Source organism: Enhydra lutris, unplaced genomic scaffold, assembly GCF_002288905.1.
Source record: "Enhydra lutris kenyoni isolate GAN:26980312 unplaced genomic scaffold, ASM228890v2 scaffoldscaffold33, whole genome shotgun sequence".
Lineage (NCBI taxonomy): Eukaryota > Metazoa > Chordata > Mammalia > Carnivora > Mustelidae > Enhydra > Enhydra lutris.
Genome location: NW_019154117.1, coordinates 7523616 through 7595704, shown reverse-complemented (window position 1 = coordinate 7595704; position 72089 = coordinate 7523616). Strand labels below are relative to the sequence as shown.

General features: G+C 43.4%; 3 long non-coding RNA genes across 4 annotated transcripts; all 3 read right to left on the bottom strand.

Annotated features, from left to right (window-relative positions):
* Window positions 1–22425: 22425 nt before the first annotated feature.
* LOC111153648 lies at window positions 22426–37774 on the bottom strand. The gene is made up of 5 exons (XR_002641020.1): window positions 36805–37774; window positions 36509–36695; window positions 36201–36413; window positions 23393–23532; window positions 22426–22450 (listed from the first exon to the last, which is right to left on the bottom strand). It is a non-coding gene; the product is annotated as an uncharacterized LOC111153648 (long non-coding RNA).
* A 722-nt stretch (window positions 37775–38496) lies between these two features.
* Window positions 38497–44393, bottom strand: LOC111153649. Of its 2 annotated transcripts, none has more exons than XR_002641022.1 (4): window positions 43961–44393; window positions 41105–41239; window positions 40068–40199; window positions 38497–38732 (listed from the first exon to the last, which is right to left on the bottom strand). It is a non-coding gene; the product is annotated as an uncharacterized LOC111153649 (long non-coding RNA). The 2 variants fall into 2 exon arrangements; XR_002641021.1 differs by having other exon boundaries at window positions 41105–41236.
* A 2792-nt stretch (window positions 44394–47185) lies between these two features.
* LOC111153650 lies at window positions 47186–60920 on the bottom strand. The gene is made up of 3 exons (XR_002641023.1): window positions 60780–60920; window positions 57776–57858; window positions 47186–47724 (listed from the first exon to the last, which is right to left on the bottom strand). It is a non-coding gene; the product is annotated as an uncharacterized LOC111153650 (long non-coding RNA).
* Between the last annotated feature and the right edge of the window lie 11169 nt (window positions 60921–72089).

Here is a 72089-nt window from a genome sequence, read left to right as displayed (position 1 = left end):
GACTGAGCCTGCCAGGCACCCCCATAACCAGTTTTAGAACATTTCTATTCTATTTTTTTAAAGATTTTATGTATTTATTTGTCAGAGAAAGAGCAAGCACAAGGAGGGGGAGTGGCAGGCAGAGGGAGAAACAGGCTCCCTGCTGAGCAAGGAGCCCATTGTGGGACTCAGTCACAAGACTCCGGGACCATGACCTGAGCCAAAGGCTGGTGTTTAACCGACTGAGCCACCCAGGTGCCCCAAGAACATTCTTGTCACTTATAAAAGAAACTCCATACCCATTAGCAGTCTTCCTGTTTTCCCCCAACTCCCCAACCTGCAGCAACCACAAAAGTACTTTCTATGACTCCAGATTTGCCTAAACTGGACATTTTGTATAAAGAGAATCACACAATATGTGGTCTTTTGTGACTGGCTTCTTTCATTTGGCAAAATGTTTTCAAGGTTCTTCCATGTTGTAGTATGTGTAGTACGCCATTCTTGTTTGTGGCTGAATAGTATTCCATGGTGTGGTGATACCACATTTCTTCCTTCCTTCCTTCCTTCCTTTCATTCATTCATTCATCCATCAGTTTATGGACACTTAGAATCATTCCACTTTTTGGATATTAGGAATGACACTACCATGAACATTGATGTGCAAGTTATTGTATGAAAAAGTGCTTTCATTTTTCTTGATGGCATATACATAGGAATAAAATTTCTGGGCAATACCACAACTGTTTAACACGTCTACAAAGTGCCACACTATTTTCCAAAATGACTACCGTGCTGCATTCCCCTGAGCAACATATGAGGGTTCTAATTTCATCCACAATTTTTATAACAGCCATCCTCGTGGATATTAAGCAGTGTCTCATTGTAGTTTTGATTTTCATTTCCCTGATGACTAAATATTCTGATAAGAACAGATACTACACTTGATCTTAGCCAAAAGGCCGAGAAGCGATGATGTCAAGTATATTCTGATGCACTTAGTGGTCACTTGTCCATCTTCTTAGGGGAAATGTCTATTCAAATCCTTTGCATAGTCTTCAACTCTTTTTAAAGAAATTACTGAGTTCTAAGGCTCTTTGTCACTTATCAAATATACACCTTGAAAATATTTTCTCTATGGATTGTCTTCTCTCTTAGTGGTAGTCTTCATGGTATAGCACAAATCTTTAAATTTTGGTGAAATCTGATGTATCCGTTTTTGTTGTTGCTTGATCTTTTAGCTATGCATAACCATTGACTAATCCAAGGTCATAAAAATATCTGCCTATGATTTTTTCTAACTGTTTTCTACTTTTAAGTGTTTCATTTATGTTGTTACATTCAGTGTGAGTTTATATATATATATATATATATATATATATATATATATATATATATGGTGAGTTTAGAGGGTCCAACTTCATTCTTCAGCTTATGAATATCCAATTGTCCCAGAACCATTTGTTGAAAAGACCATTCTTTCTCCCACTGAATGTCTTACTACCCTTGTTGAAATAACTGATGATAGGTGTGAGAGTAAAATCTCAATCCTCAATTCTACTCACTTGCTCTGTATGTTTATCTTTATGCTGGGGTCACACTGTCTTGATTCTTTTAACTTCGTAGTTAATTTTAAAATTGGAAAGTAGAAGTCCTCCAGGTTTATTCCTTTTCAGGGTTGTTTTGGCTATTAGAAGGTCCCTTAAATTCCCATATAAATTTTTGGAACAGCTTGTCAATTTCTATAAAAAAAAGCCAGTTTGAATTTGACAGGGATTGTGTTGAATCTATATTCCATTTGAGGAGTATCATTACATTAATAATATTGAATCTTCTGCTGCATGAACACACGATATTTTAATTTCTTTCAGCAGTATTTTGTAGTTTTCAGGGTATAATTTTTGGACTTGTTTTGTGAAACTTACTCCTAAGTATTTTATTCTTTTTGATGCTATTGTAAATGAAATTATTTTCTTAATTGCATTTTTGGATTTATTCCTTACTCTTTGTAGAAACACAATTGATTTTTGTGTATTGATCTTAGAGCCTACAACCTTGCTGAACACATTTACTAGTTCTAAGAGTTTTTAGTTGCTTCCTTAGGATTTTCAATATACATGATGATGTCCTCTGTAAACAGAGGTAGCTTTATTTCTTCATTTACAATCTGATCACTTTTTTTCTCATTTTATTGTCTAATTGTCCTAGCTAGAATTTAACTGTCTAATTTCCTGACACTGTTATGTTGAAGTGGTATGAGTACTTGTCCTTGTCTTGTTCCTGCTGTTAGTGGGGAAGCATTCAGATTTTTTTGTTTAAGGATGCTGAAACATGGACCAAAGTGTGGATCACCATGAGTGAATTGGAAATGCTAGACATGCCTTGGTTTAATGCAGAGGAAGGGATTCCAAGACTTTGAGAGATTGGAATGATAGAACGGATTTGCCGTGTAAGACCTACTCACCTTCACTGGGAGGGCCCGTAAGCTAGACCTCTCCCCAGTATTGTGAGGAATAATGTGTGATGGGACCTGAGTGATCACTGTTCTCTGTATGCCAGACCTCACAGTGGACACTGTAGTCACCAACTGGAGAAACCAAAATGCAGTGGGGATAGCTGGATCCCAAGTGGCAGGGGTTCGCCCACCAAAGGCCAAGTGGGACGGGTATCATAATGAACAGCCAAGTTGAAGAAGCCATCAGGAGTCTGACTTGTGCAGAACTATGGCTTTGGCGAATCAGTCATAATGAACTAGAAGTAAAATATATAGGAAGCCTGTTAAATTCTTGTTTAGTATGAGCAGAAAAATTTTAAATCAAATGAACAACAGAGTTTTACCTGAATCTTAAAAACAGAGTGATGGCCCCTCAGTCAATTCCCGGACTTGAACCAACTTATAGAGCCATAGCTTGTTATATGGGGGAGGGGGGCTGTGTCCCTTTAAGGAAAGACCTCAGTACACTTCCAGAACTTTATACTATTCATATTTCTCCTAGTTTTCCTAATGGAATCTACAGTCTTTTACCAGAGTAACTGTATATCGGAGAAAAGGAAATAATCAGACCCTTTGGGGATTGCTGGACACTGGCTCTGAACTAAGTCCCAGAGACCCAACATCTGTGAATATGGCCCATCATGCAGTGGAGGGGTTGATGGAGGTCAGCTGATCAATGGTTTTAGCTCAGGCCCATCTCTCAGTGGATCCCCGAACCTCCCGGGGTGATTTTTCCAGTAAAAGAATGCATAATTGGAATAGGCTTACTTAACAGCTGGCAGAATCTTCCTGTTCATTTCCTATCACTCTGGGTTTTTCATAGGTATTCTTTTTCAGATTGAGGATGTTCCTTTATAGCCCGTGTTAGTTAGTTGTTTCTGTCCTGAAAGGATCTTTTATTTTTGTTAAATGCTTTTTTTCAGCAACTATTGAGATGATCATGTGTTTGTGTCATTTATTTTTATTAATACACGCATTAATCATTGTTGCATTTGAACCAATCTTATATTCTTGGGAAAAATCCCTCTTGGTTATGATGTATAATCCTTTTTATATCTGGATCATGATTTATAACTTTTAATATGTTCCTTGATTTTGGTTTGTTAGTATTTAATGACTTTTATACCTCTCTACATAAGAGATACTGATCTATAGCTTTCTTGTGATCTTTGGTTTTGGTATCAAGGTCATACAGACCTCATAAGATGAGTTGAGAAGTATTCCTTCTACTTTTGAAGAGTTTGTGAAGTATTAGTACTGATTCTTTTTAAATGTTTTATAGAATTCTTTACAGAAGCCATCTGGTCCTGGACTTTTCTTTGTGTTTAGTTTAAAAAAAAATATTGCCAATCTCTTGTTATAGATCTATTCATATTTTCTATTGCCTCTTAAATCACTTTTTAGTAGTTTGTATCACTCTAGGAATTTCTCCAGTTCATCTGGATTATCTATTTTGTTGGCATACATTTGCCCATAGTTTATCCTTATATATTTCTTTAATTTCAGTAAGCAGTTTTATTTCCTCTTTGATCCTGATTTTAGTAATGTCAATCTTGTCTCTTTTTTATTAGTCTAGCTAAAGGTTTTATTGATTTTCTTTTCAAACAATCTTTTGGTTTTGTTGACTTTTTTTTTTCGATTTTTCTATTCTCTATTTCATTAATTGTACTGTAATCTTTATTTTTTTTTTTTGCTTGTTTTAAAGTTAATGTGTATTCTTTTTCCAGTGGTTTAATGTGGAGTGTTAGTTTATTGATTAGAGATTTTTTTTTTAAACATAGGCTATAAATTTCCCTCTCAATACTGCTTTAACTGCATCCCATAAATTTTTCTATATTGTATGTTAATTTCTATTCATTTCAAAGTATTATGTAGTTTATTTTGTGGTTTCTTCTTTGGCTCATTTGAGAGTGTGTTGTTTCATATCAATGTATTTCTGAATTCTCTAAATTTCTTTCTGCTATCGACTTCTAAGTTGATTCCATTGTGGAGATGATCAGTTCTATGATTTCAGTCCTCTTGTTTTACTGCCTACCGTATGCTCTGTCATGGGGAATGTCTCACGTGCACTTGCATAGTTGCATTTCATTTGCTTTATTTCTCTCCATTTCTCTCTATTCCTGATTTGATGAGATATTGTCCTCTTACCTTCCTTTTCTTCTAAAGCATAGTTTCCATTAGTTCTTTGAACATATTATGGTGGCTGCTGTGAACTTGTCTTAAATCTGACATCTCGGCCCTCCCAGAGGGTACTTTTGTTGCCTGCTTGTCCCCACTCCCTGTCTTGGTCATGCTGTCCTGCTTCTTAGCATGTTTAATAATTTTGTTGTTGAAAACCAAACATTTGTGATAGTATATTGTAGTGACTCTGGATACTGATTTTTCTTCTCCCAGGTTTGTTATTGTTATTTGTTTATTTGTTTAGTAACTTGACTGGAGTGCTTTTGTGAAATCTATTTCCTCTGCAGCATGAAGTCTCTGTTGTCATTCTTGAGAAGGTGCAATCTTGGTCATGGGCACAGTCTCCCTTGGATGACTGGGTTTAGCAGGGCTGTCTTTGGCTGTCTATTTTCCTGATATCTCTGCTAAACCTTTTGTGTCTGTTGGAATCACAACCATCTGTTAGGCTCCACTGATTTGGAGTGGAATACTCTAATTGGCTGAATACTCTATGGTTTTTGATAATGTCCTAATACATAAAGTGCTCCATAGTCTGATCCAATTACATCTGGACTCTTTTATAGAGCTAGTGTTTAAGATTTTTTCCACACTTCGGGGAAGTACATCTTAGTAGTTATTTATTTATCTATTTGTCTCTGGTAGTCTAGTTCGCCTCTAATTTTTTCTTGATTTCATAGAGTCCTAAACTCCACTTAATTGTCTACACCAAAATCTCCATTGTTCTCTGAGAATCCCTTAGGATTAAACTTGCCTACATTCTATTCCAAATAAATGAAGTTTGTCTGGAAAGAGTTTCTACAGCTTTTATTCTTTTGCCCTGCCTCTCTTTATGCAAAAATCTCAGAGTCGGTGTTTTGGATGTGGGAGCGGGGACAAAGACCCACTTCTTTCAGAGTACCATTTTTGCTCTAATGAGCGGGGCACTGGGCTGGAGTGGTAGCTTCTGGTCTTCCCAGCTTGCCTCTCCCAGTGTGGAATATCCTCTGTATGAGCAAACTGTGGTGATGGTAACTGGCTCCAGTGTTACAAGCCATCTTGACCTAGAGTAGAACCCGTGGGGCTAAGAGTGGGGTTACAGGGAGGAAGGGCTCCCCTGACATCTTGGTCACCCTTGCTTATAAATTAGCCTCTGAAGCAGGCAGCTAGGAGAGGATGAGAAATGTTGGCACTTGTTTATCCCAGGGAGATAGAGCACTTGACTGGTAGCTTGCGGGAGAGGGAGTCCTCTTTGTAATGGAACTTCCAGCAAACTGTGGTGGGAGGGAAGGGGCAAGGGAAGGAGCAGATCATGACTCAGTTGACATAGGCTCTCCCTGTTCTTACCAAGATTTATTAGATTTTCTTGAATAAATGTTTCTTCATCTATTGTGTTACCTTAGGCAAATTATAAAGACTTTAAATAGTTGTTGGCATTTTAAAATAATTTTTACAAGGTGAAGTTGTTTTATTAGGGAGTGAGTCGCAAGGCTCCTCACTCTGCCATTCCAGAAGTCATATCTCTCTAACTATCTTTAGATGAAACTTATTAGGGTAAAGAAAACAAAGTAGTAAAAAAATAAGAAGAAACCTGAAGTCCAACTAATTTGGCTATTAGTGGTAATTATTATTTACAGATGGATTATTTGTAGCTCGTTAACTGAAAGCTTGATTCTTTTCCATTGTAACTCAATCAAAAAAATTACATGCTGAGTGATAAAGCTTTACTGCCATTTGACTTCCTAAATAAGTTCCAAGATTTGGATGCCAAATTCCAATAGAACACTAAATAACCACTCTAGAAGATTGAAGAATGGGTGGTTGTATGTGTTCGCTCTGATGGAGATATTTCATTATCTTAAATGTCAGTGTGGTTATCTACTCGGAGTCTGGATGGATTTCAGCCTGTCTTCTTTGCTCCATCTCTCATGTTTGCAGAACTGACACAATAAGAAATTCTTTTTCTTATAGAACACATGGTCTTTGATTTAATTAACCAAGAAAGACTTATGGAGTATCCACTGCCTGGAAATCTCCTCACTGTGTGAGGAGACATAGATAACTCAACAACATAGTACAAGATACTTGTGTCCAAGAGGAAAATCATCACTCGGGTAATAGTCTCTAAACACATGAAAAAATAACTTGTGGCATAAGACAGTATAGTTTGAAGATATGTGAATAGTACGGAGGCGTTCAGAGGAGGGTCTGGCACATTAGGGTGAAAGTTCTATGTTTTAGTTAAAACAGGGACTTAAAATAGCAATATGTATCTTTTTCTTTTTCTGATAGGTTAGTTGGGGGTGGACTCAATAGGGTAAGCCTTGTCTCTGCTCCATACCATATTAGCTTACGAGAAGTCGGTGGTTGCTGCTGATTAACTGAGGACTGGAGGATTTGCTTCCAGGATGGCTCCCTCGTGTGACTAGTCAATTGGTACTGGCTTTGGGTAAGAAGCTCCACTGGAGCTCTTGGTTTCTCTCTGGGAAAGTTCTAGAACAAGGGCAAGGAAAATGAGGACTTTCAAAGGTCATGGGAATTACCTACCCTAAAATCCAAAAATGTTAGAGTTTTGGTGGAAGGAACCACGTTGCAAAAAAATGAGGATAGGGGCAAAGTGCAGCAGGTTCATCTTCTAGGCCAGAAAGCAAACTGTGAAGGCAGGAGAGAAATTGGTTGGTAGCCAGAGAGACCATTCAATCAGATAGAGTCCATTCAATCTTTCAAGTTAAGAGAGATCAAATTATCACAGGAAGTAGAAGAGAAAGAAAAAGAAAAGAAAAATGCTCTGCATGTGGTTTGTTTTAGACTTGGTTTGTAATAGTATTGCATTTGAATAATGTACCTGAAATTACTAAGGAATTTCTTGGATTCTCTTGGGGTTTTGTTTAGGTGCTTCTGTGACCCAGGAATGGACAGTCTGAGATTTTTTAAGATTTTATTTATTTATTTGACAGAGATCACAAGTAGGCAGAGAGAGAGAGAGGGGGAAGCAGACTCCCCGCTGAGCAGAGAGCCTGATGCAGGGTCGATCCCAGGACGCTGAGATCATGACCTGAGCCGAAGGCAGAGGCTTTAACCCACTGAGCCACCCAGGCGTGCCAGGACAGTCTGAGATTTTCAAGGCATTTCTGTAACATTACATCTTTAGATAACCTGAATCTAGGTACTTCCTAGCTCCTTGGATAATAGTCTTCTTTGCAGATGAAGAGAAGGGTGAGTACTTCCTGGGCTCCAGCAAAGTAAAACAGGGCTGAGGTGGGACAGATAAAATATGGTGCCGAGTGGAAATTTGCATAGGAATTGTAAAAATTTTCTCCTAGTATCTGTGTGGCTTTATTCATAATCACCTCTTGGCAGCCAAAGCGGCGTGAACCTGGAAGACCCATAAAGGACCATGCTGATTGTCAGGGGCGCTTAGAAGGGTTATTGGTTGTTGGCATTTGAGGGGTCTCATTGCTGTGGTTGAAGGCAAGAGATGGCAGGGAGGCAACGTAGAGCTACTATTGAGAACAGTACGGAAATGATGGTTTCCGAGCGCAAGTGCTGCTGCTGAGAGTTCCTGCTATGGAAAGCTCCTGGGCATAGCGTTCAGGGGGAGCAACTTCAGCTCCTAACCATGAGCACTGATGGGAGCAAATTCAGTCAGGCTTTTCCTAAAGACATGGCTACCTTGACTGGCAAGGTCAGTAAATACTTCTATGAGCCACTGAGAGGAAGCTCTCCAGGGAGTTAAATTAAAAAACAGGGAACATTCTTTGGAGGCCAGTGATGACTCCGTCTGCCCTCCTAGCGGACACTGATCTTGACACTGATGGGAAGAATTGGTTGACTCCCAGTGAAGGTCAAGTGAAGGACAGGTAGTGTAGTAGAAAGAGCATGAGCCTTGGAGCCTGTCCGAGACAGGCCTGTGTGTCTGTAACTCTGGTACTTGCTAGTTTGTGCTCCTTGATGATTTGTTTCAGTTTCCTTGTATGTAACATTACAAAAATTCCTATCAGGACATTGGAGAGAGGGCTGGATGAGATAATATGTAACAGGGCCTGTGATGTTGCTGGTACTCAAAATGTGGTCATAGTACTCTTTTCTGTCTGGATCCATGTGAAATGAAGGTCACGGGACGCCAAAGCACCTAGCTATTTACCGAGTCCTTGAATTATATCCTGCTTTTTACATTCCTATGGAAATAATCTGGGAGGCACTAGTTTGGGAACGCTATTAAATAAAGGACTAGAGGCAGATCCCATGACTCTGATAACCTTCACGCTGTTTCACGCATGCGGACGTGGTAACTGATCCTGGAAATGTCCTGTGTTCGGGGACCAGCATGCCTGTCCTGTGTCTTTCTAATGTTCACTCCAGGACTCACCATCATCAAACTGTTCAAAGGATCAGAGTCACAAAAGATTCTGTTTCTGGAAAAAGTTTTCAACATGTTCGTTTCGCCTTATGTATAAAAGGTGGAAGCCTCACTTCTCTTGTACAAACCCACTGCTTGATTAATTTCTCCTTGCCCGGCTCTGCAGTTCATAGCTGGGTGCTTTGGGTATCACTTTGCAATTCAAAATCTTAGCTTTCCAGAGATGCTTTTTGATTTGATGTTCTAGGTGGCTGGGATGAAATGGACATTAAGTGATTGCTCGTGGCTTCGAAAGGTCATGATCTGCTTCATACGGGATGGAGAATGGTAGTCTGCACCTGAACTTTAAGCCTCATATTTTTCTGATTATGGATATAAATTACGTGACATTGGCAAGTAGCTCACTCTCATGCATATCCAATGTTCAATTAAGGCAGGACTCAGAGCTGATGGGCACTTCTGTGGCTGGCATTTCGGAGGTGTATTTATTTCCTTTCCCCCTTAAATCTTACATCAAAGGAATTTGAACAATGAGGCTGGTGGGCCAAAGGGAAACCAATTCCTCATTTTACATGTAATCATTTGGACATTTAGAGCCCCCAGGATGTGTCATTCTTTCACATCTCAAATTTTGCACATAATCCTTTTACTTTAGGATAAAATAACGGACACACTTTAAGAAAATACTGCAAGAATTATAGATGTGAGCATTTAAAGTCTTAAACAATAAAAATCCATAAAGCTAATAAGATACTGTTTTTGGTGTAGCATCAGATCATTGTTCTAATAAGAAACAGTTTTGAACATTATAAACTATTATTTACATCTAGTATTGGGCACAGATAAAAATGCTTTATAATTTAAGTTTTGCCCACATATACTGCATCTTTAATATGCTCAGGGCCAATGAAGTAGATTCACATGTTTAACGGATGTTTAAGGGTCTATTTTGTGTGAAGCCTTGAACTAGCATTTGGAAGATTTTATGTATTTTAGACAGAGATGGCAAGCATGAGCCAGGTGGGGGGAGAGGGAGAGGGAGAACCTCAAGCAGACTCCACGTGCTGAGCAGGGAGCGGATGTGGGGCTTGATTCCAGGACCTCAAGCTCATGACCTGAGCTGAAACCAGGAGTCAGACACTTCACCAACTGAACCCCAGGTGCTCCTTGAACTAGGATTTTAAAGGGTATCATTATAGGGGCGCCTGGGTGACTCAGTGGGTTAAGCCTCTGCCTTCGGCTCAGGTCATGGTCTCAGGGTCCTGGGATCGAGCCCCATATCGGGCTCTCTGCTCAGCAGGAAGCCTGCTTCCCTCTCTCTCTCTGCCTGCCTCTCTGCCTACTTGCGACCTCTTTCTGTCAAATAAATAAAAACCTTTTAAAAAAATAAAGGGTATCATTAAAGGTGAATGTACAGACAACAAATTTTATACCCACAAATTGTATGCATAAAATAATTACAGAATGTTATTTGTGTTATCAAGGAACTAATACACAGGGATGGTGAATTTTGTGAGGTGATCGACTTTAGATTGAAAAGTCAAGGAAGGATGTCGTAGGTCTTAAGTACAGTGATATTGAAGTGAGGCCTAGAATGAGAAGCCACCTGTTCGGAGTGTAGCAGGAAAGGCGTATTAGGCAGAGGAGAGCAAGTACAGAATCCCCACAAAGGAGTTTGGAAGGTTGTAGAAACAAGGTGGGAGAAGCATGAGCAAGGAGAGTCGAAGGACACCAAGTGGGTTTTCTGATGATGCCTAGTGAAGATGTGAAGAAGAAGGGCTCAGGGAGCAACTGTTGGGGCAGAGAGAAGCAGCACATGACAAATCTGGGCATGACCTCTTGACCTTCTCATCGCAAACCCCAAGCCTGTTCTGCTCTTCTAAGTATAGGGAGATGAGGGAAAAGATGGACCAAGGAGGTCAAAGTCATTGGGCATTTCGTAGTCATGGCAGGCATGGATTTACTCTGCTTTCTTACCAATGAATTGATCCATGAGTCCTGACAAAGTTCTAGTACAGTAAGAGTAAGGAAAAAACATATGGCAAATGAAAGTAGAAGTTAGTATTCTTTGAAAAGGTAGAAGCGACTACAAGGAAGGCAAAGGTAGAACATAACATTGTACTAGTAATGCTGGTAGATCTTCCTCAAGCTCATTGACTGCTGGAACTGATGGGGACCTAGTTAGTAGTAGATTCCATACTCGGCATGGGTGGAGCCCAGCCTTGAGCTTGAACTGCGATCAAGACCTGAGCTGAAATGGAGAGTGGGACGCTTAACCAGCTGAGCGACCCAGGCGCCCCTGTTGGGGACCTTTTAGTTCCTACATGTATCATTTGGTTGGTAAAACACAAGCCATTGTCATATCTAGGAGTTCAGATTTCTGTATTCTGTAGTATTTTGTCTCAGTTTTGAAGTAAAATCACAATTCTAAGACGTAGCAGATGCTTCTGGAATTGGGTATTGTCCTAACTGGAAAAGACCGCCCCCGAAGGAGAGAAGCGTAGTGTTATCCCCTGACTTGCTTAACATCAGCGCTACTGAGAATCTTATCTGGGGTCAGAGGGGTTGGGACACTGGCATTTGCAAACTTAGTAGCACTGGAAAGAGGTGGTACCAGAGGAAGTGATAAGGGCTGTCCGACTGGTAGGTTCATGACTAACCACTAGTTAAGGGCATACAGTGCAACCCCTACCTCCCCTTGTGGCCTTAAAGAGACCCTCCACTATGGTTAACAGAAGGCAGATGGGGCTGAAAACCAGGGACCTCACTGTGAGTCAGACTGCAAGAAGGCTCGATCCACAAACCTCACTAAATCTCAGGTACTAACGCAGGGAACTGACAGGGAACGAATGGGCTGTGGACATCTCGATGGAAGAAATGGAGACCCCCACATTGTCGAAATCCCTTTTGAATTCTCCATGGCTTCAGAAGTGGCCCATTATTTCTTGCCTTAAAAAAATATTACCGATATTTCCTTGAGGCAGATGCCTTATGAAATGATTAACTTTCCTTCCTCCGGATTTGTCCCCTCCTCTCTTGATGACATCCTGGGCAACAGCCAGGATCAACTCACAGAGCTTCCCAACCTGTAAAATACTGTTGCGAGACATAAAATAAGACACATGAGTGTTGTAGTTTTATGTTGCTGTTGTAACAAGTTACCACACATTTGCAAATTTAAGGGAAATAAATTTGTTATCTGGCATTTCTGCAGGTCAGAAGTCTGGGACAGTCTCATGAGGTTAAAATCAAGGTGTCGGCAAGGCTGTATCCTCCCTGGAGGCTCTGGGACAGCACCTGTTCCCTTGTTTTTTCTAGCTCCTAGTGACCCCCCTGCATTGTTTGGCTCATGGTTCTGTCTTCCACCTTCCACACCAGCAGTGGTCCTTCTCGCATCACGCCATTGTGATCTTCTCTCGTGCCTCCCTCTTCTACCTATTAGGACTCTTACTGTGTTGGACCCACACCAGTAAGCCAGCATACTCTCCCTATTTTAAAGTGAGCTAACCAGTAACCTTCATTCCCTCTGCAATCTTAATTCCTCTTTGCCACAAAATGTAGCAAATTCACAGGTTTCGGGGATCAGGATTAGGTGTTTTGGAGAGATTATTATTCAGCCTACTATAAAATATAAAGAAGCTAAAATTAGTGTCTGATATAGAGCAAATGCTTAGTAAACATTTACTATTCCCTGTTTCTAATCCTTGGGCTCCCGTTTTCAGGTGGAAAAACCACAGCCCTCTGAATCAGGCATCTCAAGCCTAGTGCTCTCCCCTGTGCTTAGAAAGATTCTTCTCTTCTGCTTCCTTCTCTGACATCCCCAGACTGCCATTTCCCTCCAGTTCCTAAGTCACCACCATCAGCAGATGATTTTGTTGTCTACTTTGAACAAAAAACTGAAGCCATCTGGGTTTGAACTACCTTAAGCCCCGTGTGCCCACCCAAAGATTTACCTAACTCTGTCTCCCACTCTGGGATCTTTCCTGACTGCCACGGAGGATGGCGCTTCTCCCTCTCACTACCACTCAGCTTCTCCGTCCATATTCTCACTGCCCCCGTTGGCTTTAGGACGATGCTCCCATCCTCTCTTCTCTCTATCGTGGACTGTTACTCCCTCCTTGAGTTGCTGACTGTAACCTTTTGCTTTCCACAAGACACTGTGGCACTGTTCTCTGCTGGTTCCACGGCTGCCTCTCTTATCACTTCTTAATTCCCTTCAATCTCTCCTTCCTCCACATTCCCCTCAGTTTGTGGAATATTCCAGATCCTGTCCTTGGTCACTGCTGCTCTCATGTCCTTGTAAGGAGAGGCCCTGTGTCCTCCATCTGATGTATGGCGCTCCCCATTTCCATCTTCCAAGAAGACTCAGCAATTTCAGGAAGCCTTCCAGTGGTCTCTAGTCTGTGCTTTTCCTCTGAGTTTTATGAACATCTATATCGAAGAATTTATATCATAATATATTGAAATCCTATCTTAGCCAGTCTGTCTTCCCTGTGATACTGTGTGATGCATGTGGATAAAAATTTCAGTGATCTTTCTTTCTCTAGTGCCAACTACAGAGGCTGGCACACAATTATCAGACTTGATACAAGTCTGATAGTTGTGTATTTTGAATAGAATCATAGAAAAATTAGGCCAAGTTTATAAAGTCCTGCACATGGAAACTCTTCTGCCAAGTGAAATAACTTATTTCCTAACCAGAGTTACTGGTGTCCTTTTGCCTTGGCAGATGGACACAAAGAAGCAAAACAAAAAGAATTTTTTTGGGGGGGAGGCTAGGCTGGTTAGTGTACAGCCATAAACAAGACGGCATAAAGTAACTTTTCAAATACCAATTTCCAATTTCTGCATTCAGAGTGCTTTCCATGCTCAACCCACTTGGGGATCTGCAGTGATGGAAATGCTCTTAGTTTTTTGCAGTGCTCCTGAGGCTCTGAACGTCCGTCAGATGGCTTTTTGGGATGGACGGCTGCTGAAAAACCCTCAAAGACCCGAACTGAGGTCAGACTCACACAATACTTACTGGAGCCTCCACCTTAAATAGGTCCTTTGAATGACCATGCAGTCTGGTAACTTCGTTCTTAAAGTTTCTATTGATGTCAGAAAATCATGGAGGAGGAGACGCCTTTTTCTTTTTTCCCTGACCTTTTCCTCTGACCTCTGCTGTAAAATGGTCAGGCTACCAGGGAACAGTGGCTCTGTTTTCCTTGTAAGGGATGCAGGTTTGATTGGCGGATAAAGTGATATATTTGCATGCTGAATATAATTTTGCAAAGTCCCTGGGCTTGGCCAAGGTCGCACAAACGAGGCAAGACGCTTGGAATAAATGGCAACTGCTTTAGCCACTTTTCAGATCTGGGAAAACCTGAGTTAAGAAACGGCTTTCAGTTGAATTCGTTTGTGGTTCCACGTAACTCTGCACTGGGCCTTCCTTTCCTCTAGCAGACATACTGAGTAATCCATCTCTGGAGATCTGGGAGGTTTCAGATAATGGAAACATATTTAGGTCACCTGCGGGGTAACTCATGGGTTGTTTTCTAACGTAGCATCGCAGGATGGGAATTGTCCCAGCTTTCTTGGTCCAGACAGGAAGCACTCAATAAAAATTGGGTGAAATAAATCCAGGTCAGACAGTGTCCCCGATGCTGGGATACAAAGATGACTAAGACACATTTCTACCCGGGAGGTGTTCACAGTGGAGCAGGAAGAAAAATCCAAGAAGCTAACAAAAGGGGATAATAAAATACGCTGGTAGCAAAGTGTTATGGGAATCTAGTAAAGAGTAAGATGAGTCAGGGGGAGGATTCCCAGAAAAGGTGACGTCCTTCAAGACCCAGCAGGCGGAGAGGCCAGGGGAGACAGGAGAGGGGGGTTAGGAAGCGCATATGGGGTCGCGCGGAGTGAGTGCACAGAGTGTCTTTGTGGAACTTGACGTGGCTTAGTTTGGGTGAAGCAGGGCAATAAATCAGGTCTAGAAAAGCAGATTGAGGTTGGGCTGTGAAAAGCATCATAAATCATACAAAAGAATTTGAATTTCATTTTCCCCTTTGAAAATTCCATTTTTTAAAGCTCCAGGTGGCCTGGAAGACTGGGTTTCCCGGAGGCTTTTGGGGGGCGTGTGAGTTCTCTTGGCCGTTCAGAGGGCTTATCCCAGAATACCTATTGGGCTTTTAGTTAGAGATGGAAAGGCGGCATCTGGAGCAGATAGAACGGAGCCCTGTTGTGAGAAAGAGCATGGGTAGGACCTTCCTGAGACACGCACAGTCCATCCATCTCTTAGACAAATGAAGTTAAACCAAATTAAATAGCATACCTGGGCCAAACAGTTCTGCCGCCTCCCCTGACGGATATTATTAGCGTGTTTTTCAGTGAGACGAGATGGGCCTGCTCTGAGAATTGTGATAGGAAATGGTCTGATGAGACATTTATGTGCTTCCTCTGAAGAGAGGGATTGTCTTGATCTCAGAGGCGATGGGAGTATTGTAATTGATTATGTGTCCTTCTTTATCACAAACACTAGGACACATAGAGCCACACTTGTGGCTCCCCTGAAAAGGAGGGCCCTTACGGTATGCATTCTTAGGTAATAACTGAACTCGGGATTTTTTTTTTTTTTTAACTTCTTCTGTTTGTATTCCCTTTGCTTCATCTACTTCTTTGATCCTACTGCAAGTTTGTATAAGCTCTCTCTGATCTTCTTGGGAAGAAGAGCTGGGATTGGGAGAGACATCAGTGCACATCACTGAGCACTGTGCTTGGCATACAACAGCCCAAACAAGGGCTTTTTGTTACTGTGGTTTTAATCAATCCTACCTCCTCCATTATACAGTAGCTTTGACAGAAATGGAAAGCTAGCATATATAATGGATAGAAATGATTTCCAAAATTTTTGGTCATCATCTTAAATCCCACTAAGTGCACAGAGACATGGAAAAGTACAAGTTGAACAATGAGCAATTGCAAGTCTCCAATCTTGTGCTGTGAGAGGGATGAGTAGTACGTCAAAAAGAATGGTAAATGGAGTTTCTAATCTAATTAGGGAGCTATGAGAACCCTGGAGGGCTCAGGATCCTCATCTGTAAAATGGGGATAATAACAAAACTTACTTTGTGGAGTCCTTGTAAGGATTGTGACTTTGTCTATGTAATGTGCTACGAATGCTCCTGGCACGTAAGTGCTCCATGACTGTTAGCAGCAGCTTTGAAAATTCAGACAAGAGGGAAATCACTGCCAGCTGAAGTCATCCAGGAAGGCTTCCCAGAAGAGGTGGGATTTCAATTAGACTTGGTAGGATGGAGGGAATTCACCTAGGCAGAGAGGAGCAAGGAGGTTGATTGTTTTGGGAACTCCGTTTAAAAAGGCAGGTGGTGGGGGGCGTTATCCAGTGAGGAAGAGACCTCGGGAAAGCAGAGAATCAGGGAAGGGGGCTACTGGGGGGTAAGGCATGCAAAGGCCCCTGTTTTTTGTGCCCTCTCGTGCCCTCATTGGGCGCTAATGTCCTGCCTCACAGTCAGCCTTCCCTAACCACCCCCGGAAGGAAAATCTAGGCTCTTCTCCGAAAGACACTTTGCGCCTGCCTCTGAATCTTTCATCCATCTTGTAGCCAATAGGAAAATTCCCTCAGGGTGTGGTTATTAAAGGGGATTACAGAAACCATGACCACCCCACCCCACTCCCCCCCCCACCCTGCCCCATCCCACCCCACTACATTCCTACACCCAGACTCCAAAAACCACGATTCTATTTCGGGCAGTCAAGCGCCTAGGAAGGAAAGTGCAGGAAATGTGAGATGAGAAGGTGGCAGCAGCCTTCCCATCTGTGCAGACACGGGAAGGCTTTTATTACAGAATGTGAGAGAGAAACTCGGTGAGTCCCTGCATGGGTGGCTGGACAGGCTCCGGCGTGGGGCACCCAGAAAGCACCCAAGATGGCTGGGGCCCTTTCAGAGACCGGGGTCGCCAGGCTCCTCTCCTCCATTGTCTGTTTCAAGAGAAGAAAATCTAATTTTAAACGCGTCCTCTTGTCTGGTATTTCTAGACTCTTACAGTTTTAGAGGGGAAAAGCTGAAAGATTCATTTAGATAATTTATCCTTGTACCAAGAAGAAATGCAGTGTTGAGCCGCAGCAGTGAAATGTGCATCAGGAGAGCTGAGGGAAGGTGTGATTGATGCGGGAGGACCACAAACCCATAAAGCCCCCTCTGGGGGCAGAAGCTGCACAAACAGAAGGATGAGGGAGGGTACAGAGTAAGGGTGACATCGCACTTAGTGTTATTTGTTTATTTATACCCTGACGCATTCCAGAATGACTTGAGGCTGCTGAAATTCAAGTTGAGAAGCCCAACTCTCTGACACCATTGAACTTCACATTTCTTAAAGCAAAAGCTAGACCCTCTACAGAAGGAGTTTTTTCATTTAAAAAAAAAAATTCTTTTCTGCCGTGAGACACCGTCCCAAGTAGGGAAGAGAGCATCAATCAAGCTGTCAATCCACTTGAATCATTCCCCTTTTCTGTCACTCTTCTCCGCACCACATAGAGACACGTTTCACGGAGGGAACTTCTCTACATTAAAATGTTGATTGGGGGGGCACCTGGGTGGCTCAGTGGGTTAAAGCCTCTGCCTTCCGCTCAGGTCATGATCTCAGGGTCCTGGAGTCGAGCCCCGAGTCGGGCTCTCTGCTCAGCGGGGAGCCTGCTTCCCTTCCTCTCTCTCTGCCTGCCTCTCTGCCTACTTGTAATCTCTGTCACATAAATAAATAAAATCTTTTAAAAAAAAATGTTGATTGGGGTTCAAGATACAGACAGATGCCCAAATCAGAAACACACAGCTAGACGGATTTTCACGGTGTGAAAGTGTCCATGCAGTCAGCATTCAGATCAAGAGGCAGAACATTCCTGGGCTCCCAGAGGCATCTGTTACCCTATACCTTTGAGGGTAACTACTCCCAAGATTTCTAATCCCGCAGAGGACTGCTTTTGAGCTAACACAAATGGCCTCATTCATCGTTTACTCTTTTGTAAACTCTTACACTCAACATTGTGGCTTCATTCACAATCTTCATTCGTTCCTTCTCATAGTTGCATAGGATTTATGTATTGAAAACGCAGTGACTGACTAACTTCTTCTGCGGTGAACAGGCTGTTGGGTTCTTTCCGGTTTGGGACTAACTCATTTAATGCCGATGTGAACATTCTTGTGGATGTCTTCTGTGTGTTGGGATTATACCAGGAGCGGAAGTGCTGGGAACTTTTTTGGGTGTTGGTCCTTCACTGGAAACTATGAAAGGAGGCTAGACACTGGAATGAAACCATGGAAGAACCCAGTCCTTGTTTGCAAGGACCTCACCATCCAGTGAAGGACAAAGCTGAGCTGGCACACAGTCTAGGATGTTGGTAGGGGACATGGGCCAGAGCACCTGGGATGGAGGGGGAGACCAGGGAGATGGGAGTCAGGAAGCCTTCCCAAAGGGAATGACACTCAAAGTGACTTCGGAAGCATGAAAAGGTATCAAAGGAGGGACAAAGTGGAGAAGGCAAGAGAAGCACGTGTGGAAAAGCAGAGACAAGTGTGGAAGTAGGTCAAGTCCAGAGATGGTGTGTTGGAGCAATAGAGGAAGGTCAGAAATGTTTGGTGAAGGTCAAGGCCGACTAGACAAGTTGGGGGCACCACGCCAAGGACCTTGCTTTCCATCTATGGAATATATACATTCTCCTGCATGTGATGGGAAGCTGCAGAAGACTCTAGGGATGTGCTGGGGGCAAGATCAGTTCATTCAGGTGGCCGTGTGGAGACAGGACTAGAGAAGGGCCTGGAAGCTGAAAAGGGGAAGGGAGTGTGGTATCTTAGCAGACGGAAGCTAGGTGACTTCTTGAAGGCTGGTTTGGCCACTAGCCAGACCAAGAACCTCGATGGCTTCTCATGGAACATGGAGGTTGTGCACGGGGACGGCTGTGTGTGTGGGTGCCGAGTTTCAATGTGCAGGAACCACACGCAGTAATTCAAACGGAAAGCTTTTGGGGCCAGGAGGCCCCCTGCTGACACCCAGGCTGGTGTAGGCAAGGAGCCCTCTGCTTGAGAGTGGAGAGGCAGAGCATATGTGTGAGGAATCCACGCCAGAAAGCGAGAGCGCTACAGTGTGGGTCCGCGACAGCAGTGCCGACGTCTCCTTGCTCTCCGCCCCCCTCTGCAGACCCAGACGGAATGCGGAGCGGAGACAGACAAGTCCCTATCTCACCCGGCTTCCTGACAGACTCAGGAGAGGAGTCTAGAAAAGTCTCCTAGCTCCTCTGATTGAAATCATAAATTCAGTAGTTATTTTTTATGCAAACTTAGCTAATACGGTGGCCTGGATGGAGCCCAGAAACTCGGTGTTGGGACTCTGAATGGGTACTTGACATGGCATGAGAGATGTATAGAATGAAACATAATGGGAAAATCCTGATTATTAAATTTCCTCCTAGTATAAAATTGATACTATACTAAGAAATAGGAAAAATTCATAAAAGCAGAAAACATTTGCCCCATATTCCACTGACCAAAGAGAAGCACTGTTGATTTTTATTCCTTCCTCCTCCCTTCCTTCCTTCTTTGCTTTCATGCACACATTTCTATAGACTTGTAATCAGAAGGTACCCTTCATTTTTGCCATCAATGTCATTATCTCCAATTGCTTAAAAATTTGATGACCACAATTTGCCCTTTATTAAAAAAATAAAATTTAATTGCAAAACCTACAGAAAATACCCTGTAAAAAAGAAAAAAACATCCCCAAGTTCCCACCACCCATTCTTAATTCTTGGTCTCTGTCTTGGCATTGTGCTCTTATCTATAATTTAAATTTAGTAAAATTATTGCTTTATATTACCTTCAATTTTGCAACTTTTAAATTCTTACCTATGTATTATGAATATCTTTCCTAACTGAATTCCACTGAATAGCACCAGATTTTATTGGAATGACTCCTAAGTTGTTTCCAAATTTTTTAAAAATATAAACAGTGCTGCACTTGTGCAATTTTTAAGAATATACACATTTTTGCATGGAATTGATGAGCCAAAAAAAAATCTAACTTTTTAAGACTTTGGCTACGTATTACCAAATACCTATCTAGGAAGTAAGTGAGCAAAGCAGTGCTCATTTGCCCGTAACTTCACCAATATTAGGCACTGTCATCTTAAAAAAATTTTTTCTTTATTGCTACTGAAGTTAAATATTTATGTATTTGTGGTACTTTTTTTTCCTTTCGTAAACTATCCATTCAAAACATCATTTTTCTACTGGCAGAGTTCTGTCATGTGGGTATGCTATTATTTATGGAAGCATTCTCTATCAAAAAGGGAAAAGCCCAGTATAAGGAGTCCAAGCCAAAGAGCAGACAGATTACTTCATGGGTGTACAACAATGCGGCAAAACCTCACCGCCCTCCATCCCTTCTGGAGACTTCCACGTTTTCTGTGTTGGGCTACTTAGAAAATATTCCAATGATCCTAAGTATTACTTTAATGTAGAAATTAGCCTTTATTATAGCAGTTAGGTAAACAACCAGCAGTCTGAGAACAGATGTCCATAAAGGCAAAGTAGACTGAATTTCTGCTGTTAGTGTGTTAAGGTGTCTTGTATTTAATACGAAATACAAAGTAAGCTAGGAATCCTGTCTTGCCACATGCTCTCAAATGCGGGCTATTTATCCTTTCAAACATGCACACAGGATTCTGGAGGTCTGAGGCTGAATGCCGTGTCCTCTGATGCGCAGACCTACATATACTAGAGGAAACAGAAGTAGGAACGTTGAGGAATCGTGAGGTCAGAGATGCTTGTGTTAACTCCTTTGCCTTGTTCTTTGGGGATCATCTTCTGGCACCATTTAGCATGAAACTCCAAGAGATTGGGGGGAAAATATTTTAGAAATTATCCTTGGTTTTAGATCAAATGTCTCCATGGTTTTTAGGGGTGGGGGAAAATTTCACTAACACACACCTGAGATCAGTGTGGTGAAAATGTGAATGTATATATATGCGTGTAGGTATTTGGTGCTCAGGAATAAGAGGGTTTTAAACCTACTTGATCATTCTAGAAACCTTGGTGTTTTGTTTGTTTTAACACATACTCACTCTTGACTCTTGAAAGCATCTGCGTAAAACCAAAAGACTGTATTTTCATGTACTTCTCAGGGGATTCTGATGCTCAGATTAGTTTTCTAGTCTCCATTTTGCTGATGTGTCCCCTATTCTAATGATTATTCTGTTCTGTGTTATCTGTTGTCTCTACTGGCTCTTCAGTTACTGTTTGCTTCAGTGTTCTGCTTTTCCTATGAGGAATCTACCAGATTACGTGCCAGATTCAGTGGGCTGCTTCCGTGTGAAGTCTCAGGATTTTTCTCTTCTGGACAATTCATAGCTGTTTCACGGAAAGCATTGCCCTGTTTGCACTTTGTTTCTGAAATCTCATTACAGCTAAATTCAAACTTCTACTTTAATCCTTTATATCTCTAAACCGGTCATTTTGATTTCATAGTTGTCTATCTCCCTCTGCCACACTCTGGGTAATTTCCTCAGATGTATCTTCCATATCATCACTTTTCTCTTTAACTGTGCCTATCTACCCTCAAAGCTGGTCATTGCTGAATGTTATTCACAGTGTTTCATTTTGAATTGTTCTACTGGATTGCCGTAACTGCCAATTCTTTTCCTTTTTTTTTTTTTTTTTTCAGGAGGGCTTTTTATTTCTCCCTTTATCTCCTTCATGATTGTAAATGTACTTAAATTTATAGTTAGCTTTAGACTGTTAGATTATCTCAGATTCTTGTGGTGCTGTTCTTCCCACATGTATCTGTCGATTCTCCCATTTTGTGGACCACTCCCTTGATTTGGACTTTGTGAGCATTTTTTCAGTTAGGATATAGCCTCCCTGTGGAATGCTGGGGTACTTTAAGAAGTGGCAGTAATCCTTCAGAGAAGTCTTACATTTGATTCTTTGGTGACGTCTAGGAGTTTCACTGGTGAGAAATATTTATGGTCTCTATATTAATATCTTCATTTGGGGTGCCTCTGCTTGAGGAGGGTCTAAAATTTGCATGCTACACCTACGCATAGAAGAGATTTTTTAAATTGCCATTTATTGTGGGAAATTTTCCCCACCCAGATATCTGATCAGTGAGAAATTTGCCAGTAGCTTTAGTAAGTGAGCAATACTTTCCTGTCCCTTAACGGAGTGGGGGCAGGTCTTCCTTGGTTGTAGCTCTATGTGTCAATTTCAGTTTCAACTCTTTACTTTCCTTACGCCCAAGGGCCATGTGTAAAAAACCCCAGCCCATAGCTGTTAGGTTCTGTGGTCATGTCTTACAGCCTCTGTTCTGGCCTCAACCTCTGTACTTACCACATCGGTTATGAGGTTCTTCTTTGTTTTTAGCACATAAGAGATCTGTGTCTCCATTTCTTGGTCTCTCTCTCCCTCACTTTATTCCCTGCCAATATGTAAAACAGTTTCATTAGATTTCACCCAGCATGCTCCTGTGTCTGTAGCACACAGAAGTTAGGAAAGCAGTATTTAGTACATGGAATTGGAAAGCATTTGGTTTGGAGACCACCAACGAGTGCAGTAGAGGATATAGGACTTGGAAACAGGAACCAGAGTTGGAACTATGGCTACAACCCTTTCTGAGTAAGTTGGGCTGAGTCATTTAAATCCTTTCTAAGCTTTAGTAGGAAAATAGGGATAACACTACTGGTGATCTTCCTTCGATGGTCTTCCTTTATGCTCTAAATTCCCTCGTGTTTAAATGGTTGCCATTTCCTCCATCCTCCATTCCTACAAAAGCTGGGGAAGACTGCAAGTTTCTCATTCAATGTTTTCCTTTAAAAACAGCTAATGGATAGTGGTTGACTGAATGATCTTACTACTTTTCCTTTCACCAATGAATTCCCACATACCAATGGACTGAGAAAAACTCTGGTTAAAAAAAGGAACCCAAACTGGAAAGAAATGATGAATTCCATTTCCTAAGAAGTTTGCAAGGGGGTCAGAGAGGGGTGGACTTTGCTCCCCCTTCTCACCACACTCTCTCTCCCTGGAGTGCAAGTGAGTGAAACCGTATATTGGTTTAGAGGTTCTGCTTGAGTAAAGGTTTAAGAGCCAATAAATCCGTCAGAGTAGATCTCAGGCTGAGCCAAGGTGAATAGCCTCACAGTAATTTTTCCAGAGCCTCAAGGTACCAGGCAGCAGAAGCAGAGAGGTCACCGATGGCAACTCACCCCCCTGCCAAGGAGCAGAGACATCAGCCCACGGGAATAGGAGAAGCTTTTCCCAGAGAGTTGTGTTTACTGCGTGGTAAAATCCCTTGTCAAACAGCAGAGCACTCAGATTTAAAAAGCAATTAGAGAAAAAAACAGAGGCACATAAAACTCACATGTCCTCTCCGTGACTCTGGGGGTCTGCAGACCCCAGGTGATCATTGCTCTTCAGCATGGAAGGCAGCCTGATGGTTATTGCCTGAGACATTCAGTATACACATCCTTTGTTTCCGCTTTCCACTTACAGAAATGTAAGCTGTAGACAAACACGAGAGCACTAGGTTGTCCAGGGTGGCCCAAGTTTCCTATGTTTTGTACTTCATTTTGAACACTGAAAAATTTAAGAGATTGTAAAAATCTTAGCAGGATACATTATACAATGGAATGTACCATAGGTACTCCATATACTTGTTTGGAAAGGTGCCTCGGAGTATGAACTTGGAAGCCAGGCTGTGTGAGCACCCATGACTGTGTGTAGCTGTGTGACCCTGAGCAAACAGCTTCTCGTCCCTGTGACTCAGTTTGCTCATACATACAACCAGGGTCACAGGAATCCCTGAGCCATAGGGTTGTTGAGAGCGTCCAATGGAGTTCATCTGTAAAGAGCTTGTAACAATGGCGGACTCATTGTCAAGTTCTGAGCTATTATTAGGTTAAGTATAACTGTTTGGGTCTGGGCATTATACTTGGGTTTGAGGTGAGAGCAAACTTTCAGTTTTCATTTTCTACCACTTGGACTGGTTACTGTGTATACAACACTTGCATTAAGAAAAAGCATTATTCAAAAGTGCACAGGATAGGAAGACAATTGTTCTGAAAGTCTGGCTTCTAATGGGGACTTGAAACAATCATGCTTACTGAGGGCCATATACTGAAAGCATTAGGAACTGATTCCTGCGAGCAGTCCCTTACATTTAATCCCCCACACCTGTAGTACATCTTATCCTCAGCAAAATATTTTTATATTCATGAGTTCACTTAATCCAACTAACTGGATTATTTATGAATTCACTTAATCCCTGGGAAGTGAATGTTCCTATGTATTATTCCAAACAGATGGGTGGGAGAGAGTGAGAATGGACTGTTGTTCTAATGTTCCTCTGCTCGTGGCAGAGCTGGACAGGCAACGAAATTGAAGCTGGGAGTGTGAACGGCTCCCTTAAGAGCAGATAGCTCCTGGTTAACAGAAAGAGATGAAAAGCCCAGTTTCCCCAAAGCTCTTTCCACCAAACCATAATCACCCTGTGGATTTACAATTCCATCCTATGCATGAACACTATTAAGTATGTGGTTTGGCAAGAAGGTGGGTTTCTAGTGGGTCAACAGGAAAGAAGGGCCAAAAAGAAAGTTCTCAAAGTTGATAAACCAAGCTTGTAACTGCCTCAGGATAAAGATGACCAATGACAGAACACATCATTGGCTTCTGGTCACAGAACCCTCAAGTGGGATAATGCTGATTAAGGTAAAAGCCTAGAATAAGAAAATAAACTGCTCAAAGTGGTGGAACCAACAGTACAATTAAAAATAGTAGCTATGGGCTGTAGTAGGGGTCATTAAGACAATGAACACATTTGAAGCGATAGGACAAATAGCCTGTTATCTACATGATCTCTGGCAAGTTGCCTTTCTCTCTGGTTTTCTCACTTCTAAAGTGCCTTTAATCCACCTAAGTTGAGCGATAAGGTCATTGCTCTTAAGGAATTTACATTCTGGCAGGCGCAATGAACAGAAAATAAACACATAAAAATATACCAGATAGTGGTAAGTGTTATCCACAGAATTAAAATAGGCTGATGGGAAAGATGATGATTGGGTACCCAGGGGGAGGGTGCCTGGGGAAAGATGCTCTGAGGAGGTGACATTTTAGATGAGAACACAAGGAAGACTAAGCCATGTATGAATGACCAGAACTCATTCTAGGCAGAAGAGCTAGTATAAAGACTCCAGAGAGGGAATGTGCTTGGGGTTGTGAGAAACCAGCTAGAGGATGGATGGTGATTTAGACACAGAGATTTTGGAAGATTTTAAACCAATTTATGATCTGAGAAAAAGCTTACTATCATCGTTATGTGCAAGACTGGACACAAAAATACCAGGTAAGAAGCGAAGCCTATGTCGTAGTCTAGGAGAACTATGATGTCTTTGTGTAAGGCAAGAGTCCTAGAAATGCAAAGAAGTGGACAGATTCAAGGTGTTTGCTGGAGTAGAATCAATACTGTGCAGATAAATGGCTTTTGTGAGTTGAGTGAAAGAGAAGAATCGAGGATAATTGTCAGATTTGTGGCTTGAACAACTGGTTGGATGTTGGCATCATTTTCCAAAATGGGAAGAAAGAGGTATATAAGGGATAGTTAGTGTGTGTGCAGATGGTAGTACCTCAAAAGTTTGGTACTGGTCATGCCAAACATGTGACACTGTTAAGCCGGAAACTAGAGTCGGGTCCGAGGGATATAACATAGTGAATGATAAGTATCTGGGAGTGATGAGCATAAAACTATGGGCTGGATGGCATCCCCTGGAGAGACTTAGTAGAGAAGAGAAGGGGAGAGCTCAGGATCCCGAAGCAGTCTTATATCAGAGGTCAAGTTGAGTACAGGGACCAGAGAAGGAAGTAGCATCTAGGGAAGCTTCAAGAAGCAGGAAACAATCCAGTGTAAGGGCAGGAAATCAAGAGTTGGATTCCATGTAAAGGAAATCATGGATAAGGTCCAGGTATATCCACAACCATTATGTTTCTATAGCACTTAAGGGCTTGGGAAGGAGCCCTTAACAATAAGTTTGCCAAGAGGTCTAGAGAGTTCCATCAAAAGTCGATAGACAGGACTTCTCATACATAGAAAATCTGAAGCACACTCATCGGGAAGATAAATAAACACACAGTCTTAGCAGAGCCACTGCAACAAGGAGATTAATGTACTTCAAGATAAATGTAATAATCTTAATAAGTGGAATGGATCTAAATGCAATAATTACACGTTGTAAGGAAACAAGAGTTACATGTAAGTTGGCATCAGTCCAGAAGACGAGTTTATCCGTAGCTATCACAGAAATATTAGAGTTTTTCACTCCATAGTTGATGTTTGGGTTTTTGGCACAGATTTAACAGTAATTCTTTTTGCTAGAACTACCTTCATTTAGGAAAACTGTGATGCTGATTAGGGGTAGAAAGAGGAGGGCACTGAGGACAGGGGTCAGCAGGAACCAAACTGCTCTCCATTAAAATTCTAAGAATTTAGCAATGGGGACAGAAAAGGAGAAGACAGTGGCTAAGCAATATGACAGGGATGTAGAGTCCACGTGGCAGAAATAGCCGAATGGGTTTTAGGAACCCCCACATCGAACACTGAATTTCAATATAATGCTACACAAAGAAATACCTCATGTGCCTAGAGATAAAAAATCTTTATCCAATTACTGGGCAGTTGGCAAGCCATGTCCAACTACACAGACCTTGCAATCAGCATTTATGTGTCTGACTGTTAAAATCTTAAGAGAAAGCTGAGAATTACTTGACATTTGAAGAAAGCCTCCAACATAAAAGTAAGGGACCTCAAAACAAGAAAGGAAGAGAGGAAACTCAGAAGGAAAGTCTAATTAAGCTGTATTTAAGGACCTCACAGAGGTAAGTTAGCTATTCTCCAAACAAGGTCAGGAGGCTAGTAGGCTGAGATTATTATTAAGATAAGAAAGTGTTCTTAGAAATTTAAATAGGAGAGCTAAAATTACGTTAAAAATGCGGAAAAAATAGAGGAAACCAGAAGGCCAAACCAGGGGGCCCAACATCCAACCAATAGGGTTTGGAAGAGAAAAGTCAAGGGAACTACCACAAGGATATTTTCTGGACCTGAAGGACAGCGGAGCACCCAGCACAATGCACAAGAGAAGATCCACCATCATTTTAAGTTTCAATAATAGAAAAAATACGGGTCACATCTAAATGATTGAGAGTAAAAATGGCTGTGAACACTGTACCCAGGGCTCTCTAGGCAGAATGCAAACTTTCTTTAAAAAATATTTAAGACCTAAAAAGTCTGAGAAGCCTTCTAAAGGATGGCTTCCCCCAAAGCTCTAAGGTAAACCAAGAAAGAAGGAATGCTACCCAGAAAACCAGGAATCCATCCAGGAGAGGGAGAAGGAAATCCCCTGGGTGAGTAGGACCCGTGGGTGGAGGGGTAGACAGCACGCGAGCCAGGCGAAACCAGGTGACAGGATGCACAGCAGAAAGAGCCTTCCGAAATGTTTCCTACTGATTATCTGGTGGATTTGCTAGTGTAGAAAGTTACACCAAGGGCGGTGTTGCTTGAGCTTGGGAGGGGCTGCAGGAGGCACAACTGTCCCGCTTCCAGTCCTGCCTGCCATTTAGGGTCTCACCAGGCTAGTCAGTTACCCTCTGTGCTTCACACTCCCCAGTGAGGAAATGGATCCATAACGTACCTACCTCACCGAGCTCCTGTGAAAATTAAGTCAATTATTATACTTAATGTGCTGAAAACAAAAAAAAACAATGCCTTGAGTATTACGCTATTGGAGGCACTGGAAAGACTTAGCACGTACGGAGAAAACTAGAGGCGTTTTTAAAAAAATGGCCAAATTCTCAGCTCTAGGGAAAATAATAACTGGACAAGAAGGGAAACATGGTAATAGGTTCCTTGGCTCAACAGTGACCATTCCGCTGTCAGAGGATACAGATATTATAATTGTCATGTGACAAATCAGAAGGACGGTAAACAGAGGAGACATATCATCTACCATAATAGAACATGAGCAGAGGTAGCATTCTCTTTAGAATATGGAAATAAATTTTAAAATGAAGGGCTAAATATGTTTACGTGGCTCCTCAAAGAACAGGATATGGTTAACTATGGCCAGTGGTAACAAATAATGAATAAAGTTTTAAAAAAATTTTAAAAGGCAACACAGGAGCATCAGGTGCTTTTATAGTCATTCGAGAGCTCTGACTTCTGACCGGGGCCCCAAGGTTAGGTTCCGTTAGCCCTATACACCGAGTTTGCATGGCTGGGGAACAATCCGAGAGAAAAGCTATCCTCTGTGACCATTTCATTCCACAGTCCCAGGACATGAGTCTCCCTTACCCAGGAAAAACTTTTTTTTTCTATCTGGAAAGGGGCCTGCTGGGGCAACTTAGCCTTAAAAAAAATAATGGGGGAGAACCTTTTTTTTGATCCCCACCACCCAGGACATGGGTTAAGTTTGGCTTGATACTATAGCCATTCCTTTAATAATAATAAATTTTGGTTAGAAATCCTATTTTCTAAAAGTCATGACAAGTATGAGATTTAAAGGCCTATGACTGACATAGGAATAAACATCCCTGTCATGTTCTGAAATTAAATAGATCAAAGGCATTGTGCCAAAGACCAGGCTGCAGAATGACAGAGAAGGCATACAGGTTGTCCACACAAGGATGAAATTTAAGGGCGACCTGATTTTGTATGAGTTCCATCTGATGTTTCAAAGGTAAAGCAAGCTCTGAGTGCCCTCATTGCAGCCCCTAAGTATCTATGCTGGCTGGTACTTTCCAATCTCAGTGACCACCTCTGGGGCTTGCTTCCCTCCCAGGCCAGGCTGCGTCGTGGTACTCAGCCCCCACACCGCCTTTAAGGGCTGAATAAAACTCCCAAGACTAGTCAACAAGGAGGAAGTCCCTTTATTAGGCCTTTTCCTGTCCAGGGGACAGGTGTGTTTGGATTTCAATGAACAAACTGAAATTTCCACAGCTGAGCCAAAGACTGCTGTTCCAGAACCCCAGAGGGAGACCTGGGGGTCTGGTGCTTTGTACTGTATCTTGGCAACACTTCTTGGTGCTGCTGGCCCATAGCAGAGGCCCTGCTTCTTTATGATGGGCCTTGAGGCGATCATACTTCCAGCTGTGTCAAGAAGAAGCCATGTGATAAAGGCTTGGGAACCCCTTACTTGGGTCGCAGAAACACCAAGGCACCCCCTAAAAATGAAATCCCACTCAAAATATGTGAACACACATTTTACAGCAGCCATGGGAGATGACGATTATTTTTAAGAAGCAAAATCCATATGGATAAATTTAAGACCATCTGAGATTCTGAGTAAGTGGCCTTGGATGAATAATACCATGGATTTTGGTGTTTTCAACCATAAGCAGGAGGGCTGAGATTTGGTTTTTAATTCCTTTAAGCATTTCCCCATAAACCTGATTCATTACAGCCATTTTTTGTAGAAAGAATTTTAGTTTACTTTCTTATCTTTTCATTCTTACACTAGTGCTATGGTAAAAAAGAAAAGGAGATCGAGGATGGGAACAAATATTTATGAAGTGGCCATCATGTGGGCAAGTTAGTATTCCAGCACAATGCCCAGCACAGAATCAATTTTAAACATGAAGAGACTGAAGCTTAGTTGAAAATATGTTTCAGATCACAAGGCTAACGAGCAGTGAAGGTGAGATTAGAATGAGGTTCTCCTGAATCTGAAATTGATGCTCTGTTATACCATGTTCCTTCTCATAAATCCCAAGCACAGAGCTTTGTTTTCTCTTCTGCGCTGCTGCTAACAAAGATGTTGCAATCCATCGATTCATGGAAGTCATGTAAGACAGTCCCGTCATTTCCAACTGTGTGAGTGAATGCACTTGTCTCTACTTTATCAATTAAGGTTCCTGCTGCGACATGTTTCTCTCTCTTGCCAAGTATTTAAAAATCTCCATTATGCATTGCTTCTCACCTTGCCCAGTGAAAGTTGGCAGGCACTGTTATTCTCGCTTAATAACTCCAGTTACCCAGGGAATAGCCTGGATTGGAAGCGATGATACCCAAAGCTCACGGATAAGCACTCTGAGTCTCCTGTCTAGACTCAATGAATAATTCAGAGGTCTGTTTGGTGGAAATCCAGTTAGGAGTCTGGCAGATAGGATGGCTTCGGAGCTCTGGCATCTGGGACACGATTCCTGCCTCACTTTCCTCCTAGCTCTCTGACCGCGTCTCTTTAGAGGCAATCGTCTAATTCCCCCATCCTTTAAGAGTTGGTATAACACGGGGTTCTGGTCCCAGCCCTCTCCTTGGTTATTCTCATTGTTCATTCAGCCAAAAATTATGGGAGCTCCCATTACTTGTGCAGGTCAGCTGCCTGTTGGCATTCTGGTCTAGTTCTGGCTCTTTCCCTGTTCTGTATTCTAGGTTCCCTTGCCCTCTAGCATCTGGTTACTTTCAACTTTTGGGTGGAATGGTATAAAACTGGAAGGAGGGAAAGGAAGAAAAACCAGATGCTTTTTCCACTCTCTCTGCCCCACTTCCTATGGAGCTTCAGGTCCTGGACCCCAACCAGTGACCTCGCCTGGCAGCCCCCTCCGTGTGGTTCTAGCTCCTGCCAGACAATGCCCTCCCTCCCTCCCTCCACGGTCCCTCCAGCCCCAGGGGTGACGACAGCCTCCAGGTGTCCGTGATCTGTGGGTTACCTCATTGCTCCCTGCTTGGCTTTCCTATCCCCTTCTGTACTAAATCCCATCTGTTTGCAAGAGGTAGAGGACTGTGTTCCTGGCTTTATCTTCTGGAACAAACCTGACATGTTGGCAGGAAAGGCATTTGTCATAAAAGATACTGGAGAGATCAAAGAATTTCTGAAAGGACAAAAGGAGGAGAGGTTCTGAGAGTACAAGGGAAAGAGCAGTGCTCAGAAACATCCCAGGGGAACTGCTCAATGAAGTCATGCTCTAGGCATGGCGGGGGCGGGGCAGGGACGGTGGAGGGGAGGGAGGCACCACGTGTGCCACCAACGCTGGATGCTGAAAACTCCCACTCACGTTGTTGTCTCTACTACTGTCTGTTCCCAGAATCCAGTCCGGGCATTTCCTCCTTCATGACACAGGCTTCCCATTTAAGGGAGTGGATTGGATGTGTCTAATTAGCACAGTACAGGTCATGTCCCCACTGGTGGCTGCAAGTGTACATGACCTTTTCAGTTCCTATCATGAGCGATGGGCGCTTTATAGGCAGCAGGATCATTCATATATAAGATAAGGATTTGGATGCTCAGTGAACATTTCAATTTAGATATCCATTTAGGCAATGATTCCAATGTAAGTGGTTTATTTGGGAAAAGGTGCGGGGGGGGGGGGGGCCCTGAAATCACTGGTAAGGAAGTGGGGCAAGTAGATAAGGCAAATCAGCCATTGTAGGGTAAATTATCAATTGAGTTATTGTCATGGGGTAACTAGAACTCATTCCTCAGAGGGCAGAGGATGCGGAGCCATGGGGGGGGGGGACTTAGTTTCCCCGCACTCTACGGCTCCCTCCCTCCGGTATGGCCTGAGTGGCCCGTGCTAGCCAGAGAAGACCAGCAGGCAGGTAAGTGCAAGGTTTGGCTGTTGAAAGTTGGACAAGCAGGAGATGGACAGGTAAGGGAGAGGGGATAAGGCAGGGTGCAAGCTGCACCTGCTCTAGGGCATAGGGCCAGTAGCAAAGGTCCACTAGGAACTGCGAAGCCATGAACGTGCACTAGTGAACTAGAGAGAAGTGTTCCTGGCCTCCCTAAGCAGGTGATCTTGAGACACGGGAACAGGCACGTGGGGTGAGAGCAGGAATAGGGCAGCCCAGTGAGCCAGGCCTCAACTACCTGCCTCTGCGACCCAGGAGGATGGGGACAGCCCCCCTACTCATTTTTTAATCCCCACTGCTTAGGATGGTCACTATTCAATGTATGTTTTCTGATCCAATAGTGAACTGTTGGGCACAGCTTTGGGATGTTATGTTCATGTCTATTTCCTCATTATAACCCAAGGCAGGTGTGTCCCCATTTTGCAGGAAAGAAAGTTTAGGCACTCATAATGACTCCTGTCTCAGCCTTGAAGGATTTTCTCCTAAAGGTTCACCTACCCAGGGTACCCCATTACCAAGCCTGGGCTCTCCCTCTGGCAACTCTTCCTTGTATCTTCTCCTGAGCAGCATTCAGAAGGAGTCGGAACAAAGTCTGTTTAGTGCTATATGCCCAGCACCGAGGCTGCTGCTGACACGTTCCAAATGTGTAAACCTCATTTACACTGATTATTTTCTGCATGGCTTGACTCAGTGACTAAGGCTTAGAGCTGTGCAGTGACCAGACAGGTCCCAAATCTAAAAGCTGGTAATATTGAGGCTTGAACTGCGGTCTGACCCCCTAGTATCTCTCGTGCTTTGCTGAGCCTTACACAACTTACCTGTCTGTGGCAACTAGAAGATTTAAGTTGGCTGGAAGACTGCTATTTTAAGGTCCAAATCATTGGGCAGGAAATGTTTAAGAGCTTGCCATAAGCATCACCATGGGGCATGACCGAGCCCAACAGGAGACTTGAAGCAAGGAGAATGTTCTTAGAGGACTATGCCCCATTCTCAAAGCCTGGGCTGAACGGGAAAACCTTTCCCATTCCCTGTGGATGGACACTGTAAGTTTTGGAACTTAATCTCCAGGTAGAAGTAAAATTGTTCACTCCAGCACCAATAACCAATTTACCTTATTATCTTACTAAACCAAGATAATTTTAGAATGTTAGAAATTAAGTATTTGAAGGGACATGAAAGATATATCCAGAACCTTAAGACACGGTGGGAGAGTCCTGTCAAACTTCCAGCTGCCAGTCATACATAGAGCCACATTCAAAACGAAGAGGAAGGGGGACACATCTTCCGTCTTAGCTGTCACGTTCTTATTCTCCCGTTTTTGCAACATCATTAAGGGTTATCCATCCGTCGGGTGTGCAGTCTCCCTGTTTCCTCAATTCTAAAATGGCCCAGAAACAGCATAGAACTAATAACTAGTAGCAGGGGGAGGGAGCGGGAGGTGAGAGTTGGAACGGACAAGAAATGCTATGGGAGAGGTTTTCAGATATTACGATGTACACATCCTGATTTTAGAGTGCTAAGGTGTGGCCCCCGAGAAAGTCCTAGAGTTGAACATGCCAATTAGATACGAAATCTTTAAGTGATACTAATGAAAAGCCTATATATATTGTGTCCCAATGAGATTATCAGGCGTAAATATAAACGGGAACAACAACAAGAGGCTTCACGTAAATTACAACTTAGAGTAGGTAAATACATGTTTACATTCCTTAGAAGCTTGGGAAGTATTTGGTTTCTGAAAAACTACTAAATTGAAAAACTGTCACCAACAAAGATTACATGTATAATCAGGTGCTTTGCTCTGATAATGTGCACTTCCTTGGTAAACACTGAACTAGGATCTAATTTCTACTTTAACTCTTTTTCTTCTGGAAAAAAACAATATGCCTGTGCCCCACAGCTTTTAAATGGACATCCAAACAACTAACCAGATTAATAGTTAATCAGTCATTCCTTTGGCTGGATCACTCATTCAGAAGATCCGAGGTGAACACTGTGTTGTATTTTACCCGGTTCTCACCAGCTCATAGGTTCCAGCAGTCCTGCCTCAGTTTACCAACAGGGTTCAGATGGCAAACAGAAGCAAAACTCCCTTGTCAAAGATAGCCCAACAAGAATCAAGTGCAGGACAAATTGAGAGAGGGTATGAAAGAGGGCGGCTGGGTGGCTCAGTGGGTTAAAGCCTCTGCCTTCGGCTCAGGTCATGATCCCAGGGTCCTGGGATCGAGCCCTGCATCGGGTTCTCTGCTCAACAGGGAGCCTGCTTCCCCTTCTCTCTCTGCCTGCTTCTCTGCCTACTTGTGATCTCTGTCTGTCAAATAAATAAATAAAATCTTAAAAAAAAAAAGAGGGTATAAAAGAGAAAATATGTGGCTGATACTGTTGTCCCATCTTCTGAGCCCTAATCAGTCTCAAAGCCAGATGCAACCTCAGAATCCATCTTAATGCATTTCTCCAAAAAGCCACTCCAGACAATAGGAAACAGAACGTAAGATAGAGTTCTTTGCCTCCATCGCCGAGGACTGAATATTTCAAGCCACCGATACCTCCCATGTATATTGGATCTGGTCCTGGTTACACTGATCTATTCCCCATCCGTGAGTGTGCCAAACAACTAAGGCATTTGTGCCTTTCTTATGTTCCTTCTACCTGGAGATATCTTTTATCTGCTCTTCTACCGGTGGAAACCTTTTTTAAAAGAGTTCATTTATTTACATGTGAGTGAGCATGTACAAGCCAGGGGAGCAGCAGATGGAGAAGCAGGCTTACCACTGAGCAGAGAGCCTGGCACGGGGCTGAATCCCAGGACCCTGGGATCATGACCTGAGCCGAGGCAGATGCCCAACCAACTGAGTCACCCAGGCGCCCTGGAAACCTTATTTATTCTTTGTGGTTCTATCCAGTAATTGCCACTTCAGTTTGTAATTCTTTATTTCATGAGTTCCAGCTGGAGGGGCCTGGGAAATCTAAAAAAATCTAGCAAGTAATGATAATCATTACCAGCATTACATTGAACATTTAAATATTAAAAAAAAAAAAAAAAATTCAGCCCAAACACAAAGCTCAAGAGGGAAAGGATGAGATTTATGAACTAGAATGCCTTTCCCCATCTCTTTTTCAAAGCTGTAGCTTCTACTACAAAGTGAGTCAATATATAAAATTGCAGTGTATTCCTGAGTTTCTACTGTAAAATGTTTACCAAGGATAGAAATGGAATTGTAACACTGTTTTGCCCCGAGCCACAGGAACCTCTATCAAGGCAAACTTCTTCACAAAAATTTCAGGAGTTAGCAAATGACCTAGGTTAATCGATCCCAAGGCTCGGCTGATTCCCAGGATCCGAAGGGGAATCCCTACAGAGTCTATATTCCTTCGGCTCCTATTGGCCTGCATCTTTGGGAAGCAGAAGTGAGCCCCAAGAATGAGCTGTATGAAAGCTGTCAAAGTGAAGAGCCACCAGACAGACTGTCTGAGCTCGGGATTACCAGCAAATATTCCTTATAAGGATTATCAGGAACAGAAATATTTGGAGACACAATATTTGAATTCCATTGAAGCAGGGACAATAATGGCAGTCAGTTGACTCATTTTGCTCTTTTGGCACTGCCGTTACGGGAGGAAAGGACTGCTCAAAATTTCAACAAATTTCTGAGAATCAAAATATTGTCTTAAATGTCCCACGGTTGTCTTCATCCTGAACGAGAAGGTATTTGGGGAGAGAATTTTGTTCAAATTCAATTTGATTTATCCAGCCATGAATAGTCAATTGGCAAAGGAGCTTGGCTTTTGAGACTTCCGCTACAGTGACCTCATCTTCTGAAATAAGGCAAGAACTTGGGTATGTTCAAAGAAGTACAAACTTCCAGCAATAATATCTCTACAAATGAGAATCCCTGCACGTCTAATTTACAACTGGTTTGGGGTGACCAATTCATACCATAAAGAAAGACTCAAATCTAGTAGACTGCCTTAATTGGGTATTTTCTGACAGTTCTCTAAGTGCTACTGTATGGGTAATCTGTACATCTTTGGTATTTTTCTGTTACTATGTTCTATTTATGCATGCTCCAGTGGGAACCAAGGGACACTGTGGGTACAAATGAATGAACGGACTCAAACCTTAATAAGTAAATAATAGGAGGAAAGCACTGGACTTCTGAGGACCATATTGAGCTCACCATGGCCTGGTATATCCTGTGGCTGGCAGGAAATAAGGACACCTATATGCATTAAGAGGAACATCTAACATTCCTTTGAAAAACATTCATTTTCATGAATCTCCTTTCTGTGCTCTTAGTTTGCATTTGAGAAGTAAGCTTAGAGACAAAAATACAAACTCAGAGTCCAACCCAACAAAGGTAGACAGACTCCCACCATCTCTGTAAGGAGTCCATTTGCTTTGCAGTTAAGACAAATCTGACAGTTGACATGGAAATTAATTTAAAAACCATGGCTGCGCTAGACATGGGGAACACAATGCTAACATCTGCTGGGTTTCCCAGGTAAGAATTTATAGCTTTTACAAAGCATTCTTTTGGTGTTAAGGTGCAGTACTCACATTCCACTGGACAATGGAGACCACCTGCCTAACTTCCATGTTTTCTCTGCAGCTGGGGGTGCTGATGACATCGAAAAGGAGAGAAATTCTTGGAGCAGGTTGTCTTTTCTGAAAATGGCCCCATCGGTATTCCAGTTCCATGCACTCTTGCCAACCAAGAGAGGTAGAGTCTCATTTTCCATTTCTTGGCCTGGGTGATGCTTTGTGACCACCCTAAGAGAATGTGGAGAGAAGATGTTGTGGGACTTCTAAGGTTAGGGCATAAAAGTTGATAGAGCTTGAACCTGGCTCTCTTCTGGGACACTCACCTTTGGGAGACAAGCCGACCACCTGGAGGGGCCACAGGGAGATGCTGCAGCCACAGTCCCACGGCAGCCCCGGCCCACACCCAGCATCCACTGTCTTCTACTTCTTCAGTCCACCGGAAGCCCTGTAGACTGGCTTCAGTAGAAGGGACACAATGTTCGCCCCCCATGCTCCACCCAAACTGCAAACCTGTGAGTGAAATAAACACAATCACCAGCTTAAGCTAGTGTGGGGGTGGTTTTCTTCCTACAGCAACTGGGATATTTATCTTCTGCCAGTAGTTTAAGTCGCTTCTCACCAGGAAAACAACTGAACAGTCCTTGAGCAATGATTCACATATCGTGGCTACAGGACTCTCTCCTAACAACTGGCTCGCATCCCCTCGGCATTTGGTCACTCTTGGGTCCAGATCATGTGAAAGCGATGCTTGTTCCACTTGGACACTGTAAATTCTTTCTTTAAAACTTAAAAAATGCATACTAATGAAAATTGCATTTTACAGATTTTCAGTAAAAAGGAAAGAGCAATGTCCTATTTCTTTCTGAGGTTATCGTACCACACCCAGTGTGCATTTTCAGACTCTTCTCCACACACACCTCTGAGTACATCTTAGACTTCCCCTGTAGGTCATGAGTTTCTTTTTATGTTGTTACAGCAAGCCCAACGATGCTAATTAGGATCAAGATAGGACTATAATGATGGTTGCCGGTTTCTATGTGCCAGGCAATGAGGAACACGGGTAGCTTGAAACTGGTTATGGTGGAAGTATTGACACTCTGAATTTTCATATTTACACTGGCAAAAATGAAAAATCAGAGCTTCTGTTTGGGGGAAAACCAGTTCTTAAATTTACCATCAGGGCTCATATTTCTCTTTGCTTAGGAGTACCTCGCCAGCACCTAGGACAGTGTCCAGCATGTGGCCGGCTCTCAGTAAATGTTTGCTGGTTGAATGAACGAGTGCTCTAATCACAGGCTCAGACCATATCCCAGTTGATGTGCTTCTAAAACGAATGTGACCCACCAGTTTCACAAACGAGCATGCTTCTGAAAGACTACTTCTAATTATTCTTTGTTTTTAGGCATTTCCTTATGTGGATAATTACTCTCTCTGTGGGTGACCAGAGCCAGGGACACAGCTGAAGTGTGCAATTCACAGGGAAGCACAGTTCCCCAACAGTCAACTTATTATGGCGAAAATTAATTGTAAACTTCAGCAACCAAAAAGTACCATCCTTCTCCTCTCTGTTACCAGCTTCTGTCATACTCAGATTTTTTTTTTTCAGCAGTGACCTAGTCAAGAAAAAAAAAAGAGATGTGCACATGGACTGTGGGTATGTGTGCGTGTGCGTGTGCGTGTGCGTGTGGCATAGGTAGATCTTTTGGGAGAAATCTACATATATAATAAATATCTTCCTTAAATAGAAATGGTGGGAGGGCTGGTGGGAGATGGGGAAGAAAGTGTGAACAATGAAGTATAAAAAGGAGAGCAATCCAGGCCTTATCTGTCGGAGGATGGAGATCAGATCTGCAACATGGTTGCCTCCAAAATTAACTACTCAGATACATAGAAGCAACACACGCACTTTAGGCCTAAAAGACCCAAGGCAGTGTGGTAATGATCACCCCAAAGAGCAAGACTGCGGACATTACTTAACCATCATAACCTGCTCCAGGTTTCGGATCACGGACAATAAGTATGATTTGTAGAATGATAAATGTCTACATGGCACTTCCCCAAACTCCATCTCTGTTTAAAAGGCAAATGCTTTCCAAAGCAGATTTATCTTTTCAATTAACCTTCTTGTGGGTTCCAAGAAAATCTTTGGGGGCAGGCTGGATATGAAGATATGAAGGATAGTGGTATTGGTATTGATTTGCTCACCAATCAAAGGCTGATCCCTTCCAATGTTGGGCTAACAAATGGGTATCTAGTTGAATTCTTTCTTCTTTCCTTTTTTTTTTTTTTTGTCTGAGATTCCAGGAAATGATAGGAATCTTAGTTCTGTTCTTATGAAAAAAAAACTCATTAAGGTATTAGAAATACTGGTGTGGCTTTGGTGGAAGTCATACATTGCCTCTGGAAAACAGATATTCTCTGATTCCTTGCTTTTGAGACATATCAATAATTTCCACCACTAAAAATGCAGCCGTCATTCTGGTAGAATTTCCAAAAGCCAAGGCTCTGGAGAAATCCATGGAAGTCAGGAAAAGCTTTGTGTTCCCCCTGTAGAAATAAAAAAGGATGAATCTAAGGAAATGTCTAAGAAAATGTCTAGCATTACAAAGCCTTTTCATATTAGCAAAATAACTTGCCAAGAAATCTTAAATAAAAGAGTAGAAAAATCAAAGCAGGGCACAATGTGGAAGTTCAATGATGAGTCAGTATTAGAAAACCTATTAGCATAATTCACTAAATTAGGAGTCAAAAGAGAAAATCAACTTTCTCCTCCTCCTCATTCTGGCCCCCTCTCCCATCCCTTCCCAAATAGTTCATCCCGGAAGCTATTAGCTGGATCCCAAAGGAAGTGGGAATGTGTTGGAACTTGGGTGGCATGAACATGCCATGCGTGGGGAGAGGACGGTGGAGGTGGACCAAGGACTGGTTTTACCCGAGGGTTCGGTCACACAGGTAACGATCTTCCAGATAGTCAGAGGGTGGGTTTTTTACTCTTAGGAAGGGAGTTATAAACATGGAAAGGGAAAACACTAGAACAACCTGCAGCTGACCTGGAGTGGAGTGTCACTGTAGACTCAGGGTTTTCTACAGATGGATGGGTGTGCGGACAAATACGAAAATCACTGGACCCTAATTGCACACAAAAGCATACACACTTTTCTCTAGCTCAGTCCACTAAAGGGCTCGGAAGCACTGATACCCAAGAGTATCAACATGCCAGGACGACGCGGGACTCTGGCCGAAGTAGAGAATCAACAGGCACGTCGGTACTAGGCCCATTTTATTCTCTGATAGTCAGACAAAGCTTGGGATGCTGTGTGTGGTTAGGAGAGGCACACTTAAAGCACAGATTCCTGGGGCAGTCCGGAGGGCGCCATCATGAACAGCTAAAGGAGAGGAGGAGATTTAATCTACTGAAGGAATGAAGGGAGATACAAAAGTGCTCTTCCGAGTTCCACCTGGTTGTCATGAGAGAGAGATCAGGTTCCGTATCTCAGGGTTCCCAAAAACAGAATGAGGACTGATGCACAGAGATTTCCCAGAGCGCATCTAGGGACAAGAAAAACTGTTCCAACAGTTAGACTCACTCCACAGAGGAGGAAGACGCGAAGCACAAAGGAGGCTCTAGGTCTTCCCTCCGAGGCGTCCAAGGACTCACCACGGCTGTCACAATGCAAATTCCAGCCATGGTAAAGAACTGCACTAAACGGACCCTGTAGGCCTTGCAACTCAACGCAAGGTCCACAGACCAGCGGCACTGACATCACCCGGAAGCTAGATAAAAATACAGACTGTTGCTCCCACCCCCTCAGCTTAAGGGATTAGAACTGGCACCTTCAGAAAATCCCTGTGTGAGTCACATGCAGAGAGTGGGAAGCAAACCTTGAAGATGTCTTCTCCCTCTCCAGCTTCTCCATCCACTTGGGTTTGCACCGTCTCCTTTTGCCAGTCCTCTTTCACCTTGCGTGACCTACTAAATATCCTTTTAATAATTCGTTACTGATGGCAGAAGACCTGAGAGTGATTTGGGATAGAACGGCTATAATGAGCTTCCAAATTAACATCATCGGATAAATGATTATGCCCTTGGCCCTTGAACAACACAGAGGTGGAGGGCACCAATTCTCAACAGTCAAAAATTCACGTACAACTTCCGACTCCCCCAAACTTCACCGATAGCCTGTTGACTGGAATCCTGACTGATCACAGAGTTAAAACATATTTTATATATGTATTATATTAAGAGCAAATACATTTACAGTGGTGTCCTGTTTAAAAAAAGAACTGCATATAAGTGGGCTAGCGCAGTTCAAACCTGTGTTGTTCAAAGGTCAACTGTATTATTGGTGAGAATTTGGGGGTGGGAAATAGTCCCACTGGAGGTCAGTGATCAATGGGTGTGAATGCATTCATGTATACTCTCCTCGGACCCAATGAATGAGAAATATCAAAAGTTCTTACCTTCCTCTAGGATTCTCATTCATTAGGTCTACACTCTAGGGAGCAATTTTAGGCTACTACCCACTCTCTAGGACTATGTGCAGAAGGGAAAACGGCATCCTGCCTTCCCAGCAGCATATGTACACACATTAGTCCTATCTTCCAGGGTGGTCTTATTCTTGTAGAGACATAAACTTCCAGCTGGTAACAGCGGATAGCCCAAAACTTCAAACAAAGAGTGGAGACCTAACCAGCCCTCCCATATAAGATGAGGACCAGGGCATTTAATGACTACCAGATGTTAAGTGGCAGGACATCAGGCCACACCTCTCAGGCAGCTTCATCATCGTCCAGTCCCCAACTTCTAATGCCTTAGGCTGGGGAATGACTGGCTGCCTTCCAGGGCTCCTCCCCAACACCACACTTTTCCTTGCTTTCCTGGTACCTCAACCCAGAATATCCTCAAGATGTGTCCTTACCTGGATGACCTCTGCTCCACCTTTAAGACTCAGCTCAGATGCATCCACTCCTCCAGGCAGCATTCCTGCACCCCAGACTGGATGACATGCTGCCCCACTGGTCCCCACAGCATCCTGCATCACCGGAGACCACTGCTGTCCAATAGAAATAGAACCGGAGTCACATAAATTTACATTTTCTAGTAGTGCAGTTTTTAAAAAAGGGAACAGGTGAATATATATTTTTTGGGGGGTAAGGAAAGTAAGGAAGAAGTTGAATGGTAACTATTTCTAGGTGGCATGACACTTTACACAGAAAACCTTAAAGATGCCACTAAGAAACTATTAAAATAACTATAAAGTTGCAGGATACAAATGCCTAGAAATCAGTTGCATTTCTGTACATTAATAAGGAAGTAGCAGAGAGTGAAATTAAGAAAAAAATCCCATTTACAATTACAACACCAAGATAGAATACCTAGTAATAAATTTAACCAAGGAGATGAAAGACCTATACTCTGAAATTTATAAAACACTGATGAAAAAATGTAGGAAGACACAAACAAGTCGTTATTCCATGCTCATGGATGGGAAGAACCAATATTCCCTTCTGCACATAGTCCTAGAGAGCAGATAGCAGCTTAAAATTGCTCACTACCATACAGACCTAATGAATGAGAATCCTAGAGGAAGGTGAGAGCTTTTGATATGTTCTCATTCATTGAGTCCAAGGAGAATATGTATGATGGCATTCACACGTTTAGCTATTAGGGACCTCCAATGGGTTTGGGTAGTCCATACTACCCAAAATAATTTACAGATTCAGTGCAATCCCTAACAAAATACCAATAGCATTTTTCACACAACTAGAATAATAAGATTTGTATGGAACAACAGAAGACCCCAAATAGCCAAACCAATCTTAACAAACCTAGAGGTACCACAATCCCAGGTTTCAAGATACACTACAAAGCTCTAGTATCAATACAGTATGGTACTGGCACAAAAACAGACACATAGACACATAGATCAATGGAACAGAATAAAGAGCCCAGAAATAGACCCACCATTATAGGGTCAATTAATCTACAACAAAGGAGGCAAGAACAGACAATGAGGAAAAGACAGTCTCTTCAATAAATGGTGCTGGGGAAACTGGACAGCTACATGCAAAAAATGAAACTAGATCACTTTCTTATACACCCACACAAAAAAACCCACAAACCTGAAAATGTATTAAAGACCTAAATGTGAGACTTGAGACCATAAACCTCCTAGAAGAAAACAAAGGCGGTCATCTTTTAGACACTGGCCTTAGCAACATTTTTCTAGATATGTCTCCTCAGGCGAGAGAAAGAAAAACAAAAATGAACTATTGGGACTGCACCAAAATAAAAAGCTTTTGTAGAGTAAGAGAAACCATTAACAAAACAGAAAGACTAACTACTCAAAGGGTGAAGTTATTTGCAAATGATATATCTGGTAAGGGTTAATATCCAAAATAGAAGAAGAATTTATATAACTCAGCACCAAAAAAAGTAAATAATCTAATTAAAAATGGACAGAAGATATGAAGAGACATAGTTCCATAGAGGACATACAGATGATCACCAGACGCGTGAAAAGATACGCAATATCACTCATCATCAGGGAAATGCAAATCAAAACCACAAGGTATCACCTTCTATCTGTCAGAATGGCTAGAATTAAAAATGGCAGGAAACACCAGGTGCTGGGGAGGACAGGTAGAAAAAGGAACACTTGTGCCCTGTGGTTGGGGATGTAAACTGGTGCAGCCACTGGGGAAAACAATATGCAGATTCCTCCAAAAATTAAAATAAAAACACCATATGATGCCATAATTCCACTCCTGGGTATTTACCCAGAAAAAAAGAAAACACTGAATTGAAAGGATGTGAGTAATTGAAAGGATGTAAGAAAAAAAACACTGAATTGAAAGGATGTAAGTTTACTGCAGCATTATTTACAATAGCCAAGAGAAGGAAGTAATCCAAGTGTCCGCTGATAGATTAACGCTAAGGAAAATGTAGCGTGTGTGTGTGTGTGTAGCAATAATATGGATGGTCCAAGAGGGTATTATCCTAAGTGAAATAAGCCAAAGAGAGAGAAATACCATGATTTCAGTTGTATGTGGGATCCACAAAAAAGGGAACAAAGAACAGAAACAGACCCATAAATAGAACAAACTGATGGTTTCCAGAGGGCAGGGTGGTAGGGGGATGGGCAAAAATGGGTGCAGGGGAGTGGGAGATTCAGGCTTCTGGTTACGGAGTGAATATGTCACAGGGATAAAAGGTGCAGCACAGGGAACAGAGTCAGTGGTATTGTGAGCGTGTCCTACAGGGACGGACAGAAGATGCACGTGGGGTGAGCACAGCATAACACACGGACTTGCTGAATCACTATGTTGTGTACCTGAAACTAATGCAACATCGTGTGTCAACTACATCTCAATTAAAAAAAAAATTATGTTGTATTTAACCCAGTATACCCAGAACGTCATCATTTCAACAGGTAATCAATACCATGCTGGCTATTACTAGATATTTTACATTTTCTTAAATATCCACTGTGTATTTTACATAGAGAACACATCTCAACGCAGTCGCAGCAGCTCCACGTGGCTAGCGGTGACTAGCTGGTCGGTCCTGCCAGCCCAGCCTTCAACTAGAAGAATGTGGGGCACTTGGGTGGCTCAGGTCATCTCAGGGCTGTGAGGTCGAGCCCCTCATGGGGTTCAGCACTGGGTGTGGAGCCTGCTTAAGATTTTAAGATTCTCTCTCCCTATGTCCCCTTGCACGCATGCTCTATCTCCAAAAAAAATCAACAAATAAAAACCTGACATCATCTACTCACAGGTTTGTCTTCCCTGCTAGAAGGCAGGCTACCCAAGGGCAAGATCAACATGTCAGACTCCTCCGTGTCCCCTCAGTGCGTGGCAGGTACTGAGCGCTGAGTGAATGCTCGCTCACCTCACGTGACCTGAGGGTATTGTGAGAGAAGGTGGAATTCCAGCAGCTGCTCAGACAAAGAGCCACTTACCTGTACTTCTAATAACTGTGATAGTAATAATAGCTAATATCTTGGTCTTGGACCACGTGCCGTGCTCTTCCAGGCGTTCCCTCACTCGGTCCCCACAACAACGCCGCGTGTGATGTACCATTATTGCTTCCACTTTCTGCGTAAAGAAACTTGCCCCCAATCATACAGCTGCTAAGTGGACGAATGAGGACTTATGGAAATTGTTCTAGAAAAACAAAAGGACAACGTCCCTACACACACACACACACACTAAATATGAAATTGAAAAGAAACTGTATTTGCGGATGTGCTAAGCCTGCCCCGGTAGGTTAGCCTTCTCCGGACTCTCCTCTACCAGCCCCCACAGCATCTTTTCCGGGGCTCAGTCACCTGCTGACTGTGGCCTGAGCCAGGGCGGACCTTTCTCCAAAGGCTTTGCACCAGCCCTTCCCGTCTTGAAATTGAATATCTTCCACATTTGTCTTCGGAGTTGGTGCATTCTGCCTGTTTAGTCAAACTGGCAGAGCTTTTCAGCAAGGACTTTAGTGAACAGAGTTACCTCTTTCAGTGCCTCATCTTCTCCTGGGATACGGAGGGACAGAGGGACATAAACTGCTTCCTTTCCCCTGCTGGCCCCAGAGAGTCCCGTAGCCACGCTGCCATAGCCTGTGGCGAGGGAAGGAATTCTCGCTGCTTTGTTGTGTTTAAGGCAACTAGGCTGAACTTACTTAAGAAAATGCAGGGGTGCCTGGGTGGCTCAGTTGGTCAAGGATCTGCCTTCAGCTCAGATCATGATCTCAGGGTCCTGGGATCCAGCCCCACATCAGGCTCTCTGCTCAGCACAGGGAGCCTGTTTCTTCCTCTGCCCCTCCTACCTCATGCTCTCTCTCACTCTCAAGTAAATAAATAAAATCTTCTAAAAAAAAAGATGCAGATTTCAAATTTGGAGCGGTGGGGGGGACGGATGGGTGGTGATGTGTACAAAAATTCCATTATCTCTAAGCCACAGGAACCAGAACCACATCTGGCAAAGGAAATAAAGCCGGAGAGGTAAGGAAAGACTAGATTAGGAGAAGCCTCGGAAACAGGCAGCGTCATTTGGACTTCACGTGGTGGGAAATGAAGATCCCTGGAGGGTTTCTGAGCCTGGGAGCGATGTGATGAAAACAGTGATTAAGGAAGATGAAATGCGAGCAGGACAAATGCAGGGGAAGGGCTGCCATCTGAGAGGAGGCAGGCGTCCAGCCCGGGAGGTGCCGGGAGCAAGACGGAAAGCCAGCCTATTCCGGAAGGAATCCACGGTCCCGCAGAAATTAACATCTGCCCACCCCGAAGTCACTTTACTACCAGCTCACTGCCATTTTTTTTTTCTTTCCTTTTATGACCTTACTATATTTGGGAAGGCAAAAATAAACCGGAGAGGAGCTGAACAGTTTCATTAAAATGATAATAAAATTTCATCTCTGTGAACAGAATGGTTTAACTGTGTGTGTTCCCCGCTGAGCAAACGAGCTTCGCTGTGAGCACGGGGAACAGTCTGTGGAGGCAGAAATGACGCCCAGAAAAACGTCTATTAAGTCCTTACAGAATAAACGAGCATGATGAAAACAGAATTTTTTAGAGCAGCCTCATGTGGAAGGAGCCCATAGGACAGGACAGACATGGCCATCCCCACAGTGGCCACCCCAGCTGCAGAGTGTCCAGAGGTCACTGAGAGCCCCCAGTCCATGTCAGCTCCCACAGTGGCAGAGGGACAGACCGACTCTTAGGTGGCCAGCCCTGCTTGCCAGAGCCCTCACCCCTCAACTGCCACGTTCTTTGGTTCTGGCTACAAGTTTAAATGGCCCCGAGCCTCCAAAATTATTTTCATTCAAGTTTAGATCTGGAAAGAGCCTTGGAGAGCATCTAAACCCATAGTTTAAGAATATTTTCAACCTGCACACCTTTTTTTTTTTCCTTTGGCGAAGTAAATGTAATGGAAATACAGTGGAGAAATACTACCATGGAATCCTTTGGAAGGAACTGCGAGGAGAAGCCCAGGATTCCATCTCCTCCTTCTGTCCCCTTCCCTGCTCTACCCCCCCACCCCCAACTTCCACACTTTGTGGCCGACCCTGAAGTCTTTCCCAGGACCCCGAGGGCTGATGAGAAAGCAGTCTGCAAAATACTGGAGTCTAGTATTTTTGTTTTGTTTTGGTATCTTGTGACAGATGAAAAATGAAAGCCCAGAAACTCAAAAGAGGACTTTCATTTCCAGCTACAGGACAGGCGAAATGACCTAAGAGCCTCCTTCCTTAGCTAGAATGCTAACTAAAGGGAACTATACACGTCTGTGCTTAACATGACCTCACGAAGACTCACAAAGAATGCCTCAATTTGAAACTGGGTATAACCTATGACCCAGGGATTGCATGTGTCCCAGAACGGTGTTTACCCAAAGCCTCACAGAGATGGCTCAGAGGATCCCTTCAGTACGCTGTAACCAATACATTTTCTTTCAGGCCACACGAAACTGGATCGTAACTGAATAGAAAATATGGGCACTATTTTGGGAACCTTTTCTTCCACATATATGTGTACACACACACACACACAGACACACACACACACACACAGTGTAACCCATGGGCTGGGCGACCATGAAAGGTGTATCTTTAACGGTGGGTATAGACAAAACAGTCTGAAAAAACGCCGTCTAAGAGAAACGTTGGCACGTTAGTATAGGAAATATATAAGAACATTCACTGAAGCCTTGTTTATCGTAGTACAAAATAAGAAGCAACCTAATTGTTCACCAACAAGAGGATCGACAAAACACACGGCAGGCTGTCCGTGCAGCATGATGCCACAGAGCGGTTAAAACGAATGGACCAGAAAAATGTTGCTGAAATCTAAGCTCAATGGGAAAAACAAAACAAACAAACAAAAAAACCCCAAAAAACAAAACACACACACACAAAACAGCAAGTGGCAGAACGTAAAGTGTGTTTCCATTTACTTTCAAGTTTTAAAATTTTGAAGTTTTAAAACAAAATGGCAGCACCCACAGCTGAAAGATGTGGGTGTCCAGAGAGCAGGAAGGTCCGGGCAGTGTTTGTCTCTGGGCTGGGAGGCAGGGAAACGGGATCCAGGAGGAGTCTGCCAAGTACTCCGCTACTCTGCAGGGAGCTGGACGAAACGTTAGGACTGTTGCCTAGAACGCACTCCGTGGCAGCACTCAGTTGTGTTACCGCGCTTGCCTTATTTTTAGTGTTGTTGATTTTAAAAAATGTATGTGTACGTCACATGCACTCACCGAGACCAGATGGCCGATTGGTAGCGCAGTCTGGAAGAAATCCAGGGCAGAACCCTGTCGGATTCCCAAACCAGTCGTCTTTCCACACAGCTCCCAGTTCACGATCTGCTTGGGAATGAGGAATCGGCATCCTTTGGGTCCTAATGGTACGAGTTTATTTTTACCTGAGGGATACTGTTCCCCACGGCCCACCGAGGCCACATCTGCTCTGGCCAGAAATAGTGCAAAGCCCACTCGCTCTGGGCGGTTGAGCTGTTGCTTCGCAGTTTGTGTCTTGGCTCTGTCTTCCAGCCTTGCTCGTGCACTGCAAAAAAAGAAGGAAAAAAAAAGTGCTGAGCTGCTGAAAGGTCAGGAGAGAGATGATCTAAACAAAAAAGTAGAGGCTGGGAAAAAAGAGAGAGAGAGACAGGGGAGAGGGAGAATCATTTTTCTCCAGGGACTATACCCATTCACAGGAAGCAATCAAATTAAAGTCAGAATATCACCGAGAAACCATAAAGCAAACGTGGGGCGTATTTTAGACAACAGGACCCCACTGAAATAGTAGCCTTTCCGTAGCCTTTAAGCACAAATACACAACCTAATGGGAGTGGGTTCATTAACTATTTTCCTAGTCTACGAAAGCCAGACGAAGGATGCCTTGCCAAGGACTAGAGGATGGTAGGCAGGGATTTATTGTGCTTTGGAAAAGTTCAGGGCAGTGGCTTTTATCATCGGATCTTTTGTACTCTTCGAGTTACATAAGAGGCTCTTACTTCTCTTTTTTCTATAGGCATAACTTGCAGGCAAGATGTAGCCTCTCGGGTGGGCCAGCCAAAGCCTTCTGCTGTTGGAGGGGAGACGGTGACAGAGAAGAAGATACCCTTGTAGTAGAGGGTCTGCGAGAGCTCAGTCTCCAGAGTCAAGCTGTGAAGCGCTCATGAGTGTATCTTGGTATACTTCTCACCCTGGGATGCCTACCCGTCATCAGGAGCGGTGAACATATCTTCTCTGTACCGCTGGAGAAAACTCGCTTCTGTGACTGGATTCCTTCCGTTGTGTGGAGAGCCAACAAAGCGGCCGCTGACATTTATTGATTGCTTCGTCTTCTAAGAGCTTTACCTCTTCTAGTCTGCAGCCACCGTCCCAGGAAGGTACTACTGCTAGCCCCATTTTACAGATAAGAACACTGAGACAGCACAAGGTTCAGTGATAGAGGTCTCAGGTCACTCAGAGTCCGTGCTGGAGCCAGGAGTTGGACAGAGCCAGTTGGTTCTAATGGCTTGGACTTTTCTGTGCCATTGTGTCCCGGAGGTGGCAATTAAAGTAAGTAGATGGCGGCACCCAGTTACGATAGGATCTATGGGAACTCTGCCTCAGATACAGGGGCTCTAAGAGGGAAGTATTCACATGGCAAGGCAAGAGTGTTCGCTAATAATCAGAATCCTTTCCCCTAGAGGCCCTAGCACTCGAGGACCCCTGCTCCTAGCAACCAAGGACACGGCTCCTAGCACCCAAGGACCCTGCTTCTAGACCTGAGGACCCTGCTCCTAGCACCCGAGGACACCTGCTGCGGATCCCACCCTAAGTTACGGCTAACTTCTGCTCTGCCCCTAAACCCCCAGAGGACAAAAGTGGAGACGGACTTGGAAATGCTCTCGAATAAAAACCGGGAGGCCTGAGCTTGAGTTCAGTTTTGCCACTTACTAAACGGATTCATGTTCTTCACTTTCCTTGTCTGAAATGAGAACAGTGAATGCCTATCACAGAGGAACAGTGATTCAACCCAGACGGAGGAACAAAGAACTTTATACACATCGGTGACATGTGAGTTTGTTTTCTTTGCTCCATAAGTCAAGGCAGCATGTCACAGCAGAATGCGGTCAACATCCGAGAAAGCTCCATGTGCCTCCCAAAGAGCCTTGCTCTGTAGCGTGAGGACGAACCTTGGCCAGCTCATTTCCCCCCCTCCCCATCTATAAGAGGAGGCATATTAATCACCGGAGTGTCTCCCAATTTTGAAATTTTGTGGTTGATTTGGTCCCAGATGCAAGAGAAGTGAGCCAGGGTTTCACAAGGGTAGTTTGGGTATTTCCAGGCCGGGTTGCTCTCCTACGGTGAACACTCATCTAGGGTCCCATTCATGACACAGGACCCGAGAGGCAGTCTCACAGCCCAGGGATAGGATATAATGACAGTGCTTCTAACTGCAACCCCCCCTCCCCCCCGCAAGTTCAAGAGTTAGAGAAAAGAGAACTGGATTCTCTGCTGGGACTAGGTGAGCACCTGCTTCCGCAGGCAACCAGCTGGACGGGGTGGGGCCTCCCACACTTTTGTTCTGGGTAACGCCAGGTACATGAGGGAACGCAGGGCAGGAGGACTTCTGGGGAGTTTCTAGCCCTGTGACCTCTTGTGACCGCTTCACTGATCAGTATCACTTGAGATGATGTCAGATACGACCAGTCATGACAGGCTGGGAGTCACGGCCACGCGCCCCGCCAGTCTTCCTGCCTCTCTGCGTTGGCCTTGCCACAGGAAAGCAGGTCAAGTGTGGGGACTGTAAGTTACGCGGGTGACTGGGGCATGGTGCTGAGAGCGCTGGAGGCTCTGCTCGTCTTTCCAGAACGGGCTTGATGCTGTTGCAAGGGAAGCTGGGACCCTGGGGGGCCTCTGTGCTGTGGCTGAGCATGACGGGTCAATTCTTGAAGGGAAGGGGGGTCCGTCCCCGTGACTACCCGCCCCAGCCGTCCCACTCCCAGGGCTCTCACAGCCTGAAGCAGAGGACAGGAAACATCACCTGTGCGGCAGGAAGCCTGGTCAACAGCCTCGAGCTACATCACAAGCCCATGAGCCAAGTGGCCAGAACAGTTACAAGATGAGCACGGGCGCCCGCCCACAGGCCCTCACCGTGGACACCCATTAATGATTCATTCTGTGTCTCTAGCAGAAGACTTCCTGCCTGGGGCTCTGCGCCACCATCCTGGGCCTGGGCCTCGTCTCTCACACCTGGCTCCCTTCTGCAACTCAAGGCTCATGTCAACTGTCACCATCTCAGGCCACCTACACACCTCCTAGAACTCTCCATCACAACGCTCCCTTCCTATCGCATACAGAACTTCTCACTATCTCCGATTATCCCCTTCATTTATTATTGTTCCTTGCCTCCGGTCCCTGTAGGGAAATGAGAGCCAGCATCTTCTCTGTCTTCCCTAGTCTATCCCCAGCACCAGAAAAAAACAAAAATATCCAGCAGCTAACAAGGGATCCATACAGTTAGTACAATTAGTTCATTAAAGAGTTAACTCTACCCAGGACAGGTGTGTACTGGCGCAGAGACGGTTTGGTGAGCTCCCAAGGCTCCAAGCTGGCCTTCATAGACACTTCTGGATATCTCCCCATTCAAGATCTGACACTCCCTCTCTCATCATCAGGGCTGGCTCCTGACATCTACTCTTATACTATGTAACTTTTCACCCAGAAATGATTTGGGGTGATTTCAAGTGCAGTGATTTCAAGTACCAGGGTCTCATTCTTCTCAAATAAGTACAAATCAGGAGGTGTTCGGTCCAGGGTCGGGGTGGCCACTCAACCAAAGAAGGACCTTGCTCATTCTCCTTTGCACCTTCTGTTACTAGCACACAGCTTTCTTCTGGTGCCTGTCATGCCATAGTCCCAAAATGGCTGCTGTGTCACCAGGCATCACGTCTGAACACCAGTGAAGGGGCAAAGCAAAGGAAGAAAGAGCCATGTCCTACGATTCTGTCATTCCTTTTTATTGGGAAGACAACAGCTTTCCCAGCATCTGTATTCAGCCTCCTTCTATTTCTAGCTTCTGCGTTAATCCGGGGTCACATGGCCGCTCTGAGACCAGTTACTGACAATGGGAAATTGGGTTACTGTGACCATTTCAGTCACAATTCATCCCGGGGGGCTGAAGAGAGGACCAGCTTTCCTTGAGATCAAGGTACTGCCACTCTCTCCTGAACAAACAGATGTGTCCTATCTAAATGGACGAGAGTGGACCCTTACCCCAAACAAGAGCGGAGACTCACAGAGACAGACTTACAGACAGATCCCTCAAACTGTCATCTGAACTTTCTTAAGACTTGGCTGTTCCCATTGTTTAAATTCCACCACATGCTCAAACATCTACCCAAAGTAACTTTTTTTCTTCAGCTAGCTCAAGATGGTTCTTGTCATAAAACCAGAAGGTCTTTCTTCAAGGAACCTGTGACTAGAGCCTCGTGCAGAGCTAGTCAGACTGCTGCTGGGAGTCTGACAGTCCATTCGTGTCTTCCTCAGCAGTGACATGGCCCTTTGCACCCGACACTCAGCTCCTCCCGAGGTGACCCAAACACTTAGACATTATGTCATCAGCCTGACAACCTCCTCCTCCCCCTCTCCACCTTCAGACAGCATCTGCTGAGGTCCCAAGTGTCCAGGGAGACCTCCTGGTTCCTTAGGGGCTGCCTGATGGCAGAGGGATCCAGAGCTATGCAGTAACACCCACTCTCACCCATGGAGGAACAGAGATGTCACATCACAAATCCATGATGAGGGCCAAAGCCACTTCCTGCCTTTTCACTCTTGTCCCAATACTTTTCTTTCAGAAGCCTTCTGATTATCCAGGACACACACATGCACATGCACACACACACACACACACACACACACAGTCATCAACACCCTCACAATTAATAAAGAACCTCATGAGCGAAAAGCCTGGCCAACCCAGCATACTGTTCCCTCTCTGCCAGTAGCCACAAGGAATCTTGTGTGGGTGATTCTAAGGACGGTCACGCAAGTGTCTATAGGGATATCTCTGCAGAGCTCTTGCTCAGCCATCTATGAACTTGATCTCATTTCTTTTCCAGTATATACATTGTTCTTCCATATCTCTCTTCAACTTATGCAAATTTTAGACAGCACTTCTCAAAATGTGTTGTGTGCAACTCACAGGTTTTACATAAATAAATGGGTCCACGCTCAGATGACTTGACAAGCACATGATTAAAGAAAGTCAGATGGCTTCGTTATGGCAAGACATGGCACGAGGCTTCAATATTGCAGCGTGCACGATGAGTAGCTAAAGAGAGATGGACTGTGTGGCATCTTCCAAATTCGTTTCACCACCGAATGTTTTTTCCTTGGCACACATTGAACGGCTGGTGATGCCTCAGGAAATGCTAAGAAGCAGAGGGATCCAGGGGGCAAATCCTAGATTTGGGGGGCACTACCTCTTTTCAGTGCCAAGAGGCATATCCTGTGACTAAGTTAAGTTGGCCTCGTCCAGACCTACGTGGACCGCTAGTGAGTGTGCTGGGTGGTTGGGATGGCCCCTCAGTCCACTGTGTCTACATCCTAGTTGCTGCCCCGGGTGAGAGGCACATTGGTCTAGGAAGGACTGTACTTGAGCAAATGATGTTTTGATGTTTTTTCTCTGATCCTCAGGTTTTCCACCTTCGAAATGAGCATGGTGGGCTCCACCAGAACAGGGAGCATGAGATCATTACCAAAGAGTCCAACTCCCTGTTATTTGTCTTCTGTTCCAACTTTTTTTTTTAAGATTTTATTTATTTATTTGAGAGAGAGACAGTGAGAGAGCATGAGCGAGGAGAAGGTCAGAGAGTGAAGCAAACTCCCCATGGAGCTGGGAGCCCGATGCAGGACTCGATCCCGGGACCCCAGGACCATGACCTGAGCCAAAGGCAGTCATCCAACCAACTGAGCCACCCAGGCATCCCTCTGTTCCAACTTTTAATGAAAGCGATTTTCATTAATGCAACGGTGAGCAAGCCACCTTGACCTTGGTGACATGGTACATGAACTAACAACTCTAAGCCTTTTTTTTTTTTAATTTATCTTATTTAGATCTGCCTTCTCTAAAAGACCACTTGGAATAAAATGACAAAAATATCTTCCTACAAATGTGCAAACATTTCCCTCAGATATCTCTCACACCATTGTGGCCGCCTCATAACCTTTAGATGTTTTAAACATCTCTACTCTGACAAAATGATTCTTAGAATTAAACCTAAAATGCAGGATTTGGGCACTGGTTCTGCCAAAGCCTCATCGCAGGACATCTAGAAGGGAGCCTTGCTTCCGTGGAAGTCTTTGCCCCGGGGACAGAGAGCTCCACATCAAAGAGGAAAACAATTGGACAAACACGTTTCTCATCACAGTGTGATAGTATCAACCGCAGTTTATGAGACAGGTCTGGGAGAAATTCATCTCTCACTCAAAAGTTTCAACATTATCGGCCACATAATAATAAAAAATGTGTTGCTTACCTCCAAGCTGATTTTATTTTCAGGCTATGTTAATAAGAATCCTTACTCCTCTGAACTTACCTAGACTGGATATTCTTCTAAATTGATTTGAAATGTCTGAGAAATTGGAGGTTCTGACCCACCTCTGTACCCCATGTCCACGAAAAAGAACACATCTCCTCTGCAGCAAGGAGAGTACGGATATTAAAAGACACATGGGGCAGGAAGGGAAAAAACAAGCAAGGGCATTGGAAGACCAAGGTTCTAGGCAGTATTTGGGCTTGTCTTATAATCCCCCCCAAATTCGCACATTGGAGTCCTAACACTGGTACCTTAGAATGTGACTTCATTTTGGAAATAGGGTTTTTAGGGAGGTAATCAAGTTAAAATGAGGTCCTTAGGATGGGCCTTAATCCAATATGGCGGTGTACTTGTAAGAAGGGGACATTTAGACACAGATACACCTAGTGGGAAGATGACGCGAATGAACATGGGGAGAAGACAGCCATGGACAAGTCCAGGAGGACCCTGGGAACAGATTCAGTCCCTCCCCGCCCTCAGAAGAAACCGATCCTGCCAACACCTGGATTTTGGACTCTAGCCTCCAGAATTCACAGACAATACATGTCTGTCATTTATGCCACTCAGTTTGGGGCCCTCTGTCCCAGCAGCCCCAGTACACTAATAGGAGTCGTGTTCTCGGGTAGGTCTCCCGCCTGGTATCTCTGGGTCTCAGTTTCCTCAGCTAGAGCATGAGGGGGCAAATCCTGTGAAAGTGCTTTTTACAAGGATGAGAGTTCCTCCCACCAGCTCTCCTGAAATGTAATCATATACCGTTCTTGGGAGAAAAGCTTTCCCTCTCATCTACAGATCGATGGACAATTACACACAGGCTGAAGCCATCTCTCATGATCCGGTCTGGCCATCCCAACTTTTTATTTCAGTAATAGCTTTGGAAAGCAAAATAAGGACGAAAGGAGGCTCAAAGTAACTCCAATGAAAGGCAAACTTATAAATGGGAATCTTTTTACAAGACACTCATCATTTGGGAAAACCAGCTTTTGAGAAATTCTAGAGGAGGTGTTGGGGGAGGGGGAGATTCACACAAAAAGACCCATAATAAACGTAATGCTTGGCATGGAAGGAAACATGTCCTAGGCACAATTACTGAGCTTCTGAGTGCTACTACCCTGTTTTATTTCACCAATAAAACAGCTAATAACAATTGCTTTCTACAACATTTATCAGCCTCTCATCAGAATGTATCGTGCTGGTATAAATCCTGGGCTATTGCTGTATGTCCCAAGCCTGGAATACAGCACTAATGCCAGAACCATAATGGGTAAGAAGAGCATTCTGGCAACTGAAATTGCAATTGCAAATGCTATTAAACAGAACTGATGGCCTAGTTCCCCTTCTCTTTCCCTCACCGAAGGTATGCTCTCAGGCCAAAGGATGTACCAAGATAAGCATTCTGTGAAGTGATTGTATCACTGCTAATGAGGGTGGCCTTCTTAAGCAGCAGCTAAATGGCTGGTTTAGCATCCACGATGTTAAAACAAAAATCAACATATTTGGCCACAAGTCTGGCATTTAAATGGACAGTGCTTATATTAGTTAGGGTCCCAACGAGATGGCTCGTCCCTATCAGAATCATTCAAATAAGGTTTATTTATTCTGTGTAAATAATTTTTTTTTAATTTTACAAAGGTATACCCAGGGTATTAAAAAAAAAAAAAAGGAATTGTGGGGGCGATAATCTAGGATTAGGAGCTAAAGCACTGTTCCCACCCCCTTGGCACAAGGAGACAGAGGAGCAGTGGTTAACAGAATCTGGAAGGAGGAGGAAGCCATATAGAGAAGGCTGTCCTGAAAGGAGTAGTGGGCTTCTGTCTCAGGACAGAGCCAAGGCATCTTCCCAAGGACGAAGTTAGGAGAGTTAAGTATCCTGAGTGACCTCGTTCTCTCCCTCCCTTCAGTTTCCCACCAGGGCTCCCCATTTGGTCAAGTCCAACCAGAGACGAAGGGCAGGGTGCCCATGGATGTGGTCCATAAGGGTCAGTCTCTAAAGACTGGGGTGAGAGGATCTGGAGGTAGGTGAAATTTAGCATAGCGTGAAATAACCCAACAGATGCATTAAGGTATTTGTAAGTTTTACAGAACAGAAACATGTCCGCTCTTGTCCACCATCTTATCCCCAGCTACGTCCTTCCAATACCGATCACTTTTCTAATACTCTGACACTAACCGGTATCTAATAATTCAATCCAGTGCTGACACTACTCAAATGTTAGCACAGACCCCACAAATTAAGGGCTCAGTCCCACAAGAGGCCCCCACTTTAGACATCAGCCACAAAATGTGGTCCCCAGGAAACCTAACCATCTGTCCAACTGACCACAGACTTGGAGGTCCCTGTGACTCCCACTCAGGTTCAGTAACTCGCTAGAACAACTCATGAAAGCACTCTAGTCTCTATTATAGTTTCAACAGAAGGCTACAACTCAGCAACAGCCAAATGGAAGAGGTTCCCAGGGAAATGTACAGAGGGATGGATCGGGGGTGATATCCACAACTTCTAACCCACTGAGTGTGTCACCCTCTCAGCACATCAACGTCTTGACCAACCTGAAAGCTCCACTAGCCTCATTGTTTCAGAGCATTCTGGAAGCTTCATTCCTAAACCATTTACTAAATCACTGGCCGCTGATGATGGAATTACATCTCTGGCTCCTCTCTCCTCCCTGGCTGTTGAAGGCCAGGCTGATTGGTCTAGTCCTCTCCCATGATTGGTTCCTTGTCAACAACCCTGTCCTGAAGCGATCTAAGGACCTGTGTTCAGTCACCTCATTAGTGTACAAAAGATATTCTTAATACTCTTAAAATCGCAAGGATTTTAGGAGCTCTGTGCCAGCCAGGACTGGGGACAAAGACCAAATATATGTTTTATCGTGTCACATAGCCACATCTTACCACAGTGTCTGGCGCATGACAGATAGTTATATTTGCTAATGAATGACGCAGTCCCAGCAAGCAGTTCTAGAGTCAGTCTTCCCTCCCCTCCCCTCCCTCTGACCCCTTACCTTCCCTCACTCCCTTGGGAAGATCCCTTGGGATCTTGGGAATCTTGGGGATCTTGGGATCTTGGGAAGATCCCTTGGGAAGCTCCCTTGGGATCTTCCTTCCTCACTTCCTTGGGATTACTGAATTTTTTAAGCCAAAACTAAACATGGCTTTAAGATTCTCCTTCTCCTTTTTTGGGTTCTCTAGGAAAGACAAACCCGGGCAGGTCTCCAGAATCTTAGGGCATTTCACACCCCTGACATCCCAAGTCCTGGGAGACCCCATGGAGAAACATTCACAAAGTCTTATCAGAGATGGAACTAAACCCACTGATTTATAATCTGTTTCAGTCTCCTTGTTTTCATACCTTATTTTTACCTTCACAACCAACATATTCTGCTGCCCTGCAGAGGCACGGGAAGCTAGGGTTGGACATTTGCTGGGGATGCTAGAACATTTTTTGCTTATTTCATATGTTGTGCAACATGCCACCGAAAGGACTTTATATTCTGGATAGTTTCCCAATGATATGAGTCCCACCTTATGCTTTTAAAATCCCAAGTGATCAGCATTTTACATAGCGTAGGGAAAACTGAATTTCTGCCAGAGGAAAATCTGAAACCAAGGATAAAGAGAATGTGGAATGGACTAGAGCTATGTTAAATGCATTAACAGAAAAAACAAAAGTGAAAGACAGGTCCATTCAGGCCCAATATGCCCTGACAACATGGTGTGAAATTCCAGTTTAAACGAGGGTTGGGATAAGGGTGTTGAAGCGTTCTATCCATCAGCAGAGCGGGCTCTCCATCTGATAGATGGCTAGGTGTCTCTCCAGTTAGGAACAGCCTTCTGATCTTAACAAACACGACCCAAACTCCAGGGCCAAACTGAAATCTCAACCGAAACAGTTGCCCAAGGGCTTGACGAGGGCCTCTTAGAGAGGATTTCTAGCCCTGCTCAGACACCCATGGCCCACCTTCCTCTCAAAGTGCACCCTGTAACCTGAGCGCAAACTAAAATTGGGCTCCTCAGTTTCCTTACCTGAGTGTCCTCTCTGGCCACCGTGTCCCGGGCACATGTGACACCTCTTCGATCAGCAGCACACCGCATCATCACTTCAGGCACTGATAAGAAAATACATCCAAGAAGGGATTGTGATAGACAGCCTGAGCAGGCTTGCCAGAGACAGACACAGATACTGGAAGGAAGTGCCTGAGGCAGTGGTTCTAAACCAGCTGATCCTAAGCGACCTAGGGGGAGGGGTTGCTGGAAACAACCAGTGGGTCTTCTGAAAGAGGGACAGTGAAATCTGGGCCCACCCAAAGAGCACGGAATTCTACCTAGAGGTGGAGCCCAGGTGTCTTTTTAAGGTTACCCGCCCCCATCATACAGTGGAAAAGAGGCACATTAATCATTTTCTTTCAATATCTCTAAACAATACTCCCCTGGACTGGGTACAGCGGACTTACGGGGGAAATATTTTCAAAATAGACATGGGCAAGACCTTCCGTACCCACCCGCCTGCCCCACCGTGCTGACAAACCCTCCGTGGGGACAACCCATGCATTGTGCAGGAGCCCCCCAGTCTTTCTGTTCCTCCTCCTCCCTTCTTCCTGACTTATCCCCAGTTAAGATCCACGGAGCACCAAGTTCTCTATCATACTCAATTACTGGAAAGAAATCTATTTGGGTCACATATCTTAATTCTCTACTGACATACCTTAATGGAATTAATATTTAACAATGCACACTTGACTTAGATCAGAAATGCCTTATAGAGGTTATCTACTTGAATTTTACACTGTTATACCTTCTGGAAAATCAGTTTCAGTCATCTGATATATTACCCAACATCCATGACATAAACCCTTCACAGAACTGCATGGCTGACAAAAGACCGTCCCTCCCAGCAAAACAGGTCTTTCCAACAGACAAGGATAACGAGATGATGCAAAGTGCTTGCCGTGGGGTCTCAGCGGCTAGAAAACAAGCCTGTTCTAGCAATAACTGCTCATGCTGGCAAGCATCCTTAGAAAAGTCTTATAAGGTGGTGTTGCCCAATAGAACTTTCTGTGATGATAGAAATGTTCACGCTGTTCAGTTCAGCAGTCAGTAGGCACGTGCGGCTAGTGAGCACTTTGCATGTGACCGGTGTGGTGGTGGAATAAATTTTAAATTTTCTTTCAATTCAACTAATTTAAGTTTAAAAAGCCACATGTGGCCAGGGCTAGATCGAGCAGCATGGTTGCAAGGCCACTTGTAAAATTTAAACTTGAAAGTAATACATATGACAAGACCAAAAGTTTTATAGTAGTTTCAACCGAGGAGCAAATGCTAGGTTTAAATTTTTTTTTTAGAAGTCTTTTTTTTTTTTTTAAGATTTTGTTTATTTATTTGACAGAGATTACTAGTAGGCAGAAAGGCAGGCAAGAGAGAGAGGAGGAAGCAGGCTCCCTGCTGAGCAGAGAGCCTGATGTGGGGCTTGATCCCAGGACCCTGAGATCACAACCTGAGCCGAAGGCAGAGGCTTTAACCCACTGAACCACCCAGGCGCCCTGCTATGTTTAAATTTTAAAAGTGTCATTGACTTTCAATAATATTACAGTCGACCTTTGACCAACTCAGAAGTTAGGAGGGCTAAGCTTCCACACTGTCAAAAATCCTTGAACGACTTCTGAGTTTCCCAAAACTTTACTAGTAAACAGAGCCTTAGTGATCACAGAAAGTCAATTAACACACATTTTGTATGCCATACATCTTATATACTGCATTCTTACAATAAAGCTAGAGAAAAGAGCATGCTCTTAAGAAAATCCAAAGGAAGAGAAAATACATTCACAGTACTTAACTGTATTTATCGAAAAACACCCACATGTAAGTGAACCCGTGCAGTTCCGACCCCTGCTGTTCAAAGATCAGCTGTATTTGCTAAGACGCCTGTGTATCAGCCGCTGACTTAGAGACTCGGCTGCTCTTAATAAAAAGGAGAAGGCTCAGGTCGTCTGTGGAGCAGCCTGATTCAACTGGACATGCCCTCTGTCCTGGGATATCCTAGTTATCATTCTGGGAACCAAAAGAAGAATGCTGACTGTCCTCCAATCAGTGCCACTGTACCCTGCATGGATGGCAGGGTGGTAACCTTTCCTCTCTCTTCAGCTGGGGTCCCGCCCTGTTCCAGCCCCTCCTGGCAAAGAGAGGGCAGGAGGTGGCTTTACGGTTTGCTTTGTTAACTGACACCTGGAGAGTGGGCTCCTGGTTTAAGGAAGGGCCCACTGGGTTTGCACGGACTGTCAACCTTGGCACTAGGGACATTCTGGGGCCTATAATTCTGTGTTGTTGGAGGCTGTCCTGTGCTTTGGAAGATGTTCCCTAGGATCCCTGGTCTCTACTCCTTCAATGTCAGGAGCACCTCCCAACCATCCCAGCAGTGCCAACCAGCTGTCTTCCAGACACTGTCCCCTGTCCCCTGGGGAGCAAATCACCTCCAACTGGGAACCCCCATCCTAGACCATAAGTTCTTGAACTACACGCTACTTAAGAAAGGAAACCAATCTTAGTTTTCTTAATCTCTAGTGCCCAGATGTCTGTTACTCGATACACACTCAAGCATTGCTTAGATGAAAGAATAAAAGGCCACTATTAATTTTCAGCTTTACAAATGTCCCCCTCAGTGCCTAGCATGGTATAGGAACTATGTGTAAGAACAATAAATATTTTCTGGTTGCTTAATATTTTACAGGTTTAAAATTATTTATTAAAATAATTATATATACTTATTTACATAATTAATTATATATTATTAATTATATCATCAGTGTATTCTAGAAGATTAAATATTAATTATATATTAATATATGATATTCTATATTATCTGATACATAATTAATATACACTAATATGGTCATGTATAAAATAAAATAAATAATAAAATCAACTATAAAAATTAAAAATATTTACAGGTTTTTAAAAAAGCAGAAATTTCTACTAATGACTATTTCTGTCTTCTGAGAAAGAAAACAATGGGGGGAATAACTCTTCCTCATACCTTCAGGCACAGGAAGCACTTTCCTGGCTTCTTCAGGTTTTCAGCAACCACAGCAAGTCCAGAAAATAGAGCCTCGCTATGTCCCATAGGCACCACGATTGTGTGTGAGGACAGGTCACCTCTTGGGCTCTGTCTCTTCATAGAGGCCAGTCTGGGTGCTGGGGGCAAGAGCGCCGAGGTCAAGAGCGTCAAGGTCAAGAGCATCAAGTCCCTGACTGGGGGAGCCGGTTACCTCCAGCATCAGATGGGACCCCACCCCCCAGGAACTTGGCTGCTGGATTTCCTGCAAGAGGAAAACACGAGGCTGGCTGCAGGTCACCGCTCCTGAGCCTTAACCGGCCCTCCCCACCTCGTGGTGCTTTTACATCAGGGGTCTCAAGCAGACCCTGGAGAATGCGCCTACCACCCACTTACAGTCAAACCCGCTGCACCTAAAAGCTCAGGGATGATTTACTTCCATGTACACGAGGCCCAGCGGAGCAGCAGGAAAGGAAAGGCTCTCCCGCTGAGCACGGATTTAGACGGATGACGCGCCTGGTACCGTCTGCCCTTCACTCTTTCCTCAGCTGCTTACGGTCCTTGAAGCCTCCTGGAGAAGAATTTTTATTTAATGAAAAATATCACTTTCCAAATTCCGTAGCTCTGGCCGTACGTTTAAAGAACTCCTGCAGTCAAACCACCAAAATCTTTAAGTCACGCTGCTGTTTAACCAAGGACAAGGTCGGAGCATTGATTGTAATTAGACAAAAGAGAAGGGAACATCTGCCCTTCCTTTAGGGTCCTTTGCAGGAAGCACATGGGAATCACCCAGGCGGCTCTCTAAGGTCTTCGGGGTTGGGCCACAACCCAGAGGAAATCAGAATCTGAGGGTAGCACCAGGCATTACAAATTCTTTTAAATAAATGTTTGATTTTAGAAGCGCTTGAGGTTTATGGAAAAAACTGCAGAGAGACTACAGACATTTCCCATATACCCCACACCCCTTTCCCCCTATTATGAACATTTTATAGGAGTATGGTACATTTGTTACAATCAATGTGCTCATATTTTTTAAAGATTTATTTATTTGAGAAAGAGAGAAGGAGAGAGAGAGAGAGAGAGAGATCATGCACATGAGTGGGATGAGAGGCAGAGGAAGAGAGAATTTCCAGCAGATTCCCGCTGAGCACACAACGGGGCCCAGGGCTCGATCCCACGACCCAGAAATCATAACCTGAGCCAAAGTCAAGAGTCGGATGCGTAACCGACTAAGCAGACCAGGCATCCCTAAGGAGCTAATATTACTACATATTATTAATGAAAATCCACACTTTATTCATATTTCCTCAGTTTTCCCCTAATTTGCTTTCTGTATCCAGGATTCCTGTCTTCTGAGGCTCTTCTGGGCTGCAAGCATTTCACAGACTTTCCTTGGTTTTGATTACCTTAATGGCTTTGGGGAGTACTGGCCACATATTTTGTAGTGTGCCCCTCAGTTGGGATTGGTCTGATGTTTTTCTCATAATCAGACTGGGTTTACATCCTTTTGGGAAGAAGACCATAAGAGGAAGCCATTCTTATCACATCAGATCAAGGACACGTATGTTAACATGACTTGTCAGTAGTGAAGTGGACCCTAATCATTTGGCTGAGACAGTGTTTGTCAGGTTTCTCCAGGACAATGTTAGTCTTTTATTCTTTTGATCTTACTGGACTCTTCCAAAGGAAGTCACCTTCTGCAACCCACACTTAAGGAATGCAGGGTTATATTCTATTTCCTTGGGGCTTAGAACCTACATGAAATCTTTAGAATTCTTCGATACGGCAAATGTGTCTATTTTCCTCCATTTATTTATATCATATAGATACATTTATTTTCTACTTTGAGTTTCAATCTACTATTAATTTATTCGTGCTATTTCAGCATTCCAGTTCTGGCTATTAGGAGTTCTTTTAGTTGGCCCTGTGTTTCTTTTTGGTAGTGGTGGTGTTTTTCTGAGCACCTTCTTACTTCTGGGCCTCATAAGATGCTCCACGCTCATCTTAGGTATTTCCTGCCCTAGTCCTAGGATCAGTCATTTATCCAAGTTCTGGTTCCTTTGGTTGGAGAAGGATATTAGAAACCAAGATCTGGGTGCTAGGTGTGCTCATTGCTACAGGGGTGACATTGCTTCTAGGTTCTTTCTGTCAACAGAACAAGGAAATTATGTGTGTGAATACTAACCTATGCATATACACACACCTGTAAGTACTTCTGTATGTAACTATTTGTATCTATATTATGCTAATATGAGTCCATATTGACATCTCCAACTTTAATCCAATTATCACTTGGATGTTTCCAGGCTCTCTTCTTTTCTATAACATCCCACGCCAACAGTGAGAAACTTGGCTCCCACCATTGTCTACACATTTACTTAACTGTTGACTTACAGTATGCACGCATAGTGGTATCAGAATTATTAACCTGTACCCTCACGGGAAACAAGTTTATCAACTACAGCACGCTTATGTACAGTTCCTTCTGCCTCTAGTCTTACAGACTCCACTCATTTCCAAGGTTACTTAGGTCAGTACATTTTCTCCTCCATACCTTCAGTAAGGTTGTTCAATACATTTGCAATACAGTTACATTGTTTTGTCACAATTCTGCATTTCATCCTGGGATCCCAACCTACTAAATAACTTTTTAAAATCTGTGTCAAGTTTGGGGCACCTGGGTGGCTCAGTGGGTTGAGCCTCTGCCTACAGCTCAGGTCATGATCTCAGGGTCCTGGGATCAAGCCCTGCATGGGGCTCTCTGCATGGCAGGGAGCCTGCTTCCCACACTCTCTCTGCCTGCCTCTCTGCCTACTTGTGATCTGTCGAATAAAATAAAATGTTTAAAAAAAATTTGCATCAAGTTTGCTCTTTGTCCTGTAAAGATCTATAGGTTTTGACAAATGCATAATATATCTACCATTATAGCTATCATACAGAATAGTTCTACTGTCTTAAATAATTTTCCGTGCTTCACTTAATCAACCCTTCCCCTGAGCCCCTGGAAACCACTGATCTTTCTACCATTTCTATAGTTTTGCCTTTTCATGAATGTCATGTAATCTGAGTCATAAAATATATAGCCTTTTCATACTGGGTTCTTTCACTTAACAACTTAATATCTCCCATTATATAGATGTGTACCAGAGCTTACTTATCTATACACCTATTGAAGGACCTCTTGGTTGCTTCTAGTTTGGGAAATCATAAATATCGTTGCTATAAACATTCCTATGTAGGTTTTTTTTTTTGTATGAATATAAGTTTTCAAAACAGTAAATATGTAGTAGTAGTTCAATCACTGAATGATATAGTAAGACTGCACCTATCTTTGTAAGAAAGTACCAAAGTATCTTTCAAAGTGTCTCTAGTATTTGGCATTCCTACCAGCAATGAATGAGACTATTTTGTTGCTCCATAGCTTTAGCTAACTGATGCCAGTTTTTAAATTTTAGCCACTATAATAGATGTGTAGTGTTATTTCATTACTGATGAGGGAACAGAAGGCTGGCTGAGGACAAACACTGACACCCTGCAACCTTCCCCCACCCCCACTCCTGGGTGGGACATATGTGACATTCTTTAGGAATCTCCCACCTATCTTAATGTTAATGCCTTGCTAAGAAGGGAAAAAAAGACCTTGACAATGGCAAGGTCATTGGTATCCCATATCTTAAAGGTCCTCTTAAGCATATGAAAGTTCTATTGAAACCTCCCTTACCTTACCTCCCCAACCTCATCACACAGAACTTACCACCCCTCACAACCCTGGGACAGCAGCTCTTTCTGCCCACAGGTCCTGTCCCTGTGCTTTAATAAACCACCATTTTGCACCAAAGATGTCTCAAGAATTCTTTCTTGGTCGCTGGCTCCAGCCTCCACCCCACTGAACCTCACCTATATTCAAAAACTTCATCAATTACTGTTTTAACTTGTAATTCCCTAATAACAAATGCTGTTGAGTATCTCTTTACATGCCTCAACTTTCCATTTGTATATCTTCTTTGGTGAAGCATTTTGGTGAAGCGTCTGTTCAGATCTTTTGCTCATTCAAAAATCTGATTGTTTTCTTATTAAGTTTTAGGAGTTGTTTTTATATTTTCAATATAAGACCTTTATTGGATATGTGTTTTGAAAATATTTTCTCCCAGTCTGTGGCTTGTCCCTTGGTTCTCTTTCCAGGGTTTAGACAACAGAAGTTTTTAATTTTAACAATGTCTGAATTCTCAATTTTTCTTTAATAAATCATGATTTGTATTATACACTTACAAACTCATCCTCAAACTCAAGGTCACATAGCTTTTCTCCTATGTCTTAGTCTAACAGTTTAAGTGTTTTGTATATTACATTCAGGTCTATGATCCATTTTGAGTTCATTTTTGTAGAAGTGTACGGTCCAGGACTAGGTTCATTTTTAAAATTTTATTTTATGTAAGGACTCTGATTGTTCCGGCACCACTTGTTGAAAAGCTTTCTCCATTGCATTGCCTTTGCTCTTTTGTCAAAGATCAGTTGACTGTATTTGTCTGGGTCTTTTCTGGGTTCTCTATTCTGTTCCACTGATCTGTGTGTCTTCTGTCTCACCAATGAACACAGTCTTGATTACTGAAGTCTTGATGACTCGAGTCTTGAAATTTGGTAGTATGAGTCTTCCAATCTTGTTCTTTTTCAGTATTGTGTTGGGTATTCTTTTTTTTTTTTTTTTTATTTAAGCTTTCCAAATGAGTACAGTGTATAGCCAATGTAAGAATCAACTGCCTTGGAGGCAGGTGGGAATAGAAGGAAGAACATGGATTTTAAAGTCCAGCAACGCTTTGTTCAAATTCTTGGTCTGTAGGCAAGCCCTTTGAAATTCTGGAGCTGAATTTCCTTTTCAGGAAATGGGGGATTAAAATGCTTACCAGCAGGGGTTTTTGTTGTTTGTTTGTTTTTATAAAAGCAATTCCTTGGAAAACCCTAGCATTGGGATGAGCAAGCAGCAAGTGACTAGTCAAGATGAATTCCCTTTTCTTTATTTTGAATGCTTTCTGGACTGTTTTCTTAGTGTATTTTAGACCATTTAATTCCAAATATTATGAGGAACTGACATAGTTTATTATTATGAAATATCTCCCAATAGATGCATAAACATGCAAGATGGGTTATAATCCAGAGTTTTGCTTCTCCTGGAAACTAGCTGCTTAGACTAAAGAAATAGGTCTATTTGATAATCTTTTTTTAGAAGGAAGTGATTCATGTTGAGCCCATGGGGAATTAGTTCTGGTCTCTTTTTTAATGATTTGGGGAAGGGACAGGAATTTACTGACTGCATGGAAACAATAATGAGAATAAGTAATGAATAGCACAAATGATTTAAAAAAAAAAAAAAGAGTGTGAAGACGGTGCCTTTTTTAAGAATACGGTAAACAGGAAAATGACCAGGAAGGACATATTTTTGAAGCAAAAATAGGATCTCTTTATGACTACATACCTTTGTACTTCAAAAAATTGGGTCCATTGTCTAAGTACACATTTACATAAGTGAGATTATTAGGTAAAAAGTACAGTTTCAAGATTTTTGTATCAATGTCTTGTTTTCCAAAAACACATACTTCATTCTACAAAGAAAAAAAAAGTTTACACACATATATATTTATATTTATACATACACACACACACACACACACACACACACACACACATATACAAGCAAGAAAACAAGGAGACAAACAAAAAGCTAAAACTCAGGAAAGGTGGGAAGAGAGGAAGGACAAATGAACTACATTTACCAACTACATTTATGCTCCAAGCTTGCTAGGCATTATACACATTTAAATAAGTTAATATTTATGACAAATTTAATATCACTCTCACTTCATAGGTAGGAATTGAAGTCTCTGAGAACTAAAGTAACGGGCCATGAAGCATACAGTTCTCACGGTAGAGCCAGGAAACCCAAGTACGTGTTGAAACCAGCACTCCAGCCCCATCTCAAACATCGTCAGACCACACTGCTCTAATTATTTAATTTCTGAAAAGGAGAAAGAGCGTGAAGATCCCTAAAGTTCCTAGGTATTTTATAAACTGAAACCTAATTTTCTTGTATAGAGGTCCTAAGACTTCTGTTACTGCCTCCTTTAGTCGTGCTGAAAGGAAAGGATTCTTTCATTTCCTGCAGGACACAGACAGGCACGTTTTCACAATGGCCTCCCCAAGATGGTAACCCTCCTCGGGCACCTCTCCAGGAGTCATTAGTGAATCCCAGAGCCCTCCACGCCTGCTCTCTAAAGACCTGGCAGCCCAGCAGCGGCAGCAATAATGAGACTCAGCCACCGTGTAACAGATGCTGGGGCTTCACAGGAGAGAGGGGCCGGTCTCTCCTTCCTGCTGCAAACACGAAGCCCAACCAAACTGCTCACAATAAAACTGATGACAAAACTCAAAGAAAAGAAAATGTCAGGGGTCAGAAGTGGCCACAGAAACCATCGTAGAACCCAATTAAAAGTTGCTGTTTTCCAGCTTTGCTTGTGACAAGTGTTTCTGTGCACATCCCCGCTTCTTCTCCCTGAGGAGAGGCAATGAGCCATGAACCAGCGGAGTGTAAAACAATGCCCCAAGAAAGGAGCTGCTGGAGAATTCATAGGAGCAGGTGCAATGCAATTGAAGAGTAATTAAAGATATTTGAAGAGAAAACAACCCTCTGTCATGTAAAGTAGAAGGAGATGGGGAAAATGGGGACTTAAATTTCAGAGACTTTATTCCTAAGACAGACATATGGCCGTCTCCTCACAGTCATGCTGGGAATCCCAGGCGGGAGTGTTTTAAAAACCAGTTGTCTAGGGTCTGATGCTCCATTTTTCAAGTCTAGGAACTACAGTTTGTCTACTTCCTCACAGCTACTCGGGCTCTCAGGGGAGTCCATGCTCACTGGCTTAGAAGATCCTAAAACACAAACCAGAATGTCAAGGTGTGGTTATTGTTTTTCTTTGTAATATTTGCATTTGTATTCTTTTATTTATGGCCATAGGAAAATTTTTTTCCTATTAATTATAATACGGTTGCAGGGAACCATCCTGTATCAGTTAGCTATTGCTGCCTAACAACCATGTCCAAACTCAAAGACTTCAGACGATTGGCATGGGGTTTTGCTCACACATCTAGGGTAGCAGGGCACTTCTGCTGCCCTGGGAGAGGCTCAGCTGCTCTCTCCTGGGCTTGCTCCAGCACTTGTGCTCCCCTGGTGCTTGGGCCACATGTGCTGGCTGATCTAATACAGGGCTAGCATAGTCCGACAATCAGCCAGAGCAGTAAGAGTAAACGGGCCTTGTTTCTCATCATTGGACAAGTTGGCCTGGATGTGTTTCCATCACGGCTGTGCAACGTTCAGACAGACAGAAACAGAAGGTGAGAGAAAGAAGTATTTAAAGCCTCTTGAGAACCTGCGCTTAGAAATGGCACATCATGGCTTCCAGCACATTCTGTGGGCACAACAAGTCACAAGCCAGCCTACAGTCAGTCCTACATTCAGAGGTTAAGAAAGAGTCTCTAGGTATTGACAAGATGAGTTCCCAAGTCACATACAGGGTACAGGAAAGGTAGTAATTACCGCTATTTCGGCATCAACCTTCAATCCCTCCCTCTCTCGGGCTCTTAAAAACTGAATTAAGGGACGCCTGGGTGGCTCAGTTGGTTGAGCAGCTGCCTTCGGCTCGGGTCATGATCCCAGCGTCCTGGGATTGAGTCCCACATCGGGCTCCTTGCTCATCGGGGAGCCTGCTTCTCCCTCTGCCTGTGCTTGCTCTCTCTCCCTCTCTCTCTCTGACAAATAAATAAATAAAATCTTTAAAAAAAAAAAAAAACTGAATTAATAAGCAGAGTTCACTTGATAAAAATAAAATCCAATACAACTGGACAGTGCTCAGGGGTTATTTCAAAGAATCTGATGAACTATACTTGCTCCAAACGCACAGTGCACCAAACACCAGCTTGTCTCTTGGGCTCCCCTACCCCTCACACTCCCTCCCACACACCCTAAAGGTCCATGTGGAGGTCACCTCTCAGAGTGGACTCTTTCTGAAGGTGCCTGCCCCTAAACCCTTCCATGATGCACTGCTTCTTGCTCGCCTCAGTCTGTTGGTGGGACCTGTTTCCACATAATAGACTTAACTTCCTGTAGCCACTATAGCAACTACTATGTCTGGTTTTTAGTCAATAAAAATTTAATTGCTGCGAAAGTTGCTTCAGGAAGAGATAGAGGAAAACATTTTCTCTTCGTCTCCTGCCCCCTTCTCAGGGGCAGAAAGGCAAAATGGTGCTTGTGGAATCTGGAAGAAGAACACTTCCCTTTTTTTTTTTTTTTTTTCCTTTCATTAGCAGATGCCATAATGACCAGAAATTTATAGCCCTGTGTTTCATAACCAAGTGGAAAAGCCCAAATGTCTGCGGGCCACAAAGGTTTACTGCATTCACAGGAACATTTCCTCAAGGATCCCAGAACTGAAACCTAGTTATCTGGCAGAAATCCAAGAAGCCCAAACCCTGTTAGAGTAAATTAGCATTTAGGTATTCAACATGGCTTTGGGATGAGTCTTTCTGTAATGATGAGTTTTCTAGGTTACTGTTTCATTACACAAGGCCCTCCTTAGGAGAGCCCAAGGGAGAATTCTCTCTCTGATCTCAGAATGGGGAACAACTGGGCTGCTTCTTAGCACTTGGAATGATTCTGGAAAATCTACAGGATCTTTGGTGTGAATTTTAGATATTAACTTCACACCTGATTTTGCCTTACCTTTTCTAGTTCTGTATACTCTGTATTCTGCCTTCCTTGCTCAGTGATTCTCATGTTTATTTTTTTTCTTATTTAAGATACTTTTTAAATTTTTTTCCTAAGTAGGCTCCACCCCAGCATGGAGCCCAACACAGGGACTGAACTCATAACCCTGAGATCAAGACCTGAGCTGAGATCAAGGGTCAGATGCTTAGCTGACTGGGCTCCCCAGGGGCCCCTATTTAAGATACTTACTAAGCAGATTTAATTGTCTTTTAGAGCCTAAGAGTCTAAAGAAGCAAACCAATAAATAAACACAAATTTCTCAAGAAAGCTATAGTTTGGGGCGCCTGGGTGGCTCAGTGGATTAAGTCTCTGCCTTCGGCTCAGGTCATGATTTCAGGGTCCTGAGATCGAGCCCTGCATCAGGCTCTGCTCAGCAGGGAGCCTGCTTCCTCCTCTCTCTCTGCCTGCCTCTCTGCCTGCTTGGGATCTCTCGCTCTCTGTGTCCAATAAATAAATAAAATCTTAAAAAAAAAAAAAAAAGAAAGCTATAGTTTAATTTTTTGGAATGCTTAAAAAATTCTTTGCTTTTTTCTATCTTGATGGGATTCCTTCTTTCCGATTTTAGATACTACGGCCTGAGTTAACCACACTTCTCAATGGTTCGTCATCATCTTTGGTCTAAGAGGACCCTTCTCATTTTCTTTCTTTCTTCCTTTTTATTTCACGGCTATGCCTCACCTGTCCCAGGGCAACCATTTCAATGTGCTCCATGCAAGCCATTTTGCTACTGTGTTCTTATACAACATATAGTTTTACACGCATCAATCCTAATGGTGTGCAACTATAGTTAGAAACCTCCGTCTGTTGCTTTTTCATTCAGCCCGTGTTCTTAAGACCCATATGTTTTTCTAAGGGTACATCCACCCTCTTGCTTCTCTCTGCAGAAGACCATGAACCCAACACATTTGGCCTTTCCACTCAGCAAACTGCCTCCCACACCCTCCCTGCCTGCTCCCGCCACCACCACACGTATGCTGGGAGCACAGCCCTTATACCCAGGATGAACAGTTTTGAGAGCGAACACAGTGCTATGAGCAATGCCATGAGCTGTGGCAGCTGTGCACTGTAGTTGTCCCAGGCAAGCTGACAGGCCTTGTCACCTTCCTCATAGAGGACCCTTATGAACTGTGGGCAAATCCCTTCTTGATATGCATGCAAGAGTGGACTTGTGGGGTCAGGAAATATACACAGACCTAAGCTGCTATCACCACCAGAGCCCCTGCAGGATTTCTCGACCACTTTATGCTCCCATCAGCAGTACGTGAGGGCTCCCATGCCCCCGTGTCTCCAACACTCACCAGAATCCTGATTTTGCCAGTCTAGTACATGCAAAGGGATACCATGTTGTTAATTTAACTTGCATGTTTCCGTCGGCTAATGAGTTTGAGTATCTCTTCATGTTCCTGTTAGCTTTTTGTTTTGTTTTTGTTTTTTTAGTTTTTTGGGTTTTTTTCCTTTCTGGGAATTTCGATCTCTCTTCTTTGTCCATTTTCCACTGAGGTATTTGTCTTGCTGCTTTGCAGAAGATGGTACCTTGTCTAACACAAGCACGCATCTGTCTTCTTAAACTGCATAAGCAGCCTCACCACCCTTCCTTGCAGAAGTAGGGTCACAGGATAATGAGTATAGGGACTGCTGGGGTTATGAGATGCTATGAAACATACAGTTGGAGAGATACAAACAAATTGCAGTGGACTCAGCGGTGCCTCCCCCTCCCAAAAAATTCATATATTGTAGTCCTAACCCTCACCATATTTAAGATGTGGCTTTAAATGAAGTCATAAGTGTGGGATCCTAACCCCCTAAGGCTTGTGTCCTTATAATGAGAGAGAGACATCAAGTCGGTGGCGCACACACACACAGAAAAGTTTACGTTAGGTGAGCCTCCAAGTCAGATACAGGTAAAAATATTAAACTCATTTAAATTGTTTACCTCTTTGGGCACTTGGAAGTATCAGAACTTGCTGATCAACACTTGGAATGCTTTATAAAAGTTAACCAGCGGTGTCATTTCCAGGAAACTGTTCAGGATATCAGCTGTTTTCAGAAATCAGGTATTTCTTCCTCTAGGGGGGGAAAAAATCAGTGAATTCTTCATCTTCAAGATTTCCTTTTTCTTTCTTTCTTTTTTTTTTTTAACTTATTTTCTAGAGTAATATCCTTCTCTGGTAGGAAAAAAATAGTTTCTTTTTTTTTTAAGGCTTTTTATTAAATTTATTTACTTGACAGAGAGATTGAGGTCACAAGTAGGCAGAGAGGCAGGCAGAGAGGGGGGCGGGATGCAGGTTCCCCACTGAGCAGAGAGCCCGATGTGGGGCTCGATCCCAGGACCCTGGGATCATGACTTGAGCCGAAGGCAGAGGCTTTAACCCCCTGAGCCACCCAGGAGCCCCTGGTACCAAGTTTCTTAGAGGAAAATACATGTGGCTCAACCACCTAGCTGTTCTCAAAAACTTTTGGCTCCTGCAACCTACAATGTA